Raw genomic sequence first — 72089 nt, forward strand, 5'->3', positions numbered from 1 at the left:
ACACAGTGAAACCCCGTCTCTACTAAAAAATACAAAAAACTAGCCGGGCGAGGTGGCGGACGCCTGTAGTCCCGGCTACTCGGGAGGCTGAGGCAGGAGAATGGCGGGAACCCGGGAGGCGGAGCTTGCAGTGAGCCGAGATCCGGCCACTGCACTCCAGCCTGGGCGATAGAGCAAGACTCCGTCTCAAAAAAAAAAAAAAGAAAAGAAAAGAAAAGAAAGTGAAAAGATAGCTCACAGAATGGGAGAAAAATATTTGTAGATCATGTACCAAAAAGGACTTGTGTCTAGAATATATAAAGAACTCTTACAGTTCAATAATAGAGAACTGTTACAACCTAATTTAAAAATGGGTTGGCTGGGCGCGGTGGCTCACGCCTGTAATCCCAGAACTTTGGGAGGCCGAGGCGGGCGGATCACGAGGTCAGGAGATCGAGACCATCCTGGCTAACACGGCGAAACCCGTCTCTACTAAAAATACAAAAAATTAGCCGGGCGTGGTGGCGGGCACCTGTAGTCCCAGCTACTCAGGAGGCTGAGGCAGGAGAATGGCGTAAACCTGGGAGGCGGAGCTTGCAGTGAGTCCAGATCACACCACCGCACTCCAGCCTGGGTGAAAGAGTGAGACTCCGTCTGAAAAACAAAAGGGTTAAAGAACTAAGTAGATCTACAAACGGTTAATAAAAACATGAAAAGATGTTCAATATCATTAACCATTAGGGAAACGCAAGTCAAAATCAATTATACCATAAAATGGTGGTTGTCAGGGGCTGGGGGAGAAATGGGGAGTTGTTTAATAGATACAGATTTTAGTTTGGCAAGATGAAAAAGTTCTGAAGATCTATTGCACGAGAATGTGAATACATACTGAACTGTATACTTAAAAGTGAGATGGTAACTTCTGTTATGTGTTTTTTCTAACCACAATTTTAAAAATACACCACAATTATACCACTTCAAGGGTATTCAAGTGTGAAGTGAGGTGGTATAGGTATCCTATCCCACTAGGATAGGATAGCTATAATTAAAAGATAATAACAAGTGTTGGGGAGGATGTGGAGAAACTGGAACCCTCATGCACTGCTAGTAAGAATGTGAAATGGTACAGCTGCTTTGGAAAACAATTGGGAATTTCCTCAAAAGCTTCGACATAGAGTTTCCATATGAGCCAGTAATTCCACTTGTAGGTATTGAATAGGTCTGGAATAAACCGCTGTGACATAAAAATTATTTTAAGCAGAAGGTATTTGAGTTCCTGAAGTCTCTTTTCTGCCTAACAGTCTTCCAAAAGAAGTCAAAATAACCGAAACGTCATAAATCCCCATCTCAGGAACAACCAGGGAAGATTAACTATTATCACTAGAGATAAGATGTCTCCATATCACACCTAAATAGACATTTGTCATGAAAACTATCATATCTTCCATGTAATCTCCCAAGGGCCCATTTATCTTTCCTGAAAGTCACTGTTTTCCCACAAGTGCCCTTCTCCCTTTTGCCTTCCCCTATTATGACTGTATATAAGCCCCAAATAATCACCCCTTTGAGTCCCATTCCATTGTGAACTCCTGTCTGTATGTGATTAAAATGTCTTTTCTTTTGCTAATCTTTCATTTGTCAATTTAATTTGCAGGCCTCCAATGACTAAATCTAAAAAATAGATTAAAAATTTTTTCTTCCCCACAATATATACCCAGAGAAATGAAAACATATGTCTCTACCAAAACTTGTACCTAAATCTTCATAGCATTATTCATAATGGCCCAAAAGTGGAAAACCCCAAGAGCCCATCAAATGCTGACTGGATAAACACAACATGGTACAGCTACACAATGAAGTCTCATCCAGCAATAAAAAGGAATAAAATACTGATTCACACTTCAACATGGATGAACCTTGAAAACATGCTAAGTGAAAGAAATCAGTCACAAAAATCTTATATTGTGTGATTTAATTTATGATTCTACATTTGATTCAATTCCATGAACTGTCCAGAATAGACAAATCTATAAAGACAAAGTAGATTAGTGCTTGCCTAGGGCTGGGAGGATGGAGGGATTGGAGATGATTGCTAATAGGCACAGGGTTGCTTTTGGGGGTAATAAAAATGTTCAAAATTGACTGCGGTGATGATTATAAAATTCTGTGAGCACATTAAAACTATTGAATGGTACACTTTGAGTGGGGGAATTGTATGGTATGTAAATTAGATCTCCACAAAGCTGTTTTTAAAAAAGACACACAAAAATGCAGCTTTTGTTTTGTTCACTGCAAACACTTGATCTTAGAGCCCCGAGCCTCCATTAAAGAAGCCTGACTACCCTAAAGCCACCAGACTGTCACGAAACCCAAGCCACATGTAAAGGCCATGTGTTGTCCTAGCTCAGCCCAGCTTTTTCATCGTCACAGCCCAGGCACCAAATACCTGAGTAAAGAAGCCTTCAGATAATTCTAGCCTTCAGGCCTTTGGGTTACCGCACTAGCCATTCAAGTCTTCCCAAATAAGGTTCCAGACAAGCCGATCTGCACCAAAGCCTGTCCCAATACCTGACCACAGAATATCGCAGCACGATAAAATGGTGGTTGTTTTACCCATTCAATTCTGTTAAGAGGAAATACATCACTGTAAAGACCACTCTTCTAGTTTTTCTCCTATCTAACTGTCTACTCCTCAGTCTATTGGTTCTTCCCTAATCTCCCTGAATGTTGGAGTATCCCGTGTCAATCCATGGGCCACTTCTATTCCTATGCTCACTCCCTTGGCGCTCTCACGTGGTCTTTTGCCTTTAAGTACCATGCTAATGACCCTCAAATTTATATCTTCAGCCTGGACCCCTTTTCTGAACTCTAGATTAGTATATTCACCTGCTTATTAGACATTTCTACTGGATTTCTAACTGGCATCTAAAACTTAACAAAAACACAGTTGTTCTTTTCCTCCAAACTTGCTTTTTCCAATCATCCCCATCTCAGTCAACTCCAACTCCCAGCCTTGCAGTCATTATAAGACCTCTTCACTGCAAACTGGCTTACTCCCTGGCCCCCTTCAGGTCTCCACCAAAATTCCTAAAGAGGCCTTCAAATACAGAGTAACCCAGTCTGTGTCCCTCACATTCCCTACCTACCCATCCCAGCTTTGATCTCCTCCAAAGCACTCACTTCCACCTGATCCTCTTTTACTAATTGGTCTCTTTCTCTCTCACTAGAGTGTAAGCTCCATGAAGGCAAGGTTTGCCTATTTTATTCATTCCTTTATCCCCAATGACCAAAGATGTGTAGTATCTTTGGCACTCAATAATTATTTGTTTAGTCATTGACTGAGTAATCAGATGAGTTCAGGGGCAAGCAGGGATGAAATCAAGACCATAAGTAAAGTGTTGGCCTCAAAAGGAGATACATCTCTTCTCTTGGGGAAGAGAAAAAAAAATGTCTACTGATTTTGAACATCTAAGCAAAGAAATGACAGTAGAACCAATCTTACATGGGGCTTACTATGGAGGTCACAAGTGTAAACACTTTATACATATTCATGGGTGTAATCCTCTCAACTGCCTGTAGGCAGGTTCTTTTATCATCATTTTATAGATAAGGAAACTGAGGCAGAGTGAGGTTAAGTAACTTCTCCAAGGTGACTAGCCATTAAGTGACAGAGCTGGAATAAAAATCAAGTTATCTGACTTCAGGGTCCATCATAACCTCCACACCATACTACATCTTGAAGGTCCTTTACTGAGGGTGGTATAATAGTGGTGGGATACAGAACTTGAAAAAAGTAGAAGAGGTCTGAAATAACTATTTGGGAGTTCAGTAGGGAGTCCATTAAACTAAAGAATTGTTGAGAAGCATTGAAGACCTGGTGCAATTAAACTATATGGTTTTGCAATGGACTCCATTAAGTTGGGAAGAAAGGGCCACAGAAAGAGGTGGCTACTCACCTGTCAAGTCTGCTTAGATGTCGCTCTGGTTCCAAAAGCTGCTACTTTTGAAAAATAGCATCTATATAAAGCAAATATTTTATCTAATAATCCATTGAAATAAATTTATAGTTGTTCTCACAAAATGTCACTACTCACATCGGACAAATTCTGACACAAGCTCCTAGGAATCAGTGTACTTGTTTTTACTTGACGACCTACCAAATCCTTTGTATTTACAATTACTTCAGCTGCAACAAGAACTAAAGGCAAGTTATCTTTAAGTTATGAAAATGATGGATAAATCGATAAACAAAATACGGCATTCACATCCAGTGGAATATTATTCAGCCTTAAAAGGAATGAAATTCTGATGTAAGCTATGACGTGGATGAATGTTTAAGAAATGCTAAGTTTAGACAGACACAAAAGGATATTGTATGATTCCACTTACATGAAGTACCTAGAATAGTCAAATTCATAGGGACAGAAAATAGAATGGTGGTTGCCAGAGGCTGGTGCGGAGGGAAAATGGGTAGTTATTGTTTAATGGGCATGGGTTTCAGTTTGGGATGATGAAAAGTTTCTGGAGATGGATACTGGTGAATGTTGTGAAACAATGTGAATGTAATTAATGTCAACTAATTTTACACTTAAAAATAGTTGAAAAGGAAAGTTTTATATACGTATATTTTACTACAAAAGTAGTTATGAAACATGCAATAAGAATACAGGCTTGGTGGAATCTACTTCTGATGAGAAACCAACTATGTGTCTAGGACAGTTAAGGTACAAAGAGATCTATAGAGAGGCAGCAGAGCTAGGATGGAGTCTGAATATTCCCCCAATTTACGTGACAAAGAGAGTTTTCGAGATTGTTATACTGCTAGTTAAGAGCAGCAGGGACTGCAGCTTTGGACTACCCTGCTTCCAGTGGCAGGGTTGGAACAGTCTTAGGAACTTCTGGGTTGGGGGTGGGGGAGGCCGCAAGGCGGGGTGGAGGGGGGGTTCTAATTAGCCATCAATGCTCTTTTTATGCTCAAATACTTGACATCAGGAGTCTTGACTGATTCTTTGTAGCCCAGACTTTCAACAAGTATCTGGCTCTTACAAGGTATTTATTACATAGCTAGTGAATGTAGATGAAAGTTTGATGTGGTTTATAAAATGGAGAATAGATAACGTCGTCTTCAGAGTGCTATACCTGGTTGGAATAGAACTATATAAAAGTACAGATATAAAGGCAAGGCATTATTCTTAATACAAACAGGACAAAAAGAGGCTTGAAAAATCTCCCTGAAGGTCACAGTTTATTTGCCATGATCTGCTTTCTTGGTGAGTTAGGATAATTCTCACTGAAAACATGGAAGGCTCTGATTTACCTTTTTCTTTTAGTCATCTTGGAAAGAGAAGAGGGTGGGGTCTTTCTGCCTACCAAGTTTTTCAATTCTTACAAAGACAGAACAATGGATGAACAAAGTAACTTACTATTCAGAAGGATACAGGGTTTACTTGGAATAAAAATACACTAGAAAAATAGTTATTTGTTTGTTTTAGTGATTTTTCTAGCTCTCTAACCTTCCCCCTCCCACCTCAGTTCTGGATGGATTTGCTGTGCAGGCAGAAACCTAAGGCAAGGCATGAACGGTCTCGCAGGTCTTCCCTGGTAGATCACATTCTGCTAATCTAATCACACTTGACTATCAACTTAATAAATTTAATTATCCAAAAAATCTTATTATCCAAATTTTATATATCTGCCTCCTATAGATGAGTACCATTTTATAATTCACTGAGAACAGTCAAGAATTATATCTTGTATTTATGATTTAAGAACGAGTATTTAAAAACTATGACCTGTATTTATGTAACTATAAGGGACATGAGAAACCAAACAGATGGATATTTATAAAAACTGGTATTTCAGGAAAAGATTTAAAGAAGCTCATTCCAACTCCTTTGTATAAACTAGAGAACACACAATCACTTTAAGCAGAATTAAGTTTTTTCTTAATTGCTCTCCAGATTACATCAAAGGTAAAACATTTAGTGATCTTAAGACTTTAACCTCCTCAAATTTTCAATGGATTGCCTTTCAGAATGATTTTTCTAATTAACGTGAGAGGAAATCTAGCTAATAAAAGGCCAAACTCATAGATTCTTTTCAAGAGTTGAATGAATTTTTATGTATCAACACAGATGAATTTCAGTATTCATTCACTAAGCAGAAAGGAATAACCAATTTTTATCATCCATGTACCATACAAATATGAAGTTAAAATAGAATTTTCATTGATGGCCCATACTGTAGATTCCATGTTATAATGAATTCCAAGATCATCAATTTCTGCATCTTTAGTAGAAAGTGTACTTTTCAGTGTTACAATGTCTTCAAAGAGTCTTCGGTTTGTCTTTATCTTGCTCTTTTTGACTGCAAAGTGCAAAAGATTCCTGAACAAACTGCCTGCACATTGGGCACTGCTGAAAATACTTCACGCAGCCATCACACAGGCAGGTGTGTCTGCATGGTAAGAGCACCCAGTTCACAGTCCCGTTCTGGCAAACAACACAGTCCTTGCTGTTCTCCTCCGATGGCTCAACTTCACTTTCAGAGAGTCCCACCTTTTCCAACAAACTTCTGTCTGTGTTTTTTTCTTCTGAAGAGGAATTGTTGGAGGGAGTGAAATTATTATTTGCAGACATGAAAAGTTGCTGAAAATCAAAGACATAAGTTTAAAGATTATTATAAATAACAATTACTCTTTAAAACTGGGGGTCATAAGAAGATGCTCAAAATTTATGAGCTAGCAAATCCAATTGTAAAGAATAGTTATCTTCTATAATTATTAACTGAAAAATACAATCATCTTTTCATAAATGGCCATTCTTTGAAACTCTGTAAACAAAAGAGACAGAGATAAGACTACAGAGTACGACTTACCTTAAGATCATGAAATTGACCTTGAGCCAAGAGTAAATATTGATACAATATTCTGCAGGATAGTTTATAAGTCCTATCAGGAATATGAATCACTGACACCATGGAAATCTAAAATAAAAATTGAACACTGGTCAGTACTTAAAATCTTTACATTATTTCACAAATATGTGAAAAATAATTTTCAACTGCTTCTAGACACTTTGTCTTCTGCCAAAAAAAAAAATGCCTCTCAAAAATAAAAGGCTGATAAATTAGAAAACTTGCATCGATCTGATTAAATCATAATCACTACAGAGGAATCAGTTACTGACATATTTTTGGCAGTTATTTTAATTGTACTCAAATTTACAAATTTAATGTGATCACAATGGACAAAGGAATCTTTGAGAGGACTAAAAAAGGAAATGAAGGAGAGGAATTAAAGTCAGTATTAAACAGTCTTTTCAGAAGCTTGGACGTACGGGGACCAGAGAAAACACTTTTGTTTAGAGAGCTACATGCATTGACTCTAAAATTCTCATACAGAAAAATGAACACGAAAGAAGAGCTAGAAAAATACTGAAAAGAGAGAGAGCCATGAGGGCGACTAGCCCGTCAGATAATAAAACAGACTACGAAGTCTTTAAAATTAAAACAGTATGGTACTGGCACATGAATAGACAGATGGATGAAACAGGATAAACAGTCCAGAAACAGACCTAGTTATGTATAAACATATAATAAAGGTGTCATGTCAAATCACCAGAGTTTTTTTTAATAAACAGTATTGGGACAACCGGATAGCTATGGGAAAAATATATAATTAGATGCATTCCTCATACCATACGTAAGAATAAACTCCAGACACATAAGAGATCTAAATGTAAAAAATAAAACTGTACAAGTACTAGAAGAAAATGAATAAATTCCATTTTAGTCTCAGTGTAAGGAAAGACATTAACTATGACTCAAAACCCAGAGTAAATCCACTTGACTATATAAGAATTAAAAATATACATGATAAAAAGCACCATAAACAAAGTCAAAACACATGATGAACTAGAATATTCACAAGGTGTGTCACAGATTAAAGGTTAATATTCCTAATTTATGAAGAACTTTTAAAAACTGAAGAAGAATGGCCAAAATCCTATAGAAAAATGGGCAAAAGACATGGACAATTCATAAAAAGATATAAACATGAACTATGACCATATTAAAAGATGTTTAATTAAAATTAATACTGCACCACTGTTCACTCATCAGAGTGACAAAAATTCAAAAGCTTGTCAATGAACTCTGTGTAAATACACTCTCATATATTGTTGGTGGAAATGTTTTTTAACAAAAAGGTACAATTCCAATGGCAACATCTAACAAAACAACATGCATTTACACTTCAACCATACAATTCCAACAATATTAAGGTATGTATATACGGATTATTCAGCATAAGATTATTTGTTACTGCAGAATATTAGAAAGTACCTGAATGTCCAAGCACAGGAGATTGGCAGAATAACTATGGAATATGCACAGCATACACACAGTGAGGTGCTATGCAGCTATCAAAAAAAAAAAAGTGAAGATAATCTCTGCAAACTGGTGTGCAGTGATTTCCAGATTTTCTGAAGTGAAAAAAAGCAAAGTACAAAACAGCATACATAGCATAGAGAATGTGCTATCTTTTGTGTAAGAAAAAAGAGAAAATAAAAAACGGCGGATAAATCGGAAAACAACAATTATCTCTAAGGACTGGGGTGTGTGGGAATGGAGAGGAAGGGATACGGAAGAAAACAACATGAATATATTTCTTTGTAAGATTTTCTGACTTTTGAGAGAATCCAAGTAATCTATGGACACAGTTTGACTACAAACCCTCAGTTTTGGCAGGAAGCACAGGGAAATGGCAGTTTGAACACCAAAATAATTAAATTCAGTCATGAGTTATAAAACACTGGGGGAAAAATTCATGAGGCCATAGAGACAACAGATAAGCAAACAAACAAATGGGAGAGACAGGAAGTCTCTTGCTTGTTGTAGAATGCCAAGAACTGACTGGAGGGAGGGCTAGAGTTGGAAAATAATTATTTTGCAACCATCACAGTAAAGATGAAATCTGGCAAGAATCATCAATGGATGTTAAATCTAGGACAAACATTTTTTTTTTTAATAAAAAGCAGGATATTTACATGATCTTACAGTGCCTCCTCACAGACCAAGGGGGAGAAAAAAACAGAAGAGTGGAGAAATCAGATAACACCTTGACTAAGAGATCAAAATTAACATGACCAATTAGAGAAAAGAACATTACATGCTTCTAGAGGTGACACTCTGAAAACAACACATTACCCGGGCAGCTCACTGGCTGCAGCTGCATAACTTTGATCTGATCGTAAGAAAAATCAGACAAACAAAATGAGAATCTTTTAATTTACAAAAAGGATGTGTGTGTGTGTATGACTATATCCTTAAAAAATGCTCATGTCATAAAAGACAGAGTATGGAAATGTTCCAGGCTAAAGGAAGCTAAAGATCCATGACAAATACAAAGTCTGGCTCTAGACTAGAACCTGAACTGGAGAAGAAAATTGGTTGTGAATTGGATAAAATACTGTACAATGTTAAATTTATAAAGAAGATGACTATACTGTGGTTATATAAGAAAGCATCCTTATTTTTAGGAAATACGCACTGAAGTATTTAGGGGTAAAGAAGCATCATGTATGCAACTTATTCTCAAATCATTGATTTAAAATATATATACAATCATATATATGTGTATGTATAAACATATGAGCAGGCTGGGTGTGGTGGCTCACGCCTGTCATCTCAGCCCTTTGGGAGATCACGGTGGGAGGACTGCTTGAGCTCAGGAGTTTGAGACCAGCCGGGGCAACACAGTAAGACTTTGTTTTTACAAAAAAAAATTTTTTTTTAATTTAGCCTGGCACAGTGGTGCATTCCTGTAATCCCAGTTGCTTAGAAGGCTGAGGCAGGATGATCACTTGAGCTCAAGAGGTTGAGGCTGCAGTGAGCCATGACTGTGCCACTACATTCCAGCCTGGTGATAGAGCAAGACCCTCTCTCTCTCAATCAATCAACACATACATACATACATACATACATAAATGAGCGAACAATAATGCAAAGGACAGAAATGTTAACAATAGGAGATCCAGGTACAGGGTATATGGGTGTTCTTTTATTTTTTTATTTTTGCAACTTTTTGAAATTATGTACATATAAAAAGTTTTAAAACCCTACATTAGTTGCAAAAACACAATATTCTTTACAAGCTTATAAAGATTTATTAATTTAGTAATAGCATCAGAGGCTTTTAATACTAAATCAAAATGACAGGGTTAGTAGAAAATAGTAGTTACCACTTCATACTAACAATTTTGTTGGCTAGGAGCAGTGGCTCACACTTGTAATCCCAGCACTTTGGGAGGCCGAGTTGGGTGGATCACGAGGTCAGGGGTTCAAGACTAACCTGGCCAACATGGTGAAACCCCACCTCTACTAAATATACACAAATTAGCCGGGCATGGTGGTGTGTGCCTGTAATCCCAGCTACTTGGGAGGCTGAGGCAGGAGAATTGCTTGAACCCAGGAGGCAGAGGTTGCAGTGAGCTGAGACCGCGCCACTGCACACCAGCCTGGGCGAAAGAGCGAGATTCTGTCTCAAAACAAAAAAAAAACCAAAAAACAAACAAAAAACAAACCAATTTTGTCATTTGATTTAATATTAAAAGCCTCTGAAGCTATTATCATACTAGTTATATATGTAGCTGTGGGTAAATATTTGATATGAAAAAAATGTTCGAATATACTATTAAGTGAAAGCAGGTCACAAAATAGTATAAAATGTATCATTTTAGCCTGTTTTCTTAAAATTACATATATAAAGATTTGGAAAGATACAAATATTCACAGTTATTATTTTTGGATGATAGAATACAGATTATTATACTTCTCTCCTTTTGGCTTATCTACACTTTCTAATTTTTTTTCCTGACACAAATGTATTATCTGAATAATACAGAATAAAAGCCAATGTAATTAAGTAAAAATGAAAAAATGTTAAAGTCAAAATTTTGTAGTAACAATTCCTGCTTTCCTTTTTTTAACCTAAAACAACAAACTGGTTCCTAATTGTACTACCTAAATATAATTCTTTGCTGTTAAAATAAAAATGATATTTTAGTAATAAGTTTTTAAAAAAATATATAGTCCCTGACCCACAGATAAAATACTCAAAAAACACATATGCAAAAGAAATAGGAAATGGTCCATTTGCTTTTAAAATTATAAACAGAGAACATTAATACAAAATACACTAATAAATGTATTTGAGTGCCAATATTACCCCCAATCTGAGAAATAAGAGACAAGAGAAGCAAGGATTAACAGAAAAAAAGGAGGGAGCCCACAGACGACAATAAAAGACATTCAAAAGGACCCAGACACAGAGACATACACAAAGTACAAGAGAAGACGGCTGTTAACCCTTGGGAGACACTCAGGCTCCCCTATGGGAATAAGCCTCCCATAATTACAGCTGGGCCACACAGCCTTCATCCAGTGTGATTAGGGACCTGATAACAAACCCTTCTCTGGCCTACAAGGCCACTGAACTGAAAACACACACACACACAAATGGTTAAAATGGCAAACTTTATGTTATATATATTTTACCACACAGATGCACAATCACTCCCTGTTTGGACAGGGGGAAAAAGTTAGAAAAAAAAAAGACCCTGAGCACCTAGAGTAGACAGCACTATCAGTGAAGGGAAAAGGAATGCAAGGGGGAAGCTGGGAGGGAAAATGACTGCGATATGATCCTTTTGTGTTGAACCAAAGGAAAAACGAGAACAGAACCCAAGAAACTTAGAAGAGAGGGCACACACAGTGGGGGCAGAAGGGCTTCCTTACCCAAGCACACAGGGTCAAGAACAAAGAAGCTGGAAATAGGAGACACCAACTTAACATGTTTTATTTATCTCTAACTGAAACGGAGAGAAAGGAGGGAGGAAGCCAGAAGGCCTGTCATGCACACTAAGGTGCATGCAAGGTACAGCTAAGGTGTTTTGCTGTCAAGCTCTGTGAGGTTCATTAACACTGCCTAGTATGACTTTTTTTTTTTTCTTTTACTTATCAAATATTTATTGAACCCCTATTGTGTCCTAGGCACTGTACTAGGTTCTGGAAATACACTACTGCTGGTATGACTTTTGTATTTTTATTGTATATATTTAAGGTGTACAACAGGATGTTATGATATATATATACCTAGTGAAATGGTTACTATAATAATGCAAATTAATATATGCATCATCTTACATAGTTACTTCCATTTTTTTGCATGTGGCAAGAGCACCAAAAATTCCAAAAGCAATACCATATTAACTATAGTCCTTATGCTGTACATTAGATCTCTAGACCAGTTCATTTTATATATCTGCAACTTTGTCTCTAGTGACCTACATATCCCCATTTCCTTCCCCTCTGCTCCCCATGACTTGGAAAAAAATGGAACTTCAGTTTGAAAATATTAAAAACCAAAAACCTAGATGCTTAACTGCAAACGAGTAAGGAGGGTCCAGATTTCCCAAAGAGTCTGCACCTTCCAAAGCTCAATGTACACTTGTTGCAGGAAGATATTCCTGCTAAAAAAAAATACACTCAAAAAACAAAAACAAACAAACAAATAAACAAAAAATGCTCAGAGTCAAGCCCTTGTTCCATATCTTACTGCCTGAATGACTGGGATTTTTCTTGACTCTGTTTCAGTCTGTAAAAGGAGAATATTTGCGTTGTCCTAAGAAACCAGGTTGTTGGAAGAAAAAAATAAGTTAATGTTTGTGAACGTACTTTGCATATTACGAAGTATCACAAAACAATGTTACCATATGTTTATTAATGAATAATCTATATTAAACACTTTTAAAAAGTAGTCAATTGTGTGTAAGGATATTTTTACCATGATACAATTTCATTAAAAGTTTATTTCAGGCGGCCGGCCGCGGTGGCTCAAGCCTGTAATCCCAGCACTTTGGGAGCCGAGATGGGCGGATCACGAGGTCAGGAGATCAAGACCATCCTGGCTAACACGGTGAAACCCCATCTCTACTAAAAAAAAACACAAAAAACAAAAAACTAGCCGGGCGAGGTGGCGGGCGCCTGTAGTCCCAGCTACTCGGGAGGCTGAGGCAGGAGAATGGCGTAAACCCGGGAGGCGGAGCTTGCAGTGAGCTGAGATCCGGCCACAGCACTCCAGCCTGGGCGACAGAGCGAGACTCCGTCTCAAAAAAAAAAAAAAAAAGTTTATTTCATGTCTAAGTTTCTATTATACTCGGATGATTGTCGAAGTTTCAGTCCTCTTAGATCTCTAAGATACTTTTAACTTCCTAATAGGAATCAACTACCAGACTGAAAAAATACTTAGCACATAATGAGAAAAGAAGATTACTATAATTACTGAAAATACAGGCACCAGACATATAAGATATACGTGCAGCAGGGACTTTGATGGAAACAAGGTGACTGCAAGCAGGCAAAAAAAAAAAAAAAAAGAGTGGATACTATCTTAAAATTGAGCACTTTAGATCATTATTATGCTTATTTATTCAGTGCTAACCATGTTCAGAATAAACATGCTTCCCAACAGACTGCTTCTACACAGCAAATATGACAGAATACAGAATGATGAAATTAACTTAATTCAACCATTATATATCTTTTATTTTCCAAATAAAGTCATATTACTGTGATCCATAAGGCAAAAAAAAAGTCATACTCTGAAGGTACTGTTACACATATAAAAACTAAACAGGTATATAGTTTCTAAGCCAAATGCACATCCTCAGAAATTAAAACAAAACTTTTTCTATTTATCAAATAATGAAGAACCACCATTCAAATCACTTAAAGGTAATGCTTCCAAATTTTTCAGTTACTTACAATATCATAAATTTCCCGGTCATCTTCATCAGCTAAGGTCAATAGCGCTACCAATGGATAGCGAGATCTGGGCACTGTGCCAAAGTCTTCAATTTTAGTATCTCTTGGTAACTGGCAATATAGTTCTTCTTTGCTATCCTTTTTAATACTTTTTGAAAATGTAAAGGCAAATTGCCACTATAACCATAAGAACAAAAATATACCAAAAATGATCCGTAAGTTAGCAACAATTTATCCATAAGAAGTCTAAGTTTCAGTGCTGATGGGTATATCAGATAAAAGGATACAAATACTGTTCCTGATAGAGATATTCACTATACAGAGCATCTTCTAATGCTTGGGGGGTGCTTATTCTGAAGCAATAAACATGCTTCTGCAGAGCTTCATATAATTTTTGAACACTGCACCCCCAGTAGCATGTAAGGAGACTATCTTCAAGGCAATCTGTTGTCAAGGTTATGCCAGCTGTAAAATACAAAGGAGAAAGAATGAAAGTGATTTAATGTAACTTCTAATACAATCATACAGGGTGAGTAACAAAAGCTTCCTTTTCGATGCTGGCCAGGATGATGGCAGTTAAAAGAACCTGTTAAAGGGTATGCCTCCTATAAATGTCTGAGAGTCTCAGTAGCATTGATACATGACCATTTCTAATCATACTTAAGCAAAAATTTTAATTGGTAGGAACTTTGCATAGGTAATTGGAGCAGGTTGTAATTTCAAATTATAGTAGAGTACTATATTTTATTCATTTAATCCTCATTGATGAACATTTGGGTTTATTCCAGTATTTTGCTATGACAACTAATAGTGCTACAATGAATAGCCTTATACATGCATCTTTTCACATTTTTGCTGGTAATACAATAATAAATAATCATTTTGTGTTTCTTGTTTTTTCTTTTTCAACGTTTTAAAATATGCATTTTCTGTTTTTTCCTTTCCTGTCTACCTCCAGCTTTTTTAGTACTCTACAATAAAGTACTAAGGAGCTATTAAAAGTGAATAGGGAGGCAGAGGTTGCAGTGAGCCGAGATCGTGCCACTGCACTACAACCTGTGCGACAGGGTGAGACTCTGTCTCTTTAAAAAAAAAAAAAGAACTGAGGCATATCAGAATATCTGCACATACTATTATGAAATGATCTTCAGAATATATTAGTAAATGAAAAAAAAGCAAGGTAGAGAAAATTAAATATATATGCTACTGTTTATCTCACAAGAATGGATACCCATATATGTGTTTGTTTACATTAAAAAAGAACAGGCTGGGTGTGGTGTTTCATGCAGTAATTCCAGCACTTTGGGAGGCCAAGATGGGTGGATCGCTTGAGCCAGGAGTTTGAGACCAGCCTGGGCCAACATGGCAAAACCATGTCTCTACAAAACACACAAAAATTAGCTGGGCATGGTGGCATGCACCTGTGGTCCTAGCTTCTTGGGAGGCTGAGGTAGGAGGATCACGGCTGCAGTAAGCCAGGATCACGCCACTACACTCCCACCTGGATGACGGAGTGAGACCCTGCTTCAAAAAAAAAAAAAAAAAAAAAAAACAATGGAAGGATAAGCCTTTTAAAACTCAACTTACAGCTTACAGAACATATAAAACTACCCTGCTTACTTGCTTTGTAAAAAGAAAAAAAAGCCAGAGTTACTTAAAAGACTTGTTTATAGACTTTGTATACTTAATTAAAGTGGGAAGAGTGTCAGAGACCTTTGACAATTGGAGATTAATCAGATTTTAAAATACCTCTGAAATTAATTTTTAAAAACTACAGAATCTATAAAATTATACTCTCCATAATCTTTTACAAACTTGTCCATTACATAAACTGAGGGGAGAATGTAATGATTTCCACTATCAGAAGATAGTGTCAGTACCCCATCAAAACTATTTTCCCTTTACTTTTTCCACTTTTTTTTTTTTTGCAAAGAGTTTCCATTTTTATGTATTTTTTTTGCCTTCTAAAACTCAGTACACACACAACATAATTTGAGATCAATAGATGAATAGCCTTAACAAAATTGGGACACAGCTGTAAACCAGAAAATTCAGAATCAAAATAAGTGAAGCACATGGGTGTGGCATCTCTCAAACTGTCCTCACCCAGACTATCTATAACAAGCAAATAAAGCGGGGTTTAAGAGACAGCCTTGCAAAAAAGTGAAAAAATAAGGACAGTAGAAAATGTGCTACGCCACTAAAAAGGGAGAAACGATGGGGCGGAAAAGCCACAAACCTTCTTGAGAAGGATCCCTGTGAGAGAAGAAGTAATAAAAACAAGGAGACCATTCATGAGGATAATAAAGCCAGAGTATTGGGAGATGAAAGTGTTAGGTTGGTGGCCGGGCGCGGTGGCTCAAGCCAGTAATCCAGCACTTTGGGAGGCCGAGACGGGCAGATCACGAGGTCAGGAGATCGAGACCATCCTGGCTAACACGGTGAAATCCCGTCTCTACTGAAAAATACAAAAAAAAAAAAAACAAACTAGCCAGGCGGCGGACGCCTGTAGTCCCAGCTACTCGGGAGGCTGAGGCAGGAGAATGGCGTAAAAACCCGGGAGGCGGAGCTTGCAGTGAGCCGAGATCGTGCCACTGCACTCCAGCCTGGGCGACAGCGCGAGACTCCGTCTCAAAAAAAAAAAAAAAAGAAAGTGTTAGGTTGTAGGGAATGGAGGTTCACAAACGCCTCCAAACATGCCATGTACATTGTGTTTTTTTCCTAACCCTTTTGCTTTAATGTTAGCTCTTACCAGGGTGAATAAGCTAAAATATAAGGAAGCTATTTACAAAAAGATAGCAGAATTTCTGAATCAAATTAATTCAACTCAACTAATATATATTGAGTACCTAATTTACGATTTCATTAAAGACTCTATATGGCAGACATGGAAACACAAATCCAAATATATCATTACATAACAACAACAAAATCCCAACAACTCACCCCTAGGTAAACAGAACTAAATGACTAAGATTAAAATGGATTCTCTGGTTTTCTTTTTTTTGAAATTATAAATTTTAAAGTATGGCTAGGGCACAGTGGCTCACGCCTGTAATCGCAGCACTTTGGGAGGCCGAGGCGGGTGGATCATGAGGTCAAGAGATTGAGACCATCCTGGGTAACACAGTGAAATGCTGTCTCTACTAAAAATACAAAAAATTAGCCGGGCATGGTGGCATGCACCTGTAGTCCCAGCTACTCAGGAGGCTGAAGCAGGAGAATTGCTTGAACCTGGAGGCAGACGTTGCAGTGAGCCAAGATTGCACCACTGCACTCCAGCCTGGGCAACAGAGCGAGACTCCGTCTCAAAAACAAACAAATAAATACAAACAAAAATCTTAAATATAAATAAAAAGCACGTGTGTTTTTTTTTGTTTTTTGAGACAAGGTCTCACTCTGTTGCCCAGGCTGGAGTATAGTGGCGTTAGCTCACTGCAGCCTCAACCTCCCAGACTTAAGCAATCCCCCAGCCTAAGCCTCCTGAGTAGCTGGCACTAACAGGCATGTGCCACCATGCCCAGCTAACTTTTGTATTTTTAGTAGAGATGAGGTTTTGTCATGTTGGCCAGGCTGGTCTTGAACTCCTGGACTCGAGGATCCACCTGTCTCAGCCTCCCAGAGTACTAGGATTACAAGCATGAGCCACCACGTGCCGCCTCTGGTTTATTTTCTTTTTTTTTTTTTTTTTTTGAGACGGAGTCTGGCTCTGTAGCCCGGGCTGGAGTGCAGTGGCCGGATCTCAGCTCACTGCAAGCTCCGCCTCCCGGGTTTACGCCATTCTCCTGCCTCAGCCTCCGGAGTAGCTGGGACCACAGGCGCCCGCCACCTCGCCCGGCTAGTTTTTTGTATTTTTAGTAGAGACGGGGTTTCACCATGTTAGCCAGGATGGTCTCGATCTCCTGACCTCGTGATCCGCCCGTCTCGGCCTCCCAAAGTGCTGGGATTACAGGCTTGAGCCACCGCGCCCGGCCCTCTGGTTTATTTTCAAGTTAAATCAGGTCTCTAGATTATTCAGTCTTCTCTGCTATATGTCAGGCAGTTTGGGTACAGTGGTGAAAAAAAGATTTTTAAACTATCTACACACCAAATGAAATAACTTTTTTAAATGTCACAAATATTGTTACAATATTATTTTAATGTTCTGTGTAGACATCTTTAATGATACCCACTTTTCCACAGTTTAAACAAATGAATTTTACTCTGCTAAGTATAATTCCTATCAAAATCCTTCTCTTTATTTCCCCATACGAGAAAGATAATAAATGATACGCATTGGTATTTTAAAAATTAAAATATTTCAGTATTCATGCTGTACGTCCGCATATTTAAAGAATTTTTCATGACTTCAGTAACACTACTGTTGGTTAGCACCTAGTGTGCAGGCATAGCTAAGAAGGCTACTTACTGGCTAACTTTTTATTTGCCTCAAACATTTGCAGGGCTGGCTCTATTTGTGACTATTTCTGCCTGAAAAGCAGATTGATGGATTTCCTCACACTTTCTTCCTCACAAGTGCCCTGTGTTTTGCTCATAATGTATCAGCTCTTCTTAGTTTTTCAGTGTAGTTTCAGACCTGTGGAACTGTACTGCAGGAAGGAAGGCCTTGCAGCGGGTAGGTGTTTCATTGTGGGTCCTGCTCAAGAGCCAGATGTGACACTGTAGCAGTTTCTAGCCTATGGCCACAGAGGTGGGAGGTTATCCAACCGCCACTATTCTGTACACTTTATTTTTTATTTTATTTTTTGAGACAGAGTCTCACTCTGTCACCCACGCTGAAGTGAAGTGGTGTGATCACGGCTTACTGCAACCTCGACCTTGTGGATTCAAGCGATCCTCCCACCTCATCCTCTTGAGTAGCTGGTAGCTGGGTGTACACTTTAATCAGTAATCAGGCATGCACAACCAACTATCTTTTAAACAAATTAGTTTTCTCTGTGTCATATCTTAAAATTTGGTTTTCCCACGTGAAAAATGTCAGAATGAACTGTTATCTATTACAGGGATGGAGTGGGGAGAGGAGTGGCCAAGATCCTAGTTTCCATCAATTCACAGGGTAATAGTATTTACAGCTAAAGAGGATGAATAAGAAATTCTGTAATTTTTGAGGCCAAGAACGGTGGGTCACGCCTGTAATCCCAGCACTTTGTGAGCCTGGGGCAGAAGGACTGCTTGAGGCCAGGAGTTTGAGACCAGCCTGGGTAACACAGCAAGACCCCATTCCCCCTCAAAAAAAAATTTTTTTTTTAAATTTAGCCAGGTATGGTCATGCACACCTGTAGTCCCAGCTACTCCAGAGGCTGAGGCAGGAGGACCACTTGAGCCCAGGGTGTTGGGGCTGCAGTGAACTATGATCAGACTACTGCATTCCAGCCTGGGTGGAAGAGCAAGATCCTGTCTCAAAAAACAAACAAACAAAAAAACCAACATATATTTTTCCTTACAAATCAAGATTTACTTAAGCCTGATGATCTATATTGACTAAGTAAACTGACTTCTGACCAGTTATTAGATTCTGAGAGTTAGAGGCAGGAAGGATGAATAGACAAGAATGGTCCATAGACGCAAGGGAGCAGGATATTGCAAAGGAAGGTCAACTCTGTAAAATACTAGAGAGAGAGCATTAACTCAGCCCTGAAAGACTCCCACTGGATTTTATGACTGCTGGGGGTCGAAAGTGCAGGGCAGAAGTCGTAGAAAGCCATTTCAGTAAAGGGATACAGGGAAAAGTCAGACTGCACTGCACTGCACTGAAGGGTAAGAAAGAAGCAGGCTAAGAGAAGGCAAATGCAAACAGCTTCTAAGAAGCTGGCTGTGAGGGGAAGAAGAGAAATACGGCAGTAGCTAGAATAGGACGAAAAGCAGAGAAAGATCTGGTTTATTTGTTTTCAAGAAACCTGAAATGTAAGCAAGTATAGAAGAGACAGGGTCTCGGTCCAGAAAAAAAGCTACAGAACTGTATCTAGAACTGCCTACTCTTTATTTCTATTGAACTGTCACAAAAGAATTTCAAAGTCCAAAAGTTCAAAACTGAATTCATTGCCTTTCTTCTGAAACTAGCTATTCTTTCCGTACTCTTCATTTTGTAAAAGGATCTGGCTATGGAGTACCCACAGGAAGAACCTGAGTCTTCTTAGACTCCTCTCTTACCTGTCCCATCCTATGCTTTAGCCATAACTACTGACTGTTTCTTTAATGTATCACTCCACTTCTCACCCAAGAGGTAAACACTTATCTTTCAAGATTCTACTCAAAAAAAAAAAGGAGGAATGAAGAAAAAAAAATAAGACAGACCCAGCATATTCTTTTTTATGAAGGCTTTCCTGAATATGCCTCTTCACCTTAACAAATTTAACCATCTCTTTCTTTACAATTCTAATGGTTCCTATATGGTCCTGCAGACAACTTATTTTTCTAAGCAAGTACAAAAGCAAACAACTGCCATCTATTACCTACCATCTACAAAATAACATGTTGTATCAAAATAATTTATACCAAAATACCATAGTTTCAGATTAAATGACAATCATTCTGGCCACGTGCGGTGGCTTACACCTGTAAACCCAGCACTTTGGGAGGCTGAGGTGGGTGGATCATCTGAGGTCAGCAGTTTGAAACCAGCCTGGTCAACATGGTAAAACCCAGTCTTTACTAAAAAAACAAAAATTAGCCAGGCATGGTGGCACACGCCTGTAATCTCAGCGACTTGGGAGGCTGAGGCAGGAGAAACGCTTGAACCTGGGAGGCGGAAGCTATAATGAGCCGAGATTGTGCCATTGCACTCCAGCCTGGATGACAGAGTAAGACTGTCTCAAAAAAAAAAAAAAAAAAAAGGCAATTGTTCTTCAAAAGGTTAGCAACCTTACATTAGCTGTATTTAGACATAACACATCATTTCTCACTTTACTACACACCAATAAAAACGGCATAGTGTCCTAACAGACTTCACTATTAACACCTGTAATACTTCATTCTGCTCCTTTGTATACACCTCTACCTCTGTTTACTAGGTGATAAATTCTTCAGGAGTAAAGTTTGTAACTTCCTAATCTTATCTTTAATCTGTCATATACAGTACAGCACCTGAAACAAAATAGTTGCCCAACAAATGTTTGTTAAAAGTCTAATGAAGGGAAAGAAATAGAGAAAGAAAATAAAAGGGCTAAAAAAAGAGGGCAAACAATGAGAGAAAATCTTTGGAAAATGGCCACCAACTTGTAATTGAAGCTGAAGATGGATTAGTGATCTCTAAGCCAAAAGGATTCTTGACTTGTCTCATTTGCTTTTTGAAAACTCTTGTGCTGAACTGGGTCTCTTCTGAATTTCTCAGAATTACTGGAACATCCCAACCAAACCTAAAAAAAGGTAAAAAATAAAATTATTTTAACAAATGTTGAAACTTTGTTATGTGTAAAATCTGTTGTTCTTCATTGAAAAAAAGGTTAAATTTCTCAAGTTATGTTATTTTAGAGATCCCACAGAACTGCAAAACAGTTGGCCCTCTGTATCAACCAACTGCACATCAAAAATATTTGGGGACGGGGGGAAGAATAAAAAATAACAATAAAAAATAATACAAATTCAAAAGCAATACAGTATAACCACTATTTACATAGCATTACATTTTATTAGGTATAAGTAATCTAGAGATAATTTAAAGTATACAGAAGGATGTGTGTAGGTTATATGTAAATACTATGTAATGTTATATAAGGGACTTAGGCATCCTAGAATATGGGGGTGGGGACCCTAGAATCAATCCCCCTTGGATATCAAGGACGGACTATGTATTGTTCATCTGGCTGAATCAACATATTCTTTAAAACAAAGAGTTCTATTGTTAATACTGTTGATAACAACAAAGAAGAATGGAGATTATAGATAAATTATACTTAATATAACAGCAAACACATGAACTTACTGAATTTTTTTAAATGTGAAAAAGAAATATATACTCAAGAGGCAGACTATTGGCCGGGTGTGGTGGCTCATGCCTGTAATCCCAGCACTTTGGGAGGCCAAGGCAGGAGGATCACTTGAGGTCAGGAGTTCGAGACCAGCCTGGCCAAAACATAGTGAAACTCCATCATTAATAAAAATACAAAAATTAGCTGGGCATGGTGGCGTGGACCTGTAGACCCAGCTACTTGGGAAGCTGAGGCAGGAGACTCGCTTGAACCCGGGAGGCAGAGGTTGCAGTGAGCCAAGATCGTGCTACTGGACTCCAGCCTGGGCAACAGAGCAAGATTCCGTGTGTTAAAAAATAAAAATAAAAAAAACGCAGACTAATATGACTTATGGGACAACAGAACTTTTTTTTTTTTTGAGATGGAGTTTGACTCTTATTGCCTAGGCTGGAGTGCAATGGCGCGATCTTGGCTCACTACAACCTCTGTCTCCCGGATTCAAATGATTCTCCTGCCTCAGCCTCTCAAGTAACTGGGATTACAGGCGCCCATCATCAAGCCTGGCTAATTTTTGTATTTTTAGTAGAGACGGGGTTTCGCCATATTGACCAGGCTGGTCTTGAACTTCTGACCTCGGGTGATTTGCCCGCCTCAGCCTCCCAAAGTGCTGGGATTACAGGTATGAGCCACCACGCCCAGCCAGGATAATGGAACTTTAAAAACACCAACTATAGCTCTTCATTTATATATCTTCTACTTTTAAATTTCATGTAAAAATGTAAGCTCTGACAATGCATATGGAACAGAATTCAAAGGAAAATGAAAGGGGCTGAATTCAATTCCTAAAAAAATTAAAAAACAGCTAGTTTACTCAATTTACATAAAATAATCTAAAATTAATATACACCAGTTAAACTAGGAAACTTTTAGTTTAAGACAGCACAGTTAGGGGCCTATTTGATGCACTCCCTTCTCTCCAAACACATATCAGTGATAGATAAAAAATAAAAAGAAAAAATAAAGAGACCCCACAGATACCTACGTCTCATACGCTTTAAGAAAAAAAAGACCCCGTTGAAATGAGTAAACAAACTGTGGTATATTTAAACAAAAGAATAGAAGTATTCAGCACTGAAAAGGAACCACTTATTGCTACAACCAAATAGATAAATTTCAGAAACATCATGCTATGCATAAAGAAGCCTTACACAAAAGAATAAATGCTGTATGCTTCTCTAATATAAAATTCTAGATCAGGCACAACAAATTTATGGTAGAAATAAAAATAAGAACAATGGCTGCTTCTGGAAGTAGAGGAGTAGGACTGACTGGGAAAGAGTATAAGAAAATTGATGGTAATGTTCACTATCTTGACAGAGGCTTAAGTTGTATAGATGATGTGTTTGGTAACACTTGGTAAATGGTACACTTAAGATTTGTACATCTTGGCCAGGTGCGGTGGCTCATGCCTGTAATCCCAGCACTTTGGGAGGCCGAGGCGGACAGATCACAAGGTCAGGAGATCGAGACCGTCCTGGCTAACATGCTGAAACCCCACCTCTAAAATACACATACATACAAAAATTAGCCGGATGTGGTGGCGGGTGCCTGCAGTCCCAGCTACTCGGGAGGCTGAGGCAGGAGAATGGCGTGAACCTGGGAGGCAGAGCTTGCAGTGAGCCGAGATCACACTATTGCACTCCAGCCTGAGCGACAGAGTGAGACTCCATCTCAAAAAATAAATAAATAAATAATAAGATTTGTATATCTTATATGTAAATGTTACTTCAAGAAACTATAAACAAAAACAAACACTGAACTCTAGTCAGTAATATGTAATGTTTTAGAACTTACAGGTGAAGAGTACAACTTACTTTGAAGGGCATCATGAAAGAAGATAGACCAATATGTGGACACACAAGTGGATTAATGTGGACAGACATGTAATGGAGAAATTACAATAAAATGCTGAAGGTAGAATCTGAGTGATGGGCACATGTGTGTTCACTGTATAATTCTTTCTAGTATTCTGTATGTTTGAAAATTTTTATAATAAAATGCTGGGAACAAATACCTTTATGGATCCAAAAAAAGCAAAGAAACAAAGTAATGAGTAAGGCTATGCCATGGTTTCATGGTTCTCAGTCTGGCAGCAGACAGTGGCAACAAAGCCTTCATGTATTAAGGAGACCAGCATAGGCTGTCTACTCCAGACAAGGGCTAGAGCCAGGTTTATAACTTGGAACCAGGAGCTGGATTAGGTCGATACCAATATAGGCAGAACTGTCGTTATAAGACTTGGTCCTAGGCTGGGTACACTGGCTCCTGCCTATAATCCCAGAATTTTCGGAGGCTGAGGAGGGAAGAATGCTTGAGCCCAGGAGTTTGACACCAGCCTGGGCAACAATAGTGAGACTCCATCTCTACAAAAAAAAAAGAAAATTAACCAGGCATGGTGGTATACACCTGTGGTCCCAGCTACGTAAGAGGCTGAGGTGGAAGGATTGCTTGAGCCTGGGAGGTCAAGACTGCAGTAAGCAGAGATTGTGCCACTGCACTCCAGCCTGGGCCACACAGAGAGATTCTGTCTCAAAAAAAGAAGAAAGGCCAGGCACAATAGCTCACGCCTGTAATCCCAACACTTTGGGAGGCCGAGGTGGGCCGATCACCTGAGGTCGGGAGTTCAAGACCAGCTTGAACAACATGGAGAAACCCCACCTCTACTAAAAATACAAAAAAATTAGCCGGGCATGGTGGTGCATGCCTGTAATCCCAGCTACTTGGGAGGCTGAGGCAGGAGAATCGCTTGAACCCAGGAGGCAGAGGTTGCAGTGAGCCAAGATCACGCCATTGTACTCCAGCCTGGGCAACAAGAGTGAAACTCTGTCTCAAAAACAAAACAAAACAAGACAAAAAACAAAAACCTAGTCCTGGTCTGGAGGTCTAGGAATCTGGGTATAAATAACTATAAAATGTTTGTGCAATCTATCCATCTGACAAAGGTCTAATATCCAGAGTCTATAAGGAACTTAAACAAATTTACAAGAAAAAAAAACCCCATTAAAAAGTGGGCAAAGGACATGAACAGACACTTCTCAAAAGAAGACATTCATGCAGTCAACAAACATATGAAAAACAGCTCAACATCACTCTGATCATTAGAGAAATGCAAATCAAAACCACAATGAGATACCATTTCATGCCAGTCAGAATGACGATTATTTTTCAAAAATCCAGAAACAACAGATCCTGGCAAAGTTGTGGAGAAAAAATAAACACTTTTTTTTTTTTTTTCTTTTGAGACCGAGTTTCGCTCTTGTTGCCCAGGATGGAGTGCAATGGCACGATCTCAGCTCACCGCAACCTCCACCTCTCAGGTTCAAGCGATTCTCCTGCCTCAGCCTCCCAAGTAGCTGGGATTCCAGGCATGCACCACCACGCCTGGCTAATTTTTTTTTTGTATTTTTAGTAGAGACTGGGTTTCTCCATGTTGGTCAGGCTGGTCTCAAACTCCCGACCTCAGGTGATCTGCCTGCCTTGGCCTCCCAAAGTGCTGGGATTACAGGCGTGAGCCACTGCACCTGGCCTAAAAGAAACACTTTTGCACTGTTGGTGGGAATATAAATTAGTTCAACTATTGTGGAAGACAGTATGGCGATTCCTCAAAGATCTAGAGGCAGAAATACCATTTGACCCAGCAATCCCATTACTGAGTATATACCCAAAGGAATATAAATCATTCTATTATAAAGATACATGCATGCATATATTTATTGCAGCACTATTCACAATAGCAAAGACATGGAATCAATCCAAATGCCCATCAGTGATAGACTGGATAAAGAAAATGTAGTACATAAACACCACGGAATACTATGCAGCCATTAAAAGGAACAAGGTCATGTCCTTTGCAGGAGAATGGATGAAGCTGGAAGTCGTTATCCTCAGCAAACTAACGCAAGAACAGAAAACCAAACATTGCATGTTCTCACTTATATGTGGGAGCTGAACAGTGAGAACACGTGGACACATGGAGGGGAAACAACACAGACTGGGGCCCATCAGGGTGGGAGGTGGGGGAGGGAGAGCACCAAGAATAGCTAATGGATGCTGGGCTTAATATCAAGGTGACTGTTTGATCTGTGCAGCAAACCACCATGGCACACATTTACCTATGTAACAAACCTGCACACCCTGCACATGTACCCCAGAACTTAAAAGTTGAAGGAAAAAATAAAATAAAATAAAATGCTCAACTAAAAAAAATAATAATAATTGTAAAGTGGATACACAGTGAGGGTGATAACAAAGGGAGAAAAATAACAAAACAAAACAAATCTTCCACTAAAATTTAGGTTGAAAACTAAAGTTTCAAAACACACAAGTCTAACACTGAGAGACAACCAATAAAATTAACAAATGGAATAAAAATTCACTTTCGATGACTCTGATTTTATAAAAGAGTTGGGTAAGACTGCTCTGTCCTGCCTAACAAAGCTGAAAAGCAAGCCTCTAACAGACTAAACTATTTCTGAGTAACTTAACAGTGACCCAGAATAAAGCTCAAGAATATTTAGAGGAATACAAAAATATCCAGCACCTAGTAAAGGTAAAAGTCACAATGTATAGCATCTGATAAAAAAAAATTACCAGGCATGCAAAGAAGCAGGAAAATATTACCCACAATGAGGAGCAAAACTCTATAGAAATAGATCCAGAAATCATACAAATACTTGAATTAGTAGACAAGGATATAAAAATAGCTCCTAGAACTATATTCCATATGTTTCAGAAGAAAAGTAATGACTGCACATACGATATAGAGGCATGGAAGATATTTAAAAGGCCTAAATCAATATTTAGAGATGAAAAAGATAATGTTTTAGATTAAAAATATAGTGGATGAGATTAACAGCAGATTAGATAATAAAATATTAGTAATCTTGAAGACAACATAATAAAAAGTACTGAAATTGAAACACAGAAAGGAAAAAGACTGAACAACAACAACAAAAAGCATCAGTAAGCCAACTTTTAGGCAGCCATGTAACTGAAGTCTTAACATATCACTGAAGTTTGCAGAGGACAGATAAAGTATTTGAACACATTATGGCCAAAACCTTCCCCAACATGTTGAAAACTATGAAAACCTACAGACCCAAGAATCTCAATGAGCTCCAAGCACAAGAAACAAAGAAAATTACCTAAGGCACATAATAATCAAATTGCTTAAAACCAGTAATAAAGAGAAAATCCTAAGAAAAAGAAAGAAGATACACTACAGTAGCCAAAGAAAAGGAAAAAAGATATACTACACAAAGAGGAACAAAGATAAGAATGACAGCTTTTTAATATTAATAAGAAGTAATGGAAGGCAGAATATCTTTAAAGAACTAAAAGGAAAAAAATCTTGTCAATCTAGAATTCTATACCTATATTTTTCCAAAGCAAAATAAAGACTTTGTCAAACATAACAAAAGCTAAAAGAATTCATCACCAACAGACTTGGACAACAAGAAAAATTAAAGTATGCCTTGGGAAGAAAAATGATACCAAATAAAAATCTGGATTGACACAAAGAAATAAATAGCAGTGAAATGGTAACTACGTGAGGAATTATAACACTTTTCTTATATCTCTTTAAAATATGACCTGAAGGCAGATGGTGATAAGTTAGAGACACATAATAAACTTTAAAGCAACCACTAAAAAAAGTTATTGCTAATAAACCAACAAAGGAGATAAAAATGGAATCACATAAATTATTTAACTCATGCAAATGAGGGCTGAACAAAGGGGAAAAAGAAACAAAAAACAGACTAGCAAAATAAAAGGGGGGAAAAGAAACAAAGAACAGACAAAACAAAAAACGAATAGCAAGATGGTGGAATCAAATCTAACAATATCAATAATCACATTAAATGTAAATGTTTTAAACTCCCTAGTTAAAAGACAAAGATTATCAGATTGGATAAAAACATAAGACCTAGCTATATGGTGCATACAAGAAACCCACTTTAAATAAAAAGACAAAAAGTGTTTACAAGTAAAAGGATGAAAAAAAGATGTATCTGCTAACACTAATCAAAAGAAAGCTGAAGTGGCTACATTAATACCAAACTAGATCTCAGCAAAGACTATTACCAGGATTAAAGAGGTCCATTTCAGAGTGATATAAGGGTCAATTCATCATGCACACAAAATAATCCTAAATGTTTATGAACCTATTAACAGAACTTCAAAATATGAAGCAAAAACTGATATAACTGCCAAGAGAAATAGATAAATCCACAATTATAGTCAGAAATTCTAATACTCCCCACCACTTCAATAATTGATAGCTCCAATATATAGAAAATCATTAAGGACATCAAAAACTTGAATAACACTATCAACCAATTTGACTTGACACTTATAAAACATCTCACCCAGCCGGGCGCGTCGACTCACACCTGTAATCCCAGCACTTCGGGAGGCCATGGGCAGATCATGAGGTCAAGTGATCGAGACCATCCTGGCCAACATGATGAAACCTTATCTCTACTAAAAATTAAAAAAAAAAAAATAGTTGGGCATGGTGGTGCGCACCTGTAGTCCCAGCTACTCTGGAGGCTGAGGCAGAAGAATTGCTGGAATCCAGGAGGCGGAGGTTGCAGTGAGCCGAGATCATGCCACTGCACTCTAGCCTGGTGACAGAGCGAGACTCCACCTCAAAAAAAAAAAAAAAAAAATCTCACCTAACAATAGCAGAACATATATTATTTGTAAGTGCACTAGGACATTTACAAAAGAGAGAATATATTTGGATTATAAAACAACCCTCAATAAATCTACAAGATGTCAAATCATAAAAAGTATGCTAACCACAATGGAATCAAATTATAAATCAATAAGAGATATTTTTAAAATTTCCAAATATTTGGAAACTAAATAACAAACTTCTAAATAACTTAGAGGTCAAGAAAAAAATCAAAAGGGAAATTATTTTAAATCATGGCCCGAATAAAAATGAAGACATGTGTCAAAATGTGGGGAATGCTGATAAAGCAGTACTCACAGGGAAATTGGAAGGCACTAAACATTTCTGTTCCATCTCCTAGAAGAGATGGCCAAATACGGCATGTTCTCACTTTTAAGTGGGAGCTAAATGATGAGAACTCATGAGCCCAAAGAAGGGAACAACAGATACTGGGATCTACTTGAGGGTGGAAGTTGGGAGGAGGAAGAGGAGCAGAAAAGATAACTATTGGGTACTGGGATTAATACCTGGGTGATGAAATAATCTGTACAACAAACCCATGACACGAGTTTACCTATATAACAAACCTTCACATGTACCTCTGAACCTAAATGTTTAAAAACAACAACAACAACAGAAATCTCAACATTACAAAATACAGATCACCAATGAGTCCAAGTTTCAATCAACCAAACAAGCATGAGTTAACGCTTTAGATGCAGAATTTCTTGAGAATATACCCAGATCAATAAATATGATCTGATCTAGAGTTACATTCTATTCTCTGGCTTACAATCCATCCTCACATATATTCCCCAGGATACCACAGATATAAGTTAGCAACATTTTGCAATTCTTTTCAAGGACAGACTATTTCCAGTCAGATCAGATTTTGTCCCTATACTAGGCAGCATGCAGAGATCTGGGCCTCATGACAAGAAAATAGAGGCAGGTCTTAAGTGTGGATAGCCCTTTGCAAAGCAACTGCCCTAGGTGAGGTTATTACAGGATCTTCAAGCAAGAGAAGGCTAATTTTCTCACACATGGAAAGTAAGCAGCTTCTGTCAACAATGGAGGCTCAGAGTGACTGGAGTTTTTTTCAAGATTCTCAGCTCTGTCCACATCTACCTAGATGTCCCCATTCCAAGTCTCAGGGTTCTACTTCTTTCCAATCAATATTCTAAATGAGACACTGACAAAGGTCAGGTAATTTTATTACTAGTGCAGTTAAAACTGTGTTGAGGCACCTGTCACCATGCCTAGCTAATTTTTGTATTTTTTGTAGAGACCGAGTTTTGCCATATTTCCCAGGCTGCTCTCGAACTTCTGGGCTCAAGCAGTCCTCCCGCCTCAGCCTCCCAAAGTGCTGGGATTATAGGCAGTGAGCCAAGATCATGCCACTGCACTCCAGCTCAGATGACAGAGCAAGACTGTCTCAAAAATAAAATAAAATAAAACTGTGTTCAATTTTTAGCAAGTCTTTCTGTGGCTACACAAAATAAAGTGCTTTAGAACCACAGAAACTTTATGATTCTCTAAGATTTGACCAATCTAATGCTTTGAAGATCTGAGTTTGACATGTTCTTTCTGTTAGTGCTCCAGTGAACACAGAGGCACCCATCTCACTTCTTCCTCAGTCCCTGTAGTCATCATTACTGTCATAACAGTCAAGCACTTGAGCCACTTGGTCCTCTAGCACACAGCTTCAGAAATAATTTTGTCACAGTCAACCAAATGTATTAATTTGATTGTGATGCCACTACATGTTGTGGGTTACTTAGATTATTTCCCATTGGCAAAGAGCTAAAGAAATTACCAAACCAACCCCCAAATTCTATCTTTGAAAGTTTTCTCACCAGGATCCCATTCTTAGTGATAATTTCTTTATCAGTCAGGGTCCAGGCAAGAATCTGAAAATGCATCCATTATTTTAACAGGGAGATTTGATTTGATTTTTAAAGTTGCCAGCATCAACATCAAGATAAATTTTCATATGAAAAATGTTAACCATATGTTGAAGAACTGAAAAGGCAAAACCAGGACGCTGAGTTACTACTTATGTAATAAGAAGTAGTAACAGCAGGAAGCAGCTATCACTCCTAGGACAAGGGAACAGAGAAAAGAGAATAAAGAGAATTTACTATAGTTTAGAAATGTGGAGGAGAGACTCTGTGGAGCTCAGGACTCAGATCTGAGGAAAGGATACTGGTATCTTTAAGGGAGTGCATAACGCTGATTCTAGCAGAGTAGGAAAGCATAAACTGGAACAAGTGGGACCAAGTATTAATGCCAGAGTGAGGCACTATTGTGGCAAGTGACAGACAAGAAAAGGAATCAACAGGAAGCAGCAAGTCCCTTCATCCTCTTCCAGCCTTCCAGCCCCCTTCCCTTGTTGGCAAAGCCCCATAGGCAGTCAGCTTGCAAAGAAGAAATGTAGTTTAGAGTTCTGCCCTAGATTCACAAAGCAGAGGGTGGTATGAAGTTGAGGTCAACAGCTTAATAAACTGTAGTCAAGAGCATGCCAGGAGTAGCTACTGGAGTCATGGTCCCTGATTATTTGAAACTGTTAAAGGATGTAAATGGACTTTTGGGCTTCTTTGTGCTCAGTGCCTGGCAGAAGCTATCAGAGATCACAGAAATCACTACACGGTGAAAGAAAAATACTGTATTTCTAGTTGCATGCTTCTTTGCTATTGCTATTGGGATTTCAATAATCATATGCTCCTGTTCTTTCTCCACTCCCACACAGTGCAGGTGGACATGGCAAACAGTGGAAGGAAGCAAACAGTGAAAAACTCAAGAGCAGTACTAAGGAAAAAAAGATGACAGAAAACACATGAACAGTAGGAATGGTATTATGGGAGGTTAAAACAAAATAAAACAATGACAAGGGTGAAAAACATGCATATTAACTAGTTTACCCTTCTGATGGGGTACTATTAGAAAGACGTTTTTAAGAGATTTAGATGGTGTCCAAGTTTTCATCATTTCTAGTCAATAAATATGTGGCCTTGGCTTAAGTTCACAAAAAAAAAAAAAAAAAACAGTAAAAAGTTTATCTACATGGGCAAAGCTAACTCAGATGGAGAAAAGGGTTGTGTTAGGCACAAGCTGACTGGTTAGGCCTAAATGAGGATGGAAGTGACTGGTATTTACATGGTCTTGTGGCCTTAGCAGTGCTTAGCTCAGACTTCCAAACGATCTATGATTACATGGGCTTCCACTCTTGTAAAAGTCTTACCTACATGGGGTGATTTGGCAATTATTAAATGTTCAAACCAAGTCTTAAAGCTGGCTGAGCCAGGATTTAAACCTATGTCTGTCTGACTCCAAAATCTGTCTGTTAACCACTACAAACATGAGGCTCCTGACTATCCTCTTCCCAATACTAAAGACTGATAGCTAAGATATCTAACTAGTTGGCCTATTTAAAATAAAAATTAAAGCACATAAGGCAATTATCAACTAGTTACTATTTTCCTTAGTGGAGGAAAATTATGCTTCATTAAGAGAATAACACTAACATTATAGTCATTTAAAAATCTTGTGTTAAGACTGCTTTTTCCACATGGGCAACACCTTCCTAATTCCAATTACAAACTTTTGTGTAATGAACATTAGCAATGAAATCTGATGGATCAAGATAACCAACTGTGTTAAGATTGGTCTTTGTTTTCCAATCTTACCGCCACATGTAAGGAACTGGTATTTCCCATCCTCACCCACATACAAGGCAAGGAATTCTATGCTGTATTGCTGGTAGGGTGAGGAGCAGTGTGGACCTGTTAAAACTTTGATCACTTCCTAAAGATGGCATATATTTTCAGAAACTGACACGGGCCCGTGTTCTTTAAGGCAATCACGTATATGTGATCAAAGGCTATTTTAAAACTCGTTTTACATAGCCTTCTTTATTCACTAACATGTTCTCTGCCCCTCTGTTGATGCTGTCTTCTCTGAAATGCCTTTTATTCCCTACTATACACATTTGACTCCATTTATTTTTCAAGATGATCATTCTCTAAAATCCAGCTCATGTCTCTCTTCAACGGAGTCCTCTCTGACCTCAGACCATGGCTGTTATCCACTTAGAACTGCTGTTTGATCTTTTTGTAACTATTTTTTTTTTTTTTTTTTTTTTGAGACGGAATCTCGCTCTGTCGCCCAGGCTGGAGTGCAGTGGCGCGATCTCGGCTCACTGCAAGCTCCGCCTTCCGAGTTTACGCCATTCTCCTGCCTCAGCCTCCCGAGTAGCTGGGACTACAGGCGCCCGCCACCTTGCCCAGCTCATTTTTTTTTCTTTTTTTTCTTTTTTTTTTTCTTTGAGACGGAGTCCCGCTGTGTCGCCCAGGGTGGAGTGCAGTGGCCAGATCTTAGCTCACTGCAAGCTCCGCCTCCCGGGTTTTTACGCCATTCTCCTGCCTCAGCCTCCCGAGTAGCCGGGACTACAGGCGCCCGCCACCTCGCCCGGCTAGTTTTTTGTATTTTTTTAGTAGAGACGGGGTTTCACCGTGTTAGCCAGGATGGTCTCGAACTCCTGACCTCGTGATCCGCCCGTCTCGGCCTCCCAAAGTGCTGGGATTACAGGCTTGAGCCACCGCGCCCGGCCTCATTTTTTAATTTTTAGTAGAGACGGGGTTTCACCGTGTTAGCCAGGATGGTCTCGATCTCCTGACCTCGTGATCCGCCCATCTCGGCCGTCCAAAGTGCTGGGATTACTAACTATTATCTTCTCAAAGGGATTTTGGAGGCTGCGGCCTAGGAAAACTGTTGTGGGCTAGTTACACGGTTTCGACTCGCTGTTATTTACAAGGCTTGTCTAAACATGATACAATAGCATCTCCTCAAGACAGTAATTGAACCTCTAGGCTAGAAGAATCGCTCAGCGGTTATCTAACAGACCATTCTCCTTGTCTCCAATAGGCAACTGTCCACCTTCGGTGTAACTTATTTCTAAGGTCTCTTCCAGCTCTAAAATTATGATTTTACAATTCTATCGACAAAATATTACTTCAAAAGGTGTGGAATGTATATAGAAACCATTAAATTCTCAAACGGTAACAGTTCAGTTACAAGTTACTCTGAAGGATCTGAGACTAAGGGCTCCATTCAGGTCAGAATCACAACTATTAACCTCGCTTACTATCCAGTCTGTGCACTGTAGCACAGGTGACTGACTCATCCTGGACACACAGTAGGCCCGAATCCAGGACAGAAGCCTACTAGAGAAGCACTTTTTCTCAACACCAGGCCCAAGCCCTTCCTGGCTGCTTTATCGCCTAGAAACAAAGCTGAGTAAAACACCCCAATGCGGTACCACCCCAAGATGCCCCAGCGACGCGGACCACACGGTGATGCAGGGCAGTGACGCAGGTGCAGAGTCCACTTTGTTTTCCTTCCAGAGAAAGTCGGAGTCCTAGGCACCCGGGGACACCGAATCCCCGACGTCCTCCGGCCCGTGGCCTCCGGCTCCTGTGCCCCCTGCAGGTCGTCGCGACCCCACTCCCGGGGTGTTCGCCCCTTCGTCTCTCACCCCTGGGACACTTACCATCCCAATACCAGACCGGTGGTCACGACGAAGCAGGTAAAGACCACCGCGATGTAGAAAAGCGGCGAGTATTCATAAAGCGTTACCAGAAACACCGCAGCCATCAGGGTCTCGCTCTGGACAGAGCCAGGCTCAAGCCGCGTAGCCCAGCCCAGCCCAGCCCGGCTGAGCCCAGCCCGCCCGGCCAGGGTAAAAGCCACTACGGTGCGCCGAAGCGGACAAACTTTGTAGGTCCGCACTCGCCTGGGGTTCTCGCAAGCTAGACTTTAGGGCACCCTCGCCGGCAGCGGGAGCCGGCGTGCCAATCACGGCACCGCCTGCATGACATGCCACGCCCCTCCCGCTCCCGTCCCGAGCTATTGGCTACGCAGACCGGGGGTGGGGGTCCCGACTCGCACCGCTCCTGACTCCCAGGATTGGTACCCAGCGGGCATCCTAGGGCCCAGTGGTCATTGCTGTTCCGCCGGCAAATTCTAAGTAGACTTTGGGGCCAACTCTGTCCCAGCCTTAGGCAATGTAGGTTTTCTGATGTCAGAGAGAGGCGCAGTCTGAAATCTACCTGCGCCGTTTCTAAATCCTGAAACCCTGCCTATTATATAGTAGGCAAATTTGGGAGGAAGTGGAGGAGGAAGAGAAGGAGAAGGGAGGGCATCTTGGGTTGCACAAAATGAAATAACCATAGGTACAGTGAAAACACAAAAGAAGGAGTCTCTACCACAAGCAATTTATACGAGACTTGTCAGCCTTTTCAGATTGGACTTAATCTTAGAGGAAAATCAGCATTGCTTATCCAAAATTCTCTTAGAAATAAAGCATCCGCTTCCTCCCATATCCCCCTCTTTTTCTCCTTTTCTTGTACTCCTCAAATTAGAATTAGCCAAACATTTCAACCTATATTTGTTTCCACTTTAAGAATAATTTTTTAAAAACTTTTTTAACCGCACAGAAGCTTTTTAAAAAGTACAGAAAGTAGCTAAAAGGTCACTCCCTTGTCTCAACGCTGTGAGTCAGCTCCATCAAGGTGGCCTCCCTGAAAGTCTTTCATAACACTTCATTGACACCTCATTGGTTTGCATTTAATCCTAAAGCCACATCTAGCTACATTGGAGAATGGGGATATGTAGTCTTATTATTCGTGAGCAGCAACACACCCTGCTACAAATAAAGAGTTTTGTTACTGAGGAAGAAAGAGAATGGACATTGGGACAGGTAACTAGTAGCCTCTGTCACACTCCCAAATCACCAATAAAATTTGTGCTTGAGAAAGATGAACTAAGTTTGTCCTATGGCCTCACATATTCCTTGGCAAATGACCACGTATTCTCTGGAGCAGCACTGTTTGAGAAGTTTGCTTCTACAATGCAATTTTTAATTACTACATATCGGATTTGTGAAAGTGTGTAGTTTAATCAGCCATCAATTGTTGGACAATTTTTTCCTTGCTATAAGTAACACTGCAGTGAACATCCTTACAGCTAAAGTATTTCCTTAGGATAAATTACCAGAGGTGGAACTGAGAGGTGAAGCAGGGTGGGCCTCTAGGTCAGGTGGGGACTTGGAGAACTTTTCTGTCTAGCTAGAGAATTTAAACGCACCAATCAGCGCTCTTTGTCTAGCTAAAGGTTTGTAAATGCACCAATCAGCACTCTGTAAAAATGCACCAATCAGCACTCTGTAAAATGGACCAATCAGCAGGATGTGGGCGGGGCCAAATAAGGGACTAAAAGCTTGCCACAGGCCCAGCAGTGGCAACCCATTTAGGTTCTCTTCTGTGCTGTGGGAGCTGTGTTCTTTCGTTCTTCACAATGAATCTTGCTGCTCCTCAGTCTTTGGGTCTGCATTACCTTTATGAGCTGTAAGACTCACCGCAAGGGTCTGCGGCTTTGGTTATTAAGACCATGAACCCACCAGGAGGAAAAAACAACTCTGGATGTGCCACCTTTAAGAGCTGTAACACTTACTGGGAAGATCTGCCACTTCCTTCCTGAAGTCAGCGAGACCACGAACCCACAGGAAGGAAGAAACTCTGGACACGTCTGAACATCTGAAGGAACAAACGCGGGACACACCATCTTTAAGAGCTGTAATACGGCAAAGGTCTGCGGCTTCATTCTTGAATTCAGTGAGACCAAGAACCCACCGGAAGGAACCAATTCTGGACACATTTTGGCGACCACAAAAGGACTATCGACCATCACCAAGTCGTGAGCACCATCGGACCGCTTTCGCTTGCTATTCTGTCCTATTTTTCCTTAGAATTCGGGGGCTAAATACCGGGCACCTGTCGGCCAGTTAAAAGCGACTAGTGCCGCCGTGGGACTAAAGACATGGGTATCAGGCTTTATGGGAAAGGGCTCTCTAACTACCCCTGTGACCATGAGCAGAACTCTGAAAGTCATGTTGCCCAAGCCAGACTGGCCCATCTATCGTATCTATCCTGACCCTTGCCTCGTGGGTCCTAATGCCTGTCAGACAAACTTCGCATTGCCTCTTCTCCAAGGCTAGTCCTGCTTCTAAAAACCATTCCCTGTCTCTGGTGATTTTCTAGTTTCTCCTATAAGAATGATTTCTAGTATAAACTTCAGGACTCTGTTACCTTCTTTAGGCACCCAGGCTTGCCAATCAGAAAGACATAATTTTTGCCCAAAGCCCCATTGTAGGTGGGACTATCTGGAATTTTAGGATCCCTCCTCAGACAAGCAGGCCAAACAAAAGCTATTCCTAAAGCTAGGATATGGGGAGCCTCAAAAATTGTATACTTCGTATTCATATAAGTGAGGACAAAAGGCATCACTCTTCCAACATCAGAGATTCCTTCCCTCCCTCAGGGTATGGCCCTCCACTTCATTTTTGGGGCATAACATCTTTATAGGACACGGGTAAAGTCCCAATACTAACAGGAGAATGCTTAGTACTCTTAACAGGTTTTTGAGAATGCGTTGGTAAGGGCCACTAAATGCGATTTTTCTTGGTCCTCCTTGTGGTCTAGGGTTCTTGGGCAGGGGAAGAAATAAACAAAGCAAAACCATAGGCGGTTTTGTCTTTCAGATGGGAAACACTCAGGCATCAACAGATGCACCCTTGAAATGCATCCTAAGCCACTGGGACCAATATGACCCGAAAACCCGGAAAAAAAGGCGGCTCGTTTTTTTTTCTGCACTACGGCTTGGCCCCAATATTCTTTCTCTGATGGGGAAAAATGGCCATATGAGGGAAGTATAAATTACAATACTATCCTGCAGCTTGACCTTTTCTGTAAGAAGGAAGGCAAATGGAGTGAAATACCTTATGTCCAAACTTTCTTTTCATTGAAGGAGAACACAGCTATGCACAGCTTGCAATTTACATCCCACAGGTGGACCTCTCAGCTTACCCCCATATCCTAGCATCTCTATAGCTCTCATTCCTGTTAATGATAAGCCTCCTCTAGTCTCCCCCACCCACAAGGAAATAAGCAAAAAAATCTCCAAAGGACCACAAAAACCCCCCCGCTATCGGTTATGTCCCCTTCAAGCTGTAGGGGCAGGGGAATTTGGCCCAACCCGGTACGTGTCCCTTTCTCCCTCTCTGATTTAAAGCAGATCAAGGCAGACCTGGGGAAGTTTTCAGATGATCCTGATAGGTACATAGATGTCCTACAGGGTCTAGGGCAAACCTTCGATCTCACTTGGAGAGATGTCATGCTATTGTTAAGTCAAACCCTGGCCTTTAATGAAAAGAATGTGGTTTTAGCTGCAGCCCGAGAGTTTGGAGATACCTGGTGTCTTAAGTAAATGATAGAATGACAGCTGAAGAAAGGGACAAATTCCCTACCAGTCAGCAAGCCGTCCCCAGTATGGATACCCACGGGACCTCAACTCAGATCATGGGGACTGGAGTTGTAAATGTCTGTTAACCTGTGTTCTAGAAGGACTAAGGAGAATTAGGAAAAAGCCCATGAATTATTCAATGATATCTGTCATAACTCAGGGAAAGGAAGAAAATCCTTCTGCCTTCCTTGAGTGGCTATGGGAGGCCTTAAGAAAACATACTCCCCTGTCACCCAACTCACTAGAGGGTCAATTGATCCTAAAAGATAAGTTTATTACCCAAGCAGCCGCAGATATCAGGAGAAAGCTCCAAAAGCAAGCCCTGGGCCCTGAACAAAATCTGGAGGCATTATTAAACCTGGCAACTTCGGTGTTCTATAATAGGGACCAAGAGGAACAGGCCCAAAAGGAAAGGCAAGATCAGAAAAGGCCGCAGCCTTAGTCATGGCGCTCAGACGAACAAACCCTGGTGGTTCAGAGAGGACAGAAAATGGAGCAGGCCAATCACCGGGTCGGGCTTGTTATCAGTGTGGTTTGCAAGGACACTTTTAAAAAGACAAGATACAAGCTGCCCCCTTGTCCATGTCTGCTATGCCGAGGCAATCACTGGAAGGTGCACTGCCCTACAGTTCTCTGGGTCAGAAACCCCCAACCAGATGATCCAACAACAGGACTGAGGGTGCCCGGGGCAAGCGCCAGCTCATGTCATCACCCTCACTGAGCCCCGAGTACGTTTAACCATTGAAGGCCAGGAAATTGACTTCCTCCTGGACACTGGTGCGGCCTTCTCAGTGTTAATCTCCTGTCCCGGACGACTGTCCTCAAAGTCTGTTACCATCTGAGGAATCCTGGGACAGCCTGTAACCAGGTATTTCTCCCACCACCTCAGTTGTAATTGGGAGACTTTGCTCTTTCCACATGCCTTTCTTGTTATGCCTGAAAGTCCCACACCCTTATTAGGGAGGGACATATTAGCCAAAGCTTGAGCTATTATCTACATGAATATGGGGAACAAGTTACCCATTTGTTGTCCCCTACTGGAAGAGGGAATCAACCCTGAAGTCTGGGCACTGGAGGGAACAAACTCAAGCTCCGGCCTTAAGCCTTCCCATAGGATGAAACTTTTCTTTGTATGTCACAGAGAGAGCAGGGATAGCTCTTGGAGTCCTTACTCAGACTCGCAGGACAACCCCACAACCAGTGGCATACATAAGCAAGGAAACTGATGTGGTAGCAAAAGGCTGGCCTCACTGTTTAAGGGTAGTTGCGACAGTGTCCGTCTTACTGTCAGAGGCAATCAAAATAGTACAAGGAAATGATCTCGATCTCTGGACTACTCATGATGTAAATGGCATACTAGGTGCCAAAGGAAGTTTAGGGGACTGGTGCTTCAAATACGCATGTGCATGGCCCTCAACCCTGCCACTTTTCTCCCAGAGGATGGGGAACCAATCAAGCATGTCTGCCAACAAATTATAGCAGACTTATGCCGCTTGAGATGATCTCTTAGAAGTCCCCTTAGCTAATCCTGACCTTAACCTATCTACCGATGGAAGCTGATTTGTGGAGAATGGGATACAAAGGGCAGGTTATGCGGTAGTTAGTGATGTAACCGTACTTGAAAGTAAGCTTCTTTCCCCAGGGCCAAGTGCCCAGTTACCAGAACTAGTGGTGCTTACCCAAGCCTTAGAACTGGGAAAAGGAAAAAGAATAAATGTGTGTACAGATAGCAAGTATGCTTATCTTGTCCTACATGCCCATGCTGCAGTATGGAAAGAAAGGGAGTTCCTAACCTCTGGGGGAACCCCCACTAAATACCACAAGGAAATCACGGAGTTATTGCACTCGGTGCAAAAACCCAAGGAGGTGGCAGTCTTACACTGCCAAAGCCATCAGAAAGGGGAAGGAGAGGGGAGAACAGCAGCATAAGCGGCTAGCAGAGGCAGGGAAAGACCAGCAGAAAGGAAAGACACAGAGACAAAGAGGGAGTCAGAAAGAGGGAGGCAAAGAAGTCAGAGAAAGAGATGGAAGTAGTAAAGAAAAAAGTATACCCTATTCCCTTAAAAGCCAGGGTAAATTTAAAACCTATAATTGATAATTGAAGATCTTCTACGTGACCCTATAACACTCCAATACCCCCTTGTCAGTGTGAACAAGGGCATAGCCCAGAAGCACTGAGGCCACTGACAACCCATAGCCTTCTTACCAAAAATCCTTAACCCAGCATGTTTCCTAACAGGGGATCTAAATCTTAATTACCATATAAAGGTTTGACCACTTCTAGGAGGAACTCCCTTCAGGACAGGACGATAGATGGTTCCTCCTAGGCGATTAAGGAAAAAAAAAAACAAGACACAATGGGTATTTAGTAAGTGATAAGGGAACACTTGTAGAAGCAGTTAGGAAAATTGCCTAATAATTGGTCTGCTCAAACGTGGGAGTTGTTTGCACTCAGCCAAATCTTAAAGTACTTACAGAATCAGGAAGGAGCCATCTATACCAATTCTAAGTTAATATGTACTGAATGAGGTTTTATTAATAGCAAAGAAAAATTAAAATCCCAAACTTACAAGGTTTTCAACTAAAGTAAAGTTTGCTAAAAGTTAACAGTGTAACATATATTATCCCACTACCACACACTCTCAAAGGGTTTCTCAGTTTGCAAGAAATAACAAAATGTATTTGGCAGGAGTGACTCTCCAAAACCACCTAGGCCTAGACCTCCTCACTGCTGAGAAAGGAGGATTTTGCACCTTCTTAGGGGAAGAAGGTTGCTTTTACACTAACCAGTCAGGGATAGTACGAGATGCTGCCCAGCATTTACAGGAAAAGCCTTCTGAAATCAGACAACGCCTTTCAAACTCTTATACAAACCTCTGGAGTTGGGCAACATGGCTTCTCCCCTTTCTAAGTCCCGTAACAGCCATTTTACTATTACTCACCTTCGGGCCCTGTATTTTTAACCTCCTTGTCAAATTTGTTTATTCTAGAATCGAGGCCATCAAGCTACAGATGGTCTTACAAATGGAACCCCAAATGAGCTCAACTAACAACTTCTACCAAGGACCCCTGGACCCACCCGCTGGCCCTTTCACTGGCCTAAAGAGTTCGCCTCTGGAGGACACTATAACAGCAGTGGCCCTTTTTCACCCCATCCAGCAGGATGTAGCTAAAGCAGTCATTGCCCAATTCCTAACAGCAGTTGGGTTGTCCTGTTTAGAGGGGGGATTGAGAGGTGAAGCAGGCTGGACTTCTGGGTCGGGTAGGGACTTGGAGAACTTTGCTGTCTAGCTAGAGGATTGTAAACGTACCAATCAGCACTCTGTGTCTAGCTAAAGGTTTGTAAACATACCAATCGGCACTCTGCAAAATGGACCAATCGGCAGGATGTGGGCGGGGCCAAATAAGGGAATAAAAGCTGGCCACCCAAGCCAGCAGTGACAACCCGCTCTTGTCCCCTTCCACACTGTGGAAGCTTTGTTCTTTTGCTCTTCACAGTAAATCTTGCAGCTGCTCACTTTTTGTGTCTGTACTACCTTTATGAGCTGTAACATTCACAGTGAGGGTCTGCAGATTCATTCCTGAAGTCAGTGAGACCATGAACCCACCAGGAGGAACAAACAACTCCAGACACGCCACCTTTAAGAGCTGTAACACTAACTGCGAAGGTCTGTGGCTTCACTTCTGAAGTCAGCAAGACTATGAACCCCCATCAGAATGAAGAAACTCTGGATGTATCTGAACATCTGAAGGAACAAACGCCAGACACACCATCTTTTAGAACTGTAACACCACAAGGGTCCGCGGCTTCATTCTTGAAGTCAGTGAGACCAAGAACCCACCGGAAAGAACCAATTCTGGACACAGAACTATGGTTTTAAAAAAAAAAAATGTGTGTTTTAAAGACTTTGTAGAGACACTGCTCTCCAGAAATGTACCAATTTGTATTCCACTCTTTCATCCACAGTTTTGCCATCATTTGATATTGTCACTTAACAAAAATATTGGCCAATCTGAAAGGCAGTTTTATGATAACAATGAAGAAAAAAACCCAAAGTTTTTATAATGAAATGAAAATGTAGGAATTTCCAAGTTAAAGTGGCATTAAACACATACATTTAATTTTTCTTCCTCCTCAAGTCCACTAAAACTACAGTAAAGAGATTAAAAACATAAATCTACAAAAACAAGAACAGGAAATATAGCAACATATTGGGATGATGAATAGGGATAATTCACTAACCAATACATGAAAGCCAAATCCCAAACCCTCTGTGGAGAAAACTGAGACCCAAACTGATTTACTTTGAATAATTCTCAAAAAGAACAAGACCTAATACAAACTTAACTAGAGTCTTTATCATTTCCCACTGGGATATCTGCTATGGCCACTGAAATTTGTCTCTCTAGTTCCAGCACAGATTTTCCAATGTATTCTTCACAGTGATACACAAAAATGATTTTTCCACAGCATGTACTTTACTCCATTCCCAAAACCCCTGATTGTCATGTTTTATTTCCTTGAGGACAAAGTTCCCAAGGTCCTTGTTTGGTATACTTGCTTCTTCATGACTCAACTTCTAATTTTCCCTCATTTACTCAGAAAATGTTTGAGTGTCAGATATGTGCCAGACACTCTAGAATACAATTAGGGATACAATAATAATCAGAAAATGACATATCCCTGTTTTTATGGAGCTTAGTATCTGAGGGAAGAGATAAATGTTAACCAAAGAATCGTGAACAAAATATAAAGACAGAATTATGACAAGTGTTTTTTCAAAGAGAAACATGGGCAGCCAGGCATGATGGCTCACGCCAGTAATCCCAGCACTTTGCGACACTGAGGCAGGCTGATCACTTGAAGCCGGAGTTCGAGACCAGCCTGGGGAACATGGCAAAACCCTGTCTCTACTAAAAATACAAAAATTAGCTGGGTGTGGTGGTGCACACCTGTAGTTAAACTACTTGGGTGGCTGAGGCTCGAGAACTGCTTGAACCTGGGAGGTGGAGGTTGGAGTGAGCTGAGACTCGCTGCACCACTGCACTCCAGCCTGGGCGACAGAGTGAGACTCTGTCTCAGAGAGAGAGAGAGAGAAATATGGAGCTCTGAGAGCATATAATGGGGAGAATGAGGAGGATGTAATGTAGAACAAGGAAACCTTCCCTGAAGAACTGATAGTTGAGATGAGGTCTGATGGAGAGAGGCAAAGGAACAGGAGGGGAGGAAGAGCATTTAGGGCAAAAGCTGCAGCACATGCAAAGGTCCTGAGGTGAGAAACTGAAAGACTAGTATGGCTAAAGCATAGTGAGTGAGAAGGAACAGGGTATGTGATGAAGATGGAGAGATAGGTAGGGCCCAGACCATACAGGAGTCATGCCATTTTAACTACATAAATTTATACTAAGAACAATGAGAATCCAGTGACAAGATTGAAGGGTTCATGTGTGGCAATTTATTTGCATTTTGTAGCAATCACTTTGGCTATTGTATAAAAAACTAATTGGAAAGAGGCTGAGGCAGATATGAGTGAATATAGGGACATCAATTAATAGATTCTTTCAAAAGGTCAGGCAAGAAATATTACTAACTCTGATTGGCAAAGTCATCAGGACTTGCAGCAAAGTGAATTATTAATTAGAAATGGTTTCATTTGTGAGTTACAGAAAACAATAATAGTATCTTAATGAAGATAAAAGTGTGTTTCTCTCTCAAGTGAAAGTCCACAAGTAGGCAATACAGGGCCAGTATAGTGCTCCACAGTGCAAGGGACCCAGGCTTCTATTTTGCTCTACCATGCCCAGCTCCCATTCCTAAGATCACCTCATGATCCAAGATGGCTGCTCCAGCTCCAGCCATCAGGTTCATATTCCTGTTAGCAGGGAGGTGGAAGGGGAGGGAAAATAAGACACCATTTCCATTTAAGGATGATACTCTAGGGACACACCGTATATCTGAACTCCACATCTTGCCCGCATTTAACTGCAAGAGAGGCTGGAAAACACAGTCTTTGTTCAAGATGGTCATGTGCGTGGCTACACTAGAGAGTCCTATTACTGATAGATGGAGGAAAAAATTTAAAAGGGAAATAGGAGTCTCTGTCATAGAAGTATATAAGATTTCATGCTTGATTGGACATGGCATATGGGATAGAGGCAGGAGTTGAGGTTTCTGGCTTCTTTCCCAAGATGTCCCAATGGATGTCTATCTTTCACTAAAACTGGATTCTAAATCTCCAGTCTCTCACCATTCATCCTTGTTCCCCTTCCTGCATCCTCTCCTCCTTATTACAAACACTAACTTTAGCCCAACTGAATTACCAGTCTTCTAAAACACCAGAGATATTGCAGATGTAGATTTTCAAGGCCTGAAACTCATACCATTTGGGGGACCCATTCCAAGAAGGTGAACATAAAATTACAATTACAAAATTAAGCATAAGGCCTTGGAAAGGCCCCAGGCAAATGAGGGGCCCCCAAACTTAAATAAACTTCATTCACACTAGGATATTTTAAGCTGCATCTTTACTTTATCACCAAGATTAAACATTTTAAGATGGATTTTTAGGTGCATCCTGACTTCAGAGAAGTTAAAATTTGGGGGTTGGGGATGGGAAGAGGACACCAATCTTTAACTTAGTGAATTAAGCCATTTGTGGATCCCAGAATTGGCCATGCATATTTCTTCCCATGTCTGGAAAGCCCTTCTTCTTTCCTCCCCTTCCTTCTCCTGGCTACCTTTTAGTTACCTTTAAGGACTCAGTTCTGAAGCTCCCTTCTCCAGCAAGCCTTCCTGGATGCTTCCAAACCCTTGGGGAGATGCCTCTCCCAAAGGACCCAGTATGTAACTGTATGGGAGCCCTCTTATTTCTGGGTGAGCATCTGCTCATTAGTGTATTTAGCCTGCTAGGTACCCAGCTCTATGAGCACAGGAATGACACCTAATTGATGTTTGTGCCACCGGTACCTAGCATATGTTGGGTAGTCACATTACCGAATTAATAAATGAAATAAGCTTTTCTCCATGAGATTACTTGGAAGCACAAAGTATCTATATTAGGTTTTTTTTGTTTTTTTTTTTTTTAAAGTTTGACTCAGATGAACAGGAAGAATGGCTGTTCTTTGTTATCTATAACTGATCTAATTTAGCTTGAAACCCCACTCTAGACCCAGCATGGTGGCTCATGCCTGTAATGCCAGCACTTTGGGAGATCAAGGCAGGGAGATGGCTTAAGCCCAGGAATTGAGATCAGCGTGAGCAACATAGTGGGACCCTGTCTCTACAAAAAATTAAAAAGCCTGTAGTCCCAGTTACTTGGGAGGCTGAGGCAGGAGAATGGCGTAAACCCGGGAGGCAGAGCTTGCAGTGAGCTGAGATCCGGCCACTGCACTCCAGCCCGGGCGACAGAGCGAGACTCCGTCTCAAAACAAAAAAAAAAAAAAAAAAAAAAAAAATTAAAAAGTTAACTGGGTGAGGCAGGAGGATTGCTTGAGCAAGGGAGGTTGAGGCTGCAGTGAGCCATGATTGTGCTGCTACACTCCAGCCTGAGTGACACAGCAAGATGCTGTCTCAAAAAGAAAAAAAAAAAAAAAAAAAGCAAAGCAAGACCCTGTCTCAAAAAAGAAGTAAAAGAAAGAAGCCCCACCCTACTATTAGATGGGGTAAAAAGAGAAGAAAATGTGAGCTTAAATTTATCAATAAAAAGTATCTTACGCCTGGCATGGTGGCTCACATCTGTAATCCCAGCACTTTGGGAGGCCGAGGCGGGCAGAGAACTGAGGTCAGGAGTTCGAGACCAGCCTGGCCAACATGGCAAAACCCTGTCTCTACTAAAAATACAAAAATTAGCCCAGCGTGATGGCCGGCGCCTGTAATCCTAGCTATTTGGGAGGCTGAGGCAGGAGAATTGCTTGAACCTGGGAGGTGGAGATTGCAGTGGGCTGAAATTATGTAACTGCTCTCTAGCCTGGCCAATAGAGTGAGATTCCGGCTCAAAAAAAAAAAAAAACTATCTTAGACTCTTCAAGTTTAATTGTGCCTTTTAGGAAGCTGGTCTCCTTTAGGAAAATGTTTAGTCTCTTCTCTCTCTTATGATTCTTCCCAAGACAATATCTGATTGTACAAGGTGTTCATATGACCTGATGGTGGAGGTCAGGAAAATGAGACCTCAGCTCTGCATGACACCTGTAGGTTCTCACTAAGGTGAAGCGGGTTTCATCTGGCTTTTTGTGGTACCAGGCCAGCCCTCGCTGCAGAGATCCAGGGTTCTAGCCATTTACCTCTGGTTGTAAAACCCTCATAAGCTATGGCTCCTTAGCTCTACTAGTTCACCAGACTGCTCACCATCTCCAGTGTTACTTACAGGGGCAATATGTAAACATGTAGATTCTCGCATACGTCACATGCAGGCTACTGAGAAGCAGTGATCTCAGGATGCCCAATCAGGCTACCTCTTCTACTGAAGGCCATTGCTCTAGCACCATGGTGAAGGTGGTGCGAAGCCAAATGCAAGGCCTTTCCTCCTTTCCTAGAGGGAAAGTGGACTACCAGCTCCAATCTCTTCAGTTTCTCCAGTACCCTACCTATTTCTTTTTTTCTTTTTTTGGAGATGGAGGCTCATTCTCTCACCCAGGCTGGTGTGCAGTGGGGCAATCTTGGCTCACTGCAACCTCCACCTCCTGGGTTCAAGTGATTCTCCTGCCTCAGCCTCCCAAGTAGCTGGGACTACAGGCACCCACCATCATGCCCGGCTAATTTTTGTATTTTTAGTAGAAATGGGGTTTCACCACGTTGGCCAGGCTAGTCTCAAACTCCTGACCTCAAGTGATCTGCCTGCCTTGGCCTCCCAAAGTGCTGGGATTACAGGTGTGAGCCACTGCACCTGGCCCCAATACCCCACCTATTTGGATGCTTCCACTACAACCACCTGCTTCCCTGAGATTCTAGCTTGGAGGGATGTGGGGACAAAACTGTCTTTATTTTATTTTAATTTTTGAGACAGGGTCTCACTCTTTCACCCAGGCTGGATACAGTGGCGTGATCATGGCTCACTGCAGCCTCAACCTTCTGGGCTCAAGTGATTCTCCTGCCACTGCCTCTCAAAGTGCTGGGATTACAGAGGTGATTACCACGCCCAGCCAAGTGACTTTCTTTTAAATGCTAATCTGCCATGTAACTTCTGACTAACCCTGAGTCGGGAATGCCTTCCAAATGGGTCTCGCTGATGTATTACTCTTTATGTAGAAACATTGCTGGAAAATCCAGACCCCAAGAACGAGTTCTTGGATCTTGTGTAGGAAAGATTTTGAGGTGAGTCAGAGAGAACAGTGAAATAAGCAAGTTTATTGGAAACTACTCTGTTACAAAGTAGGAGTCTTCAGCAGAAGGAACATTCCATCCTTTGTTAGTGCCTCTATACTTATACCAAACTACAAGGATTAATAATAAACTTGAAACATGCAGATATGCTCACTAAAGTAGGGGCTATTGGTATTACAGATGACCATTAATCCTTCAACCTAACGCTCCTAGTTAATGGTATCTTTAAATAAAGTGGGCTGCACTCTTAGGACATCTGGACATTTGGAAGGTTTGGTGGGAAATGTATGGTTATAAATACTCCGCATTTATAAGTGGTGGTCGCTTGGGATGTGACTATTTTCAGACCAGAAGTATTAACCTTATAGGTGCCTTTTGAGTGCTTAGTTACTCACTCAAGATGGAGCCCCTCTGTTCATGCTTTATTAAACCAGAGGCCTGAAAAGCAGGGGTTTCTCTAACAGGAACACCTATTCATTGTAAGTTTCCTCCAAAACAACCCGCGTTGTTGCAGATATCACAGGCTCTGCTCTGACACCCATAGCCACCTATACATTCCTTCAAGAACACATATGCTCTTTTCCCAAGATATAAGCCCTGGGTCTGGGGTGTTGTAGTGCAGAGATCTAATTGTCTTGCGGCTGCCCAAGACAACATTTCTATCTGTAAGTTTCCCTAATAAATCACACAAAACAAACAAACTCGATTTGTCTGCCTCCTTTGGTTTCTCTGCTCCTTCGGCTTTTGGGAGCTGCTTTACCTATACGGCCATTTCACGGAACAAGGCAGAAACCAGAATGGGTGGATATGATGCAGCACCTGCTCTAGCCCTTTCTCCTCCCCACACTCAGCAGATCACAAGCAGAAGACTTTCCTTCCCTCCCACCCAGCAGGTACTTTCCTTATGTCATAGCCTCACTTTCCCTGCCGTATGGCATACATTAAATACCACTCTTACTGTTGCCAAGGTCTTGATTTTGAAATGTTAACTGAACTTTAAAAGTTTATAAAGCCTTTCCTTCTTGGTAGTGTCGGGCTTTTTCAAGATGACTGTGTTTCTCGAGATCCAAACATCTTATTTTAGAAGTCAAAAGCCGCTTTTTTTTTTTTTTTTTTTTTTGAGACAGTCTTGCTCTGTCACCCAGGCTGGAGTACAGTGGCATGCTCTCAGCTCACTGCAATCTCTGCCTCCTGGGTTCAAGAGATTCTCCTCCCTCAGCCTCCCAAGTAGCTGGGACTACAGGCGCCCGCCACCATGTCCAGCTAATTTTTGTATTTTTAGTAGAGACGGGGTTTCACCATATTGACCAGGCTGGTCTGGAACTCCTAACCTTGTGATCCGCCCACCTCAGCCTCCCAAAGTGCTGGGATTACAGTCATGAACCACCGCGCCCAGCCTAGCTTTTTCTTTTTAATTTCTGACATCACAGTTCTATTTATCCTTTGATGCTGATAGATACTTCTGACTGACCAAGAAGAAGGTCTCATAAGAGAAATACAAATATATATATATATATATATATATTTTGAGACGGAGTCTCTCTCTGTCACCCAGGCTGGAGTGCAGTGGTACGATCTCGGCTCACCACAACTTCTGCCTCCCAGGTTCAAGCGATTCTCCTGCCCCAGCTTCCCAAGTAGCTGGGGCTACAGGTGCGAGCCACCATGCCCGGCTAATTTTTGTATTTTTTGTAGAGGTGGGGTTTTACCATGTTGGCCAGGCTGGTGTCAAACTCCTGACCTCAGGTGATCCACCCGCCTTGGCCTTCCAAAATGCTGGGATTACAGGTGTGAGTCACCAGGCCCAGCTAAGAAATGCAAAAATATTAACATGTTTTTGAAAGTTATAATCCGCCTTACGTATTTGTCTTGGAGCTGCCAACCCTTTCATTCATATTGTCTTTCTATAGTCCACATGCTTTCCTGGAAGGTCAGATTTATCTCAATTTGGAAATATAAATAGGTAGGAATATAAATAATAAGTGTCCTAACTTTGAGTTTCAAACTTGAGAAACTGGCAAACGGAACTGAACGTGCAATTTTGATATGAGGTCATAGATAACAGGAATTGTGAAAAATCTTATAGTACTTTGGCAGAACCTAACAGCTTAACTCTTTATAGCCCATTGAACTTCCAAGTTCCTGAAACTCTCATGGTTTCAGATGTTGGGCTTCTATTGTGTATACATACTAAGTGGTAGGAGGCTACCTGAAGCCTGCTCCAACTGAGCTGACACTGATGATTAATGTGGTATTTAGTCTATGGCCCAAAGCTTAGGACATTCATCTAGAACAGTGGTTCTCAACTGGAAGTGTTCCTCCCTATCACTTCAACATTTGGCAATGTCTGGAGACATTTTTGTTTGTCACAACCAAGAAGTTGCTACTGGCCTCTAGTGGGTAGAGGCCAGGAATGCTGCTAAACATTCTACAATGCACAGTGCCGCCTACTCACAACAAAAAATTATCCAATTATCCAACGTCAATGTTGCTGAGGTTGAGAAACCCTGGTACAGAAAATTCTATTGACCCTGGGCACTTCTCACCAAATCACTGTTTCCACCTTGGTCCAGGCCGTGTCTTTTCCTGGGTTACCACAGTAGCCTCCTGAATAGTGTCCCTCTTTCGCCTCTGCTCTCCACAGTCTATTCTTTTTCTTTCTAAAAAGTACTTATTTAAGGCCAGGCATGGTGGTTCATGCCTGTAATCACAGCACTTTGGGAGGCCGAGGTGGGTGGATCATGAGGTCAGGAGTTCGAGACCAGCCGGGACAATATGGTGAAACCCCGTCTCTACTAAAAATACAAAAATTAGCCGGTCGTGGTGGTGCGTGCCTGTAATCCCAGCTACTCAGGAGGCTGAAGCCAGAGGATCGCTTGAACCTGGGAGGCGGAGCTCGCAGTGAGCTGAGATCACACCACTGCACTCCAGCCTGGGTGACAGAGCAAGACTCCGTCTCAAAAAAACAACAAAAAAAAACTTATCTAAAATTTAATTTTTCATTTATATACAGTCATGTTCACCATGTTTGGTGTACAGATCTATGAGTTTTCACAGATGTATAGAGGTCGTGTAACTGTAATCACAATCAAGATACAGAAGGGCAGCTCAGTTTTCAGTCTCTACTCTGCTGAGTCAGCTTCTCTGATTCAGCCTGCTTAGGTCAGAATCAGACAGTAAAGGAGAAAAAAATAACTAGAAAATTTGGGTGTCATTCTAGTCATTCTGCAAGTTTTTACTTCCTGTGGTGCAAGTCCTGAAGTTAAGATCTAATATTATGTGCTATCTTCATATCTGGTAAAATTGGGAAAGGCTTAACCTCAAGTTCCTTTCCCTACTCTGCTCCCATGGATAAAGTCCCTAGCCAAACAGCCATCCTTATCAGGAGGACCAGGCACAGTGCCTGTTTATCCCTGAGTAGTGGGTTTCAGTTCCCTGCCAGCCCACGGGATTATTCAAACAAGCCCATCACATCCTACTGCAGGAACCAAAGAGCTGCAGGGGAGGGAAAAATAGCTTCCCTTTACCTTCTAGGTTCTTTGGCTGGCCTCAAATTAAGTTGACATGCAACAGATTAACAGGAGAAAAGCCATATTTAATAATGGATGTATGCATGGAATCCCACAAAATATAAGACTCGAAGAAGAGTCAGATGATTGAAGCTTATATAGCGTCCTGAGCTACAGAAAGGAATAGTGGGTTGGGGCTTCTGAGGGGTGATGTTGATATAAGTTATGGAAAAGTGAGGGGAGGAAATTTTGCTGAATAAAAGTTGTCTTGTTATACAGATAAAAAGTCCCTTGGGCAATAAAAGTTGTCTTAAAGCAGCCTTCAAAAAAATAGGTGATAATCTGTCTGAGCATGGGTCAACCTCTAGTCTCTTCCCCTGTAATCCAAGTTCATCTTCCCTGGTTGATATGGTTAATAAGATTCCCAGAAAGGGGATTCATGACAATCAAATTCCTTTTGGAGGATTCATCTTCAGGCAGATTGGGGGATGCTCAGAGAAAGCCTCTGCCTGCAACGCTTGTTCCCCACATGTCCTCAGTTCAAAGTAATCAGCATACCAAGGCATCATATTTGGGGGTGGCATTCCCTGAACTCCTTTGGAGTATCCCGCCCTCTTGAGTATCCCACACACTTCAAAGCCTGCCTTCCACAGCTCCTGATTGTTCATTCTGTTCCCAAGTGCAGCACTCTTGGACCATGCTGTGTCCTCTTCCCCTGTGCTGGAAGTACATAAGACCAATAAACTGCTGTTGATCTCACCTGTCCAGTGTCAGGTAGGGTGTGTTCAGCCACCCCCATAACCATAGGATGGGCAAAGTCCTTGTGATCACTTAAGGGGGCCCTACATGATCCAGCCCTCCAATCCCAATATGACCTCATGTCCTACAGCTCATCTCCAGCTCATTCTGCTCCAGTCATTTGACTACCTTCTTATTCCCTAAAACGTACATGCTTCTGCCTCATGGCCTTTGCAGTGTAGTTCCCTCTGCATAGGACATTCCTCCAGATATCCACATGGCTAATTACCCCAGTTTCAAAATCTCTCTCTTTTTTTAAATTTTTTTTTTAATTTTTGAGACAGGATCTTTCTCTGTCACTCAGGCTGGAGTGCAGTGGCACAGTCTTGGCTCACTGCAAGCAGCCTCGACCTCCTGGGGTCAAGCAGTTCTCCTACCTCAGCCTTCTGAGTAGCTGGAACTACAGCCACACACCACCATGCTCAGATAATTTTGTTCTTTTTTTGTAGGGACAGAGTCTAACAATGTTGCCCAGGCTGATCTCAAACACCTGGACTCAAGGGATCCTGCTGCCTTGGCCTCTCTAAGTGCTGGGATTACAGGTATGAACCATTGCACCCAGTCCCCCGTTTTTGATTCTCAGTTTCAAATATTTGCTCAGACATAACCTTCCTGGTGAGGACTACAACTATCCTATTTAAAATCGCAAATCCCTCCTTCTTTGCACTCCCAACCTCCCTTTTCCTATTTTTTCTCCCATAGCACTAATCACCTTCTAACATACAATATTGTTTACTGTGCTCTTGTCTGTCACTTCCTCATTTCCACTACAATGTTACTTCCAGGAGAAAAGGACTTTGGACCTTAGCATCCAGGAAGGATACATAATGGGCCCTCAAAAACTATTTGTTGGCCAGGCGCGGTGGCTCATGCCTGCAATCCCAGCACTTTGGGAGGCCAAGGCAAGTTGATCACTTGAGCTCACGAGTTAGAGACCAGCCTGAGCAACATGGTGAAACCCTGTCTCTACTAAAAATACAAAAATATTAGCTGGGAGTGGTGGCACACGCCTATAATCTCAGCTACTCAGGAGGTTGAGGTGGGAGGATCACTTGAGTCCAGGAGGCGAAGGTTGCAGTGAGCTGAGATCACGGCACTGCACTCCAGCCTGTGCAACAAAGCCAGACCTTGTCTCAAAACAAAACAAAATCAAAAACAAAACAAAACAAAACAAAAAAACTATTTGTTGAACTAATGAATGTGTGGGAATATGTAAAGAAAACTGTGAAAAGAAAAGAAAATTTCAGGACTTTCCAAATTTATTATGCCAAAGGGAAAAACTTAGCCCTGGAAACTGAGTCACATAACATGCTGTTTTTCTTCTTTAGTGCATGACTGTTGCTTCCTAACCTTTGTGTTGGATTGTTATATATTAACCAGAATCCCTATTCTGCATTCAAACCTAGACTAAATGACGTTGGAGATAGACACCTTTGTGATTGTTACCTCTTTCCAATAGAATGTTAAGGAACCCCTTTAGAGAGTAATCAGTAGTAGCCAATCAAATCTTACATCTGTATGCTAGCCTTTTTATGGAACATGTTATAATTCTGTTCAGCACGTCCTTTTTTGCCTAAGCAAACAATCTTTACTTTCCCCCACATAGGAGCACTAATCACCATTCTTCGGTGTCTGTGTGCGCCCATGGCCAGCCTGCTACCCTCATACCTTGCGCTTGAATAAACTCTTAACCGGATCCTGATCTTTTAAATTATTTTAGGTTGACAATACAAACATACAAGCAAGGCTGCTGATTCAGAGAATGAAGAACTTAGAAAAATCCAAGCCAGAAATGATTAATCTAATTCTGATCTTTCCCCAGTTTTAAATAAGAATACTCCTTTCTTTCTATCCTGATCTTGTCTTACATCTAATCTTTTTGTAGATAAAGCACATTTCGGTGACCTCGACATAGCTTAATACTGTTGGATTCTTGAGTTTGTTACAGAGGTGACCTAGGGCTATTTCCATGGCAGAAAAGTGCTGGAAAACATTCTGGAACTTGCTCCTTACCCTACAATAACCCAAGCCAGAATGACATTCTCTAACCTCATTGTAAATAGAAATATTGTTTTTCTGATTAAATATATTCTATAGACTGAGTTCAAATAGTCTATATTCATTTCACACCTCTCATACACTAAATCACATTTTCATCAGTTTGGCCTCCTTGTTAGTATATCAGTCTCTGCAGCCTGTTTCAGGTCTATATGAGACCAGACATTTTATAGCTTATACTGTCAGGAAAACTTTTTTTGTTTTTTGAGATGGAGTCTTGCTCTGTCACCCAGGCTGGGGTGCAGTGGTGCGATCTCGGCTCTCTGCAAGCTCCACCTCCTGGGTTCATGCCATTCTCCTACTTCAGCCTCCCGAGTAGCTGGGACTACAGGCACCCGCTACTGCGCCTGGCTAATTTTTTGTATTTTTAGTAGAGATGGGGTTTCACTGTATTAGCCAGGATGGTCTTGATCTCCTGACTTCATGATCTGCCCGCCTCGGCCTCCCAAAGTATTGGGATTACAGGCATGAGCCACGGCACCTGGCCTGGAAAACATTAAAAAAAAAAAAAAAAACCAAAAAACTGAAGGAAAAGGGTGTTTGAGCCAAGGGGAAACTTCCCCTTTGCCCTCTGAAGTTTTGCTGAAAAATCAACTGACAAAAGGCAAATTAATTGGAGATAGGCTATATAAATGTATTTAGTATTGCCTAGTAAAAAAACTCTACCAGCTCTTTTCAGAGGTTGAGTCAGGGAATTCTCTGTCTTGTGCTGCCTCTATTATGCCTGGGCATAAACTCCAATGAAGCCTTGTCTGAGGAAACTATTTTGGCCTCATGTCAATTCCTATTGCATTGAGAGCCCCAAAACTCGTGGTCAGTAACATATTCTTTGGGGGCTCATCCAAGATCACAGGATGTGGAGAGCCTTTCTCTATCTGAGAGGGTGACTCTTGAGGTGACAGGACTGCTGGAAAAGATCCCCTTATGGCTGCCTGAAGTTTTGATTCAGTGTCACCACGATGGGTGAGTCTTTCTCCTGCCTCCTGGAACTCCTCGCCTTCCCCACACAGACAATGCCTTTCTCCCTTACCTTTTCTCCCTCTGTCTTCTTTCCTCTTCCTGTCTTTTCTGTCACTCAGGGTGCTTTGCCTCTCCTCTCCTAATCCTTAGAGGTTTGGGTTGCTTGAATAAACATCTGTGAGGGACAGGTTGAAACGGCCTCCCTATTTTACTGGTCTGGGTCACCTGAATAGACATCCATGCAGGAAGGATGAAAACAGTTGACTATCCAGGTCTGATCAACTCAGCAGGCACTGGGACAGGTCACACCTCTCCCCTGGCCTAAGTTGTTGTGAGTTCAAATCCCAAGAAAAAAATTCTCTTTCTCTGTTTTCCTCTCTCCCTCTCTAGCATCCTGAACTTTGATCTTGTAACTATTTGAAACCCCTCATTATGTCACTTCCCTAGGCCTGTTATCTTTTAGAATGTCTGCCTGTACAAATGTATAGTCCTACTGGTTTGGGGACACTGCCTGAAACAGTGCTGGGGACACCTATCTAGCCTTCAGGAAGGCACCAGGGATGCCTGGGTGCAACTGCCAGTATTGATTCTCTGCATAATAGGAAAAGTTCAGAGCTCAAATGGTTAACCTGCAACTATAGAGATAAGTAAAATTAACTCCATAAATTTAAATTCAAGAGGCTTTTGCCTATGGTTCCATAAAACAGAAAAGATTATTTTCTTTCATAGGCACCTTGGCCCCCACAGGTATGGCACAGAGAGCAGGGTCACCTGAGTCATTCAGAGAAAGATAACCCAAACCTCTGGCATGCCAGTAAAAGGGTAAGGATTCCTGACTAGCCAGGCCTCTGGCCTCCCTCTCTCTGTGCAAACCAGTTAAGTGAATAGTGAAAATCACCGTTTGTCTTCTCTGCAAGGTTTTAATTAATGGGAACAGGGATTTGTGTGACAAGTTTTAGATTGTAGTGAATCTGGTGTTCTTTGTGCTATGAATTTGTCTTTCTATGTCATTCTGTCAAGGAGAAGGATACCGCAGGATAGAACGCAGGCTTAGAACTTAGAAAAGCCCGCTGCTTTCAGCACCCTGGCAAACTAGTTAGTTACAAACTTTGGTGTGGATCCCTGAACCAAAAAGTGGATGAAGTTTCTCTCTCATCTCGTTTTATGTCCTTGGGAGCATGACCCTGTGACCATGTGGGGGTACTCTCTTGTGGTCTCTTCCATCCAGAGGGCAGGAATTTTCGGGTTCATGTCAGGAGGCCAGTCTGAAAGGACCGGGAGTTTGAGATGAGTCAGCACACTCTTGGTCCAAAAGTGTCAAGCCCTGGGGTGAGTTTTGTCTTAAAATGCCCCATCCATATGGGACTTTTGTCATCTTTTGCTATCTTAAGCTCATTTCTGAGAGTGAATTGTTGGGGACCATGAAGATGCCTCCTTTACCGTCTCTCTAGAAATACCTTTTGCTTATATGATTTAAAAAAAAAAACAAACTGAAAGATTACCATCTGGGCTCTAGAAGGCTTTTGGATTGAGTCTCTATCGGAACTAAGTACACCATTCAGAGAAAAAGGACTTCAGAGATCGCGTATTCTTAACAATTTTTCAAAAAGATTTAAATTAAAAGAAGAATACATAATAATGTCATGATTAGCCTTAAAAATCATGTCAAGCAGTGGCCGGGCACGGTGACTCACGCCTGTAATCCCAGCCCTTTGGGAGGCTGAGGGGGACGGATCACGAGGTCAGGAGATCGAGACCATCCTGGCTAATATGGTGAAACCCCGTCTCTACTAAAAAATACAAAAATATTAGCTGGGCGTGGTGGCGGGTGCCTGTAGTCCCAGCTACTGGGGAGGCTGAGGCAGGAGAATGGCGTGAACCAGGGAGGTGGAGCTTGCCGTAAGCCGAGATCGTGCCACTGCACTCCAGCCTGGGGGACAGAGCAAGACTGTGTTCAAAAACAACAACAACAAAAAATCCTGTCAAGCAGTTAAAATCCTATGTAGGCTTGAAAATGATTGCTCTAGGTTCCTTCAGAGAAGAGCATGGTAAATACCCCATGCGTTAGCTCAGTAGCTAAGGCTTTCCCCCTTCACAGGGGCCGCTTGGGCTCAATTCCCAGGGAATGAGTCCTTTCTGGTTTGTTATTTGTCTGATCTTTGCTATTTATTGATTCTTTTCCCCTCCATAAACAACTTCTGACTTTGTGTCTTGAATTTTCCTTTCTCTAAGCTACCTTTGGGGTGATTCTAGATAATGTAAAAAACCACTTGACATCTCTTTGAAGACACCTCATACACTCATGGTTAAGTCATAGCTTTAGTTAAGGCTTATTGGTTTCACTAGGGAAAATACCTTTGCAGGGACTGGAGAAGGGGGAGTAGGGGCTGGGAGACATATACATATATATAAAAGGTTTAAAAGACAGAGGTGACCAGGCACAGTGGCTCACACCTGTAATCCCAGCACTTTGGGAGGCCAAGGCGGGTGGATCACTTGAGGCCAGGAGTTCCAGACCAGCCTGACCAACATGGCAAAACCCCATCTCTACAAAAATACAGAAACTTAGCCGGGTGTGGTGATGTGCACCTGTAATCTCAGCTACTCAGGAGGCTGAGGCAGGAGAATCGCTTGAACCCAGGCGGCAGAGATTGCAGTGAGCCAAGATCACGCCACTGTACTCCAGCCTGGGCGACAGAGTGAGACTCCTTCTCAAAAAATATAAGTATATTTTTAAATCTTTTGTTATCTAGGACAAACAGCTGATACCTCTGGCATTTTTTGTTTTGTTTTGTTGTGTTTTGTTTTTTAAGACAGAGTCTCACTCTGTCACCCAGTCTGGAAGGCAATAGCATGATCTCTGCTCACTGCAATCTAAGTCTCCTGGGTTCAAGTAATTCTTCTGCCTCATTTTCCTGAGTAGCTGGGACTAAAGGTGCACGCCACCATGTCCAGGTAATTTTTGTATTTTTAGTAGAGACAGGGTGTTGCCACGTTGGCCAGGCTGGTCTCCAACTCCTGGGCTCAAGTGATCTGCCTGTCTGGGCTTCCCAAAGTGCTGGGATTACAGTCATCAGCCACCACACCTGGCCAAGTTTTTTGTTTTGTTTTGTTCTTAAGAGTTCTATGGTTAAAAGTCAGCTTAATTTTATAAGGCTTTTAGGCTTTTTTCTCTTCTTGGGTCTTGTTTTTTGGAAAAAACAATGTATTTTTTCTTCTCAGTTGACTGAATCGTTTCTCCATTTACTTCTGTCTTCTTGCCACCCTGTATATCCACATGAGAGGACCTAAGGTAATTTCTGACAGCCTGGGACTCCTTGGGAAAAACATGAGAGGTGCCACAGACCCTGTTTTGGGAGAAAATTTTTTGTCTTCGTGGAACCTCAAGAATTGTAAACAGACAGGTTCCTCTTAAAATCGAAGGCTTTGCTCTGTTTTGCATTGTGTTACCTGATCTGTTTTACCGTTGGGGGCATCAAAAATTATTTTGCTTTATGAGAAAACTTTTGTATGTAATAGGTAGGAAATACACTTTTAGGGATGGCTAATGACAGTTGTTTACAGTGAACAGTTATTATTACAGGGTAATACTCCTTTCTTTGCACATTTCGATGAGAAAAACAGGCTCTTGTGCACCTGGAAGGTATGGAATGTGACATGGGCTGATTGCAGAGCTGGCTGATAGGTATTTGGTTGTCCAGCAGCTTCAGAAAATGTCCTTACAATGAAATACACTGTGGGCTGGGTATGGTGGCTTACGCCTGTAATCCCAGCACTTTGGGAGGCTGAGGTGGGTGGATCACTTGAGGTCAGGAGTTGACAAGCCTAGCCTACATGGTGAAACCTCACCTCTACTAAAAATACAAAAAAGTTAGCCGAGCATGGTGGTATGTGCCTGTAATCCCAGTTACTAGGGAGGTTGAGGCAGGAGAATTGCTTGAACCTGGGAAGTGGAGGTTGCAGTGATCCAAGATTGTGCCACTGCACTCCAGCCTGGGAACAGAGGGAGACTCCATCTCAAAACAAACAAACAAAGCAAAACAAAACAAAAAACAATGAAATACGCTGTGAAAGCATTACACTATCGCATCCTGTAGTGGTTTCTTCTTTTTGAGAACCCAAAATTTGGTATAAAAATGAGCTCCTTGGTTTCTGGGGTTCTGTTCTGCCTTTCAGCTGTGCTCACCTATTAGTCTTAGAAACTGCATGCTTTCTTGGCCCTGTTCCTTAAAAGGCTCCACTCTAAATCCAGTAATCCAACTTTCAAAATTTACATCTTTAAGGAAATCTCGATGTGTAAGAATGTCTGCTTTTCTTGGCCATCTTAACTTTTACTCACACCATTTTTTCTTGGTTTGAGTAAAAGGTGAATTCTGTATCTTGTTTCACCTAAGAGTTGTCTTTTGAAAAATGCAAATTTAGGGTTGCCTAGCTGACAATTGTTTAAGGCAGAAAACAGGTAATCAAGAGACTGATAGTCTAAAATGGGAAAGAAAAACTTAAACTGGCAAATGAAAAATGTATAACACTACTAGATCTGCTTCTGTCTGTGTCTGTGCTTATATGTGGTGTGTGTAATGTTTATATAAAAGAGCTCTAATCAATTGGCTTAAAGAAAATTTAGTGCTTAAATAAAATATTTGGTCAAAAAAATAAAAGCTTTAATGCATTTTAGTCCACATTATTTTAGTAATCGATGGTAAATACAGACAGTTTTACAAATTATTAATAAAATAAAAACATCTTCAAAATTTAGGCATTTGGTCTAAATTAGGCAGATCAGACACTGTCTTTACTAGATGCTTTAAAGTCATGAACTCCTATTGTTACAGGTAGTTAGACAGGCATGGGTGGGGCAGGAGAGGGCTCTCCCCCACCCACTAGGAACTTGGAGTGATGGTTTGACAATTATCACATTGCCTCTTAAAAGTGATAAATTGGGCGCTGATGCCAGGGAGAGACTATTTCCTAATGGTCCACACTGTTCCACTAAAGTGTTAATTGAATGCAAGCGCCAGGGAGAAACAACTTCTTAGGCATGCCCGTTACAAGACAAAATGGCGGCCAGGCGGGGGCAGCTCACGCCTGTAATCCCAGCACTTTGGGAGGCCAAGGCAGGCTGATCACGAGGTCAGGAGATTGAGACCATCCTCGCCAACATGGTGGAACCCTGTCTCTACTAAAAGTACAAAAATTAACTGGGTGTGGTGGTGCATGCCGTAATCACAACTACTCCAGAGGCTGAGGCAGGAGAACTGCTTGAACCAGGCAGTTGGAGGTTGCAGTGAGCTGAGATGGCGCCACTGCACTTCTGCCTGGCAACAGAGCCAGACTCCATCTCAAAAAAAAAAAAAAAAAAGAAAAACGAGACAAAATGTTAGAGTATTACTTTGTATTACTTTGGGAGGAGGGGGGACTCCACCGGAAAAAAGAAGAAAGCCTCAGATGGGCATGCATACAACATCCTGAACACACCATGTGTGTGCACTTCCCGGGGTAAGGGGAACACTGCGGGTGTAGACAGCCCACCCTAAAGGAAGAATCGTGGGAAAGGAGCCAGCCTATAAAGGCCCTAGGATCAAGGTTAGATGCTGCTCTTGGTTTCTCAAGGCGCCTGCTTGGCCCTCTTCCAAGTTGTACGTGCCTTCTTTTCTTTCCTTTTCTCACTGTTCTAAAGGTTTTTAATAAAATTTCACTCCTGCTCTGAAACTTGCCTTGGTCTCTACTTCTGCCTCTGCCCCTCAGTTGAATTCTTTCTTCTGGTCTTGGCCTCCCAAAGTGCTGGAAGTACAGGCTTGAGCCACCTCACTTGGCCTGTTATCTTGTTTTGATCCTTTTCAAAAGGCAGTTTATAATCAGCTATAAGACTGATGGATACTCTTAAATATGGTTCTCCGATAACTTTGGAGACTGGGTCATTAGAATAGAGGGAAAAACTTCCAAGGCTCTCATGGAGAGCTAAGATGTCAAATACCAAGAACAGAAGTTAATTACGTGGACGGAACTAATAAAAGATTAAAACAATCATTTTATGAGTTTTTGCTTGAACTGTTGCTGATCCTTTTTGTTTTGTGGAGTAAAGAAAACTTTTTTTTTCTTTTGAGCTTTTTACGGCTTTTAACAATTGAGTAAGGTATAATCCTGTGAACAAAAATTGGAGCACTTTTTTTTTTTTTTTTTTGGAGATGGAGTCTCACTCTGTCGCCCAGGCTGGAGTGCAATGGCACAATCTTGGCTCACTGCAAGCTCCGCCTCCCAGGTTCACGCCATTCTCCTGCCTCAGCCTCCCCAGTAGCTGGGACTACAGGCACCCGCCACCACGCCCAAGCATATTTCTATCTGACTTCTCCAGAATTTGGAAACTATTCCTGAGTATTCTTAACTTATGGCAATATAGTTATTTGCATAATTGCAATAAGAATCTGTTTCTTTGATAACAGAACACAATTGGAAACACTGGTTGTTTTACCAAGGTTTTCACTGAAATGACATGCTTTCAAATATAAATAGACTAGGGAATCAAAGTTGACGTATAGAGCCCATAGGAGTCCGTTAGGAAAACTGGCCTCATAGTCTATGCAGTCCCTATACAGAGTTCCCAATCTGTGGTATGTACAGAATGTCACCTTCTTTTTATTTTTTATTATATTTATTTTGAGACAGGGGATCTTACTCTGTCACCCAGTTACTGCAACCTCTGCATCCCAGGCTCATGCAGTTCTCCCACTTCAGTCTCCTGAGTAGCTGGGACCACAGGTGCACACCACCATGCCCCACTATTTTTTTTTGTAATTTTTGTAGAGACAGGGTTTCACCATGTTGCCCATGCTGGTCCCGAATTCCTGGGCTCAAGTGATCTGTCTGCCTCGGCCTCCCAAAGTGCTGGGATTACAAGTGTGAGCCACTGCACCCATCCAATAATGTCACTTTCTAACAGGCCCAGAAGCTCCAAGTAATCTTAGGATGTCCAGAGGAGAGGAATTCACCCAGTTTATACAGGTATTTGCAGCCCAGCCTGCTCAAGGCTTTAAAAAGTCTCATCTGAGATTCCTCATGGAAAAAGTTCCAACAAAGTCAATTTAAAAGAGAGCCTGTATGGCAAATAATTATTCTTGCTGCACTTTATACAAATAATAAGGCCAAGTATAATAAAACTAAAACTTATTTTACAAATTGGTCCTACCTTGATTTGTCTCTGATAAAAATGAGAGACTGAAGAGAGAAATATTATAATACACCTGCCGGTAGACTCTAGTCTTGTCTGTTGTTTTTGAGTATTTTTAAAATACTATTTTCTGCTGGGTGTGTGTAGGGAAAGAAAGAGAGATTAGACTGTTACTGTGTCTATGTAGAAAGGGAAGACATAAGAAACTCCATTTTGACCTGTACCTTGAACAATTGCTTTGCTGAGATGCTGTTAATTTGTAACTTTGCCGCAGCCACTTTGCCCCAAATTTGAGTTCACAAAAACATGTGTTGTATAGAATCAAGGTTTAAGGGGATCTAGGGCTGTGCAGGATGTGCCTTGTTAACAAAATGTTTACAAGCAGTATGCTTGGTAAAAGTCATCGCCATTCTCTAGTCTCAATAAACCAGGGGCACAATGCACTGCAAAAAGCCACAGGGACCTCTGCCTTGGAAAGCCGGTTATTGTCCAAGGTTTCCCCCCATGTGATAGCCTGAAATATGGCCTTGTGGGATGAGAAAGACCTGACCGTCCCCAAGCCCGACACCAGTAAAGGGTCTGTGCTGAGGTGGATTAGTGAAAGGGGAAAGCCTCTTGTAGTTGAGATAGAGGAAGGCCACTGTCTTCTGCCTGCCCCTGGGAACTGAATGTCTTGGTATAAAACCCGATTGTACATTTGTTCAATTCTGAGATAAGAGAAAAACCGCCCTATGGCGAGATGTGAGACATGTTGGCTGCAATGCTGCTTTGTTACTCTTTACTCCACTGAGATGTTTGGGTGGAGAGAAGTATAAATCTGGCCTATGTGCACATCCAGGCATAGTACCTTCTCTTGAACTTATTCGTGACACAGATTCCTTTGCTCACATGTTTTCTTGCTGACCTTCTCCCCACTATCATCCTGCTTTCCTGATGCATTCCTCTTGCTGAGATAGTGAAAATAGTGACCCATAAATACTGAGGAAACTCAGAGACCGGTGCTGGTGCAGGTCCTTGGTATGCTGAGTGCCGGTCTCCTGGGCCCAGTGTTCTTTCTCTATACTTTGTGTCTTATTTCTTTTCTCAGTCTCTCGTCCCACCTGATGAGATATACCCACAGGTGTGGAGGGGCAGGCCACCCCATCAGTGTGGTGGCTCATGCCTCTAATCTGGTTGTTGCACTAAGTCTGCTTCTGGTACAGAGAGTTCTTGATGTTTACTTAGGCAGTGGCCCATAAGAGTGTTCATTGAAGCACCAATCATCATTCATTCATACTTCAATAAATAACTTGTACGGAGAAAAGAGGCTGGGCATGGTGGCTGACACCTGTGATCCCAGCGCTTTCGGAGGCGCGCAGGAAGACTGTTTGTGGCCAGGTGTTCAAGATCAGCTTGGGCAATATAGGGAGACTCTATCTCTACAAAAAAATTTAAAAAATAGCCGGGTGTGTGGTGGCACACGGCTGTAGTCCCAGCTACTCAGGAGGCTGAGGTAGGAGGATTGCTTGAGTCCAGGAGTTTGAGGCTGCTGTGAGCTATAATTGTGCCACCACACTCCAGCCTGGGCAACAGAACAAGACGAGAGAGAGAGAGAGAGAGAGAGAGAGAGAGAAGAAATGTGTGTGAGAGAAAGAGAGAAAGAAAGGGGGAGGGAGAGAGAGAGAGAATGGGAGAGGGAGTGGGGGGAGAAAGAGAGAGAGAGAGTGGGAGAGGGAAGGAGAGGGAGAGAGAGAGATATTAACTAAGTCCTGGAAGGCAGCAATGGTCAGAGGTGGGGTTCTGGAGAGGGTGGGAGGAAAGGAGTTGTGCCTAGATTTGAGGGAGATCAAATTTGGAAGGTAGGCTGCGGTCAGTACACACATTTACCACTGAAAACATTGATGTCATCAGGAACATGCTCTCAGAGCTTGAAGACTGTTAATCAGGTCCGGAGAACTGGCATGACTTTTAAGTATGCACCTTGGGTTTGTTTCTCACTTGCAGCCAGGCAGAGCATCCTCCTGTAGAGGGCGCAGGGAGGGAAAAAAAAAAAAAAAAATCAGGCGCTCGCATTCTGGCTAATTTTGAGCCGCGCCTCCTGCCGTCCGCGGTCACGTGCCGGCCCGCTGAGGCCGCGTTGATAGGTGGGGGCGACTGGGCCAGGCGCCGGGGCAGGAAGGGAGGCGGCCGCCGTGCCATTCTTAAAGGCGCCCGAGTGAAGGCGACAGGCCGCTGACGGCCGGAAGGAAAATGGTGAGTTGCCGCTGGGAGGGCGGGGGCCGGAGGGCTGGGCGAGCCGACCTGCTGGGCTTTCCGGGTTTCCGGAGCCGGCGGCGGCGGGCAGCGCCCGGGAGGGCTCGGCAGCCGCTTCCGCCCCAGCGGCTGGCCACTGCCCACAGCCAGAGTACTTGGCCTCCGCCGCCGCGCCTCAGGGCAGCATCCTCCAGCCAGGCCCGGGGTGGACCCGCCCAGCTGGCCATGGGACTAGGGTGCCTCCGCGAGCAGGGGGGTTGGGGAGGCCCCTCGAAGGCCCTTCGGGATGGAGGGCTTCAGCTTCTGAGCTGTAGGTTGGAGGGAAAGGAGTCTGCCCCATCGGAGGGCTCCCCCAAATCCCGCTTTCCCTGCCAGGGCCGTGGCCAGGTTCCAGGGGTTGGTGGGCCTCAGCATCTTCCACCTGGCGGCATTTTGGGGGAGGACTCGAATTCTGATTGAATTCTCTCGGCCTCACCTTAGCTTCTTTCTGTCTGCTCCTTTCCCTAGCCTCCTACAGAGGATTTCTCCTTATCTTTGCTTTCCTGTGGCAGTTGGAAACCTTTCGACCCAAAGCTTTGGCACTGGGCTTAAAGTAATTGTCAAAAGCTTTAGTTTTGTTGGTTCTGGGGGCTCTGGCTTCTGTTCTTACATGGGATGGACCCCAAGCATAAAAATAAAGTGGAGAATTAAATAAATCGCCATTAAGGATCTTTTGGATCCATCCCATTAGGTTTTTTAATATGCGTAAATTTCATTAGAAACAACAAAACACTGCTCTCTCTGCCCATCCACTCAATTCTGAACCCACTTTCATCGAATAGATCTTGTCATGGTCACTGAATCGAATGGATTCTTTTCGGTTTTCATCTTCTCTGACCTTTCAGCTGCATTCCAGAGTGTTACACTCTCTTGTTTTTGAAGCATTCCCTTCCTTCATTCTTCCCCCTTGGCTTCTGGGATACAGAGCTCCTCCTACTTCTCCTGTTGGTCCGTCTATTTCCCTTGCAGACTATTCTCTTTTCCCTGGACAATGCTCGAAGGAGTCCCTGGCTTCATCCTAATCCTTCATTTGCCATTATGTATTCTTTATCCTAAACTATGGCTTCAGTTAACACCTATATTCAGATGACTTGTGAATTTACAGCTCAGAAGACCTTGCTTCTGAGATCCAATCCAGATCTGTATGTACTTTTTTGTTTGTTTGTTTTTCTGAGACAGAGTTTCACTCTTGTTGCCCAGGCTGGAGTGCAATGGCGCGATCTCGGCCGTTGCAACCTCCGCCTCCCGGGTTCAAGCGATTGTCCTACCTCAGCCTCCCAAGTAGCTGGGATTACAGGCATGTGCCACCACGCCCAGCTAATTTTGTTTTGTTTTTTGTTTGTTTGTTTTTTTGAGATGGAGTCTCGCTCTGTCGCCCATGCTAGAATATAGTGGCGCGATCTCGGTTCACTGCAAACTCCTCCTGGGTTCACGCCATTCTCCCGCCTCAGCTCCCAAGTAACTGGGACTACAGGCTCCCGCCACCTCGCCTGGCTAATTTTGTTTTTGTATTTTTAGTAGAGACAGGGTTTCACCTTGTTAGCCAGGATGGTCTCGATCTCCTGACCTCGTGATCCGCCCACCTCGGCCTCCCAAAGTGCTGGGATTACAGGTGTAAGCCACCTCGCCCGGCCCTAATTTTGTATTTTTAGTAGAAACGGGGTTTCACCATGTTGGCCAAGCTGGTCTGGAACTCCTGACCTCAAGTGATCCACCTGCCTTGGCCTCCCAAAGTGTTGAGATTACAGATGTGAGCCACCGCGCCCGGCCCCAGATCTATATATTAATATTTCAATATTTAGTTACCATTCCCTGGGAAGCTTTTCCTCCACTTGGGCGCTTCAAAGCCACCTCAGTTTGTCCAAAGTAGGACTCATGCCCTTTCTTCTCAAACCTGGTCTTCTGTGTGTTATACAAGACAATTTGTTATACAAGCCAGAAGCCTAGGAGTTATCTTGGTAACCCTTTTTTTTTTTTTTTGCTTACTCACACCCCACCCCCAACCCCAGTATCCAATCTGTCACCACCTCCTTTGTAGTGGTTAAGAGAGTGAGTTAAGATAGGCTGCCTGGGTTGAATCCTGGCTCCACTAGCTATGTAATTGGGGAAAGATACTTAACCTCTCTAAACCTTAGTTTCTTGCAAAATGGGAGTAATAATAGTATCTGTTTCGTGAGATTGTTTTGAGCATAAAGGGAAATCTATGTAAAGGATATAACAGTGTTACTCTCATAGGGTTTGATACATGTTAACTATTATTAGGACTAAATGGGGATTTTTTGCTATTGAGTTGTTTGAGATCCTTACATATTCTGGTTATTAATCCCTTGTTGAGTGGAGAATTTGGAGATATTTTCTCCCATTCTGTAGGTTGTCTCTTCACTCTGTTGATTGTTTTCTTTGCTCTCAGAAGCTTTTTAGCTTGATATGATCTCATTTGTCTGTTTTGCTTTAATTGTCTGTGCTTTTGAGGTCTTACTCAAAAAAATCTGCTCAGACCAGTGTTCTGAAGCAATTGCCCAGTGTTTTTTTTCTAGTGGTTTTGTGGTTTCAGGTCTTACATTTAAGTCTTTAACCCATTTTGATTTGATTTTTATGTATGCTGAGAATTGCAGTCTGTTTGTTTCTGTTTGTTTGTTTTTGTTTTTGAGATGGAGTCTCGCTCTGTCTCCAGGCTGGAGTGCAGTGGTACCATCTTGGCTCACTGCAACCTCCGCCTCCCGGTTTCAAGCGATTCTCTAGCCTCAGCCTCCCAAGTAGCTGGGATTACAGGCGCCAGCCACCACGCCCAGCTAATTTTTGTATTTTTTAGTAGACACGGGGTTTCACCACGTTAGCCAGGCTGGTCTCGAACTCCTGACCTCATGATCTGCCCACCTCGACCTCCGCGCCCAGCCTGAGGTCTGGTTTTATGCTGCATATAGCTATCTGGTTTTTCCAGCACCATTTATTGGAGAGGGTGTCCTTTCCCCAGTGTTTGTTTTTGGTATCTCTGTCCAAAATCAGTTGGCTATAAATGTGTGGATTTGCTTCTGGGTTCTCTATTCTGTTTCATTGGCCTGTGTGTGTGGTTTTATGCCAGGAGCATGCTGTTTTGGTAACTACTGTTTTGTAGTATATTTTGAAGTACTGCAGTGCTTCCAGCTTTGTTCTTTTTGCTCAGGATTACTTTGGTTATTCCCAGTCTTTTGTGTTTCCTTAAAAATTTTAGGATCTTTTCTCTCTTTCTGTTAAGAATGTCATTGCTATTTTGATGGGGATTGCCTTGAATCTGTAGATCACTTTGGGTTAGTATGGACATTTTAACAATATTATGTCTTGTAATCCATGAGCTTGGAGTATCTTTCCATTTTTGTATGTTCTCCTCAATTTCTTTCATCAGTGTTTTATAATTTTCATTGTAGAGATCTGTCACTTCTTTGGTTAAATTTATTCCTAGCTCTTTTATAGCTATTGTAAATGAGATTGCTTTCTTGATTTCTTTTTCAGATTGTTTCCTGTTGTTGTATATAAATGCTACTGATTTTTGTATGTTGATTTTGTATCCTAACTTTACTGAATTCATTTATCAGCTCTAACAGTTTTTTTTTTTAATGGAATCTTTAGCTTTTTCTAAATATAAGATCATGTTTTCATAAACAAGGATAATTTGACTTCTTTTTTTCTAACTTGGATGTCTTTTATTTCTTTCTCATCCCTAACTGCTCTGGCTAGGACTCCCAGTACTATGTTGAATAAAAGTGGTACAATTGGGCATCCTTGTCTTACTCCAGAACTTAGAGGAAAGGCTTTCAGTTTTTCCCCATTTAGTGTGCTGTGCAGTCAGCTGTGGCTTTGTCATATATGGACTTTATTGTTTTGAGGTGTGTTCTTTCTATACCCAATTTGTTTAGGGTTTTTATCATGAAAGGATGTTGAATTTTATCAAACGCTTTTTCAGCATCTCTTGAAATGATATGATTTTTCTTATTCTGTTAATGTAATATATCACATTTATTGATTTGCCCATGTTGAACCATTCTTACATCCCTGGGACAAATTCCACTTGATCATGGTGAATGATCTTTTTAATGTGTTGTTGAATCTGGCTTTCTAGTATTTTGTTAAGGATTTTTATATCTATGTTCATCAAGGATATTGACCTATAGTTTTCTTTTTTTGTTGTATACTTCTCTGGTTGTGTTATCAGGGTAATGGTGTTCTTGTAGAATGAGCTTGGAGGTATGTTCTCCCCTTCAGTTTTTTTGAATAGTTGAGTAGAAGTGGTGTTTTAAATCTTTGGTAGAATTCAGCAGTGAAGCTGTCAGATACCGAGTTTTTCTTTGATGGGAGACTTTATTGCTGTTTCAGTCTCATTACTCATTATTGGTTTGTTCAGGTTTTCTATTTCTTCATGGTTCAGTCTTGGTAGATTGTGTGTGTCCAAGAATTTATCCATTGCTTCCAGGTTTTCCATTTTGTTGGAGTATAGTGTTCATAATGGTCTCTAATGATTCTTTGTATTTCTGTGGTATCAATTGCAATGTTTCTTTTTGTCTCTGCTTTTATTTCTTATGCACATTCTTAGTAGCTCCTTTTTATATCTCCATAATCATTTAATTATAATATAAAATATTGGTCTTTACTCTTATGGGGTTTTTAACACTTACGTTGCTTGAATTGTTTTTTTCCCCTGTAATTGTGAGGACAAAAAATAATTTATTAATTCTAAGTATAATCAGATTATTTTCTTGTTCTTCCTTCACTGTATAAAAATAGTATGCTTGACTTCCTTTCTAACAGCAGACAGTGATTCTTGACTTTCCTCATATTCTTCTCTTCCTCTCCAATTCTGATGACATTGCACATTATTATGTGTCTGGTTTTTGAGACATTCATTAGCCAAAGAGAAAGTTAGTGTACCTTACATATATGAGATGAACAGATGTGTAGGATTAAGCAGTATAGATCCAAAGGTTGGTTGATTTTAAAGTTTTTTTAAGTGTTCATGTATTTCACTTTAATGCTTTCACTTAATTGACATTTGTGAATGTCAGTATGCATTATAAAGGTATTAGGTTTCATAACTTTAACATGTACATATATTGAAGTCATGGCATTTTATATGTGTTTTTTTTTCTTTTATAGAGCGAGTCTTTGGTTGTTTGTGATGTTGCTGAAGATTTAGTGGAAAAGCTGAGAAAGTTTCGTTTTCGCAAAGAAACGAACAATGCTGCTATTATAAGTAAGCTAAAAGTGATTGCTTCAAAGTTACATGGTCTTAATTTGTTTTCAATCTTGTAGCTACATTGCATGAACTGAACCGTTAGAAAGCAATGTTATTTTCTCTATTTCATTTCCCCACCACCACCTTTAGATCACTTTAAAAAATAAGTAACAGCTAATTCTAATGTCACAGAACAGAGGTGGATTGTCCCACCTCCCCCATAGTCCTTTTCTCAGCTGCTTGTACAGCTCTGGAGAAGGCGGTCGTCTTGGTCCTTGGGAAATGAGGATTCCCATTTGCAGTGACCTATCCAACCCATCCTTCTTGGGGGACTAAAAATAGCCTGGCCATTCATCCTCAAAAGAAACCTTTGCCTACACCTAAAATGACAAAGTTCAGCATTGTGTGCAGAGTGACTTTGGGCATTATTCCAGTTGTAGACTTGAACTCCGGTTTCAGGAAGAGTACTTTTAAGTGGCACTGGCACTGTCTTCTGAAAATGGAAAGAGTGATTTGCATATTGCTTCTCCCACTGTGAGCTATATCTGACATTATGCAGATTTCCCTTGTATTCATAGGCAGTATTTAATATGTAGGTAGTGATTTAGAAAGATGAGGAAAGGATGAGGGGGTGAAAATGTAAAACTCTAGAGACCATGCTTAACAGAGATGCATCTGGCATATCTGATATAATCAGAGGTCATGACAACTTGTCATGAATTCTGATTTCATTACAAATAAATACTACAATGTCGACATATGGTTCTTAAAAGTGAAAAAAAAAACAAAGTGAAAATGTGTGTTAGTGCTATTTTACTGTAAAAGCTGAAACTATTTGAGATTATATTATATCTCACAAGATTTACTATGAAATTGGTGCAAAACCAAACACAGTCAACTTTGCCAGACCAACAGGAAAGAATAGAGGCATAGAGTATCTAAACTTATTTTCATTTAGCTTTGGATTACATTAGATATATTTGAATATATCTATCACTTCTATTTGGTTATTCACTTTCTCAGAATAATGATACTGTGCCATGAAATCCTGACCTTGGAGAAGCCAGGAATTTTGAGGTTTCTCTATTTTAATCCCTGATCAGGCACTTTTTCCCTTGCAGTTCTGACCATGTTGCATATCATGGTCTCAGTTACAGTTATCCTTTCAGGCTTGCAGTTCTGACCATGTTGCATATAGACCTTATTATCTAGAAGTTGCATTTGAGTTACAAAGTTCTTCATATACACAGAAAATGTAAGAAACTGACATAAAGTTCTAAATAAGCAAATTAGGTACTGGGAATTATGGGTAAAAGCTTTTAAAAGCTGACTGCTTGAAAAGCAAAGCTAGCTAATAAACCGTATACTAAAACTGTGAATGAGTTTTATGCTTGTGTTTCTTGATGTTTTAATTTTAGATGTCTGAAAAAAGGCTGAGATTGTGTGGGTTGGGTGGATCAAGGTCACATTAGAATCCCAGCTTATTCATAATTGATTTTTATTTTAGTGAAGATTGACAAGGATAAACGCCTGGTGGTACTGGATGAGGAGCTTGAGGTTTGTTCAATGAACTAAATACAATTTTCTAGTTAAGTAATTATTATTTCTCAAAAGATGCTATATTAGTTACATGTGCTTCTAAAACGAGTTTTGAACCTCCTTTAAATACATGCTCATTATGCATAAAAACATGTGCTAATTGTGTAGTATGTTATATTGCTAATTTAACTACCTTCTTTAAAAGCATTAGTGAAGTCCGGTGTAATAAGTGGTATAAGGGCCGGGCGCGGTGGCTCAAGCCTGTAATCCCAGCACTTTGGGAGGCCGAGACGGGCGGATCACGAGGTCAGGAGATTGAGACCATCCTGGCTAACACGGTGAAACCCCGTGTCTACTAAAAATAATACAAAAAACTAGCCGGGCGAGGTGGCGGCGCCTGTAGTCCCAGCTACTCGGGAGGCTGAGGCGGGAGAATGGCGTAAACCCAGGAAGCGGAGCGAGCTGAGATCCGGCCACTGCACTCCAGCCTGGGCGACAGAGCGAGACTCCGTCTCAAAAAAAAAAATAAAATAAAATAAGTGGTATAAGTTGGGGTTGTATACCGAGTAAGAAGTGAGTCAACTTTATAAGTTGCTTCTAAGTTGCTTGACTAGTACATAAAACCTGAAACCCTACAATTTAAATATCTAGTTTGTCAAATTAAGTAACTAGAATAAAAAGAATTGAGTTCTTTCTTCTGAAATCAGACATTGTTTCTTGCCGCTAAGATACTGGCTTATGTCATTCTGTATTTCCTGACAGCTGGAACATAAGCATACAATCTGTGCCTCCCAGCCCCATATTTAGTTAATAAATGGAGCTAGACCAAGTGGGCAGAAGGAGGCTTTGATTGGATTGAGAATTTAGTAACCCGAGTTTATGTATAATTTAGTAAGATAAAATTTTATTTTGTAGCATGTGGTAATAAATGTATAACTGTTAGTAGAATGGGTGCTTGGTGTATCTCTTAAGGACTTATGGGTAAGACAATGTTTAAAAGTTGCTTTTCTCTGTGGTGCCAGGGCATTTCACCAGATGAACTTAAAGATGAACTACCTGAACGACAACCTCGATATCCTTTTCTTAGTGCTTTAAAAGATTTATTCTGTAGTGGTCAGACCTGTTTGTGAACTCATTTGTTAAAAATCTGAAAGTATCCTTCTGTGTCATGATCACAGCCAAATTAAAATATGTATGCGTATACTAGACTAGGAAAAACGAAAAGTTGGTTTATTCATGGGATGAATAATTTTCTTTTTTAAACTATTTCCTTTATTATAACGTGTGTACAATAAAAATTGAGAAGAAAATAATCTGTATTAAACCAGTACTTTAAAAAGTTATTTTTTTTGAGAGATTATGTGATTTTATAACTTATCCTTGGGACCCATTTAATTTTGTGGAAAGATAGTAATAAAGATGTGGCCTAAAAGAATAGGACAGAAACTTGCAGCTCAG

At 41.2% G+C, this 72089-nt stretch overlaps 2 protein-coding genes across 8 annotated transcripts in view; one reads left to right on the plus strand and one right to left on the minus strand.

The window, feature by feature from the left end:
* Positions 1-5202: 5202 nt before the first annotated feature.
* On the minus strand, positions 5203-34246 carry CGRRF1 (cell growth regulator with ring finger domain 1). Of its 3 annotated transcripts, none has more exons than XM_003901821.4 (6): positions 33998-34246; positions 21019-21158; positions 14091-14268; positions 13804-13951; positions 6856-6963; positions 5203-6626 (listed from the first exon to the last, which is right to left on the minus strand). In XM_003901821.4, the coding sequence occupies exons 1-6, from the start codon at positions 34099-34101 to the stop codon at positions 6306-6308; spliced, it is 999 nt and encodes a 332-aa protein (XP_003901870.1). In that variant the 5' UTR covers positions 34102-34246; the 3' UTR covers positions 5203-6305. The 3 variants fall into 3 exon arrangements, with proteins under 3 accessions (XP_003901870.1, XP_009209826.1, XP_009209825.1); XM_009211562.4 differs by lacking the exon at positions 33998-34246 and adding an exon at positions 33795-33972; XM_009211561.3 differs by lacking the exon at positions 6856-6963.
* A 29349-nt stretch (positions 34247-63595) lies between these two features.
* GMFB (glia maturation factor beta) overlaps positions 63596-72089 on the plus strand; it is a 15005-nt gene continuing 6511 nt past the window's right edge. Inside the window, exons 1-4 of one of the 5 annotated variants that reach the window (XM_003901820.3) lie at positions 63596-63847; positions 69014-69110; positions 70600-70649; positions 71654-71703. In XM_003901820.3, the coding sequence (XP_003901869.1) occupies positions 63845-63847; positions 69014-69110; positions 70600-70649; positions 71654-71703 (200 nt within the window). In that variant the 5' untranslated portion in view covers positions 63596-63844. Of the gene's footprint in view, positions 63848-68555; positions 68842-69013; positions 69111-70599; positions 70650-71653; positions 71704-72089 lie in introns of those variants that run through there. The other 4 variants (XM_017961182.2, XM_009211559.1, XM_009211557.4 and 1 more) reach the window with 4 other exon arrangements.

The sequence above is a fragment of the Papio anubis genome, chromosome 7 (assembly GCF_008728515.1).
Source record: "Papio anubis isolate 15944 chromosome 7, Panubis1.0, whole genome shotgun sequence".
In the NCBI taxonomy this organism is placed as follows: domain Eukaryota; kingdom Metazoa; phylum Chordata; class Mammalia; order Primates; family Cercopithecidae; genus Papio; species Papio anubis.

Bases quoted from the DNA above. Each gene is read 5' to 3' on its own strand.
- CGRRF1 (XM_003901821.4), bottom strand. From the start codon at position 34,101: ATGGCTGCGGTGTTTCTGGTAACGCTTTATGAATACTCGCCGCTTTTC. The intron at 21,159-33,997 runs GTAAGTGTCCCA...ACCTTTTTTTAG, and splicing joins ACCGGTCTGGTATTGGGATG to GTTTGGTTGGGATGTTCCAG. The intron at 13,952-14,090 runs GTATCCTTTTAT...ATTTTCAAAAAG, and splicing joins CTCTATCAGGAACAGTATTT to TATTAAAAAGGATAGCAAAG.